Source organism: Nicotiana tomentosiformis, chromosome 5 (assembly GCF_000390325.3).
Source record: "Nicotiana tomentosiformis chromosome 5, ASM39032v3, whole genome shotgun sequence".
NCBI classification, from domain to species: Eukaryota; Viridiplantae; Streptophyta; class Magnoliopsida; order Solanales; family Solanaceae; genus Nicotiana; species Nicotiana tomentosiformis.
The window spans coordinates 77700678-77772766 of record NC_090816.1 but is presented as its reverse complement, the minus strand read 5'-3'; the positions used below and the strand labels follow the sequence as shown (position 1 = coordinate 77772766).

At 38.2% G+C, this 72089-nt stretch overlaps 1 protein-coding gene and 2 long non-coding RNA genes across 6 annotated transcripts; 2 read left to right on the top strand and 1 right to left on the bottom strand.

Moving 5' to 3' along the window:
• Positions 1-11930: 11930 nt before the first annotated feature.
• Positions 11931-17597, bottom strand: LOC104114445 (uncharacterized). Of its 2 annotated transcripts, XR_011407862.1 has the most exons (4): positions 17257-17492; positions 16905-16986; positions 12670-12738; positions 11931-12146 (listed from the first exon to the last, which is right to left on the bottom strand). It is a non-coding gene; the product is annotated as an uncharacterized lncRNA (long non-coding RNA). The 2 variants fall into 2 exon arrangements; XR_011407861.1 differs by lacking the exon at positions 11931-12146 and having other exon boundaries at positions 12474-12841; positions 17257-17597.
• A 5749-nt stretch (positions 17598-23346) lies between these two features.
• On the top strand, positions 23347-36377 carry LOC104114447 (uroporphyrinogen decarboxylase, chloroplastic-like). 3 transcript variants are annotated; one of them, XM_009624901.4, is made up of 6 exons: positions 23347-23722; positions 27679-27800; positions 31381-31491; positions 31677-31865; positions 33477-33602; positions 35593-36377. In XM_009624901.4, exons 1-6 carry the CDS (start codon positions 23605-23607, stop codon positions 36106-36108), a joined length of 1182 nt encoding a protein of 393 aa, XP_009623196.1. In that variant the 5' UTR covers positions 23347-23604; the 3' UTR covers positions 36109-36377. The 3 variants fall into 3 exon arrangements, with proteins under 3 accessions (XP_009623196.1, XP_009623198.1, XP_018632577.1); XM_018777061.3 differs by lacking the exon at positions 23347-23722 and adding an exon at positions 26097-26213; XM_009624903.4 differs by lacking the exon at positions 33477-33602 and having other exon boundaries at positions 23462-23722.
• An 8911-nt stretch (positions 36378-45288) lies between these two features.
• On the top strand, positions 45289-47970 carry LOC138891806 (uncharacterized). The gene is made up of 2 exons (XR_011408133.1): positions 45289-45588; positions 47706-47970. It is a non-coding gene; the product is annotated as an uncharacterized lncRNA (long non-coding RNA).
• The last annotated feature ends 24119 nt before the right edge of the window (positions 47971-72089 follow it).

Below are 72089 nucleotides of genomic sequence, written 5' to 3'. Positions count from 1 at the left end.
GACGTAGCAATTGGGGCTATTTTGGGGCAACGCATCAACAAGATTTTTCATTCGGTCTACTATGCTAGTAATACCATGAATGGTGCCCAAGTCAACTATACCTTTATAGAGAAAGAGCTCTTTGCCATTGTGTTTGCAATTGAGATGTTTTGCCCGTACTTGATGGGTGCAAAAGTTATTGTCTACACGGATCATGCGGCACTTCGCTATCTTATGAGCAAAAAATATTCCAAAGCTCGGTTGATGAGATGGGTGCTTTTGTTATAAGAGTTTGATATCGACATCCAAGATCGAAGAAGGAGTGAAAATCAAGTGGCGGACCACTTGTCTGGTTTGGAGGAGGAGGGGAGGCTGCATGATGGCCTTGAAATCAATGATTCCTTCCCCGATGAGCAACTCTTGGCTATTTCAATGAAGGAGGTGCCATGGTTAGCGGATCTAGCAAATTTCCTTATGTGTTGAATCATCCCGGTTGAGTTCTGGAATTGTTAAAATTATTACTGGGATGAGCCATAACTTTTTCGGATTTGTACGAATGGGTTAATTAGAAGATGTGTACCGGAAGAAGAGCAAGGTGAAATTCTTGAGGCATGTCATTCTTCGTCATATGGTGGTCACCATGGTGGAACAAGAACGGCGGCCAAAGTGCTAAGTTGTGGTTTCTATTGACCCACTCTTTACAAGGATGCAAGTGATTTAGTGAAAAGATATGATGAATGTCAAAAGGGCCGGTGGAATCTCGAAGATGAATGAAATGCCTCTCACTACCATTTTGGAGATTGATATCTTTGATGTGTTGGGTATTGACTTCATGGGTTCTTTTATGAGTTCTTGTGGAAATACCTACATTTTGGTCACAGTTGATTATGTGTCTAAATGGGTTGAGTCCATTGCTCTACCCAACAATGAAGCGAGAAGTGTGGTGGCGTTCTTGAAGAAGAATATTTTCGCAAGGTTTGGTACTCCGCGGGCTATCATAAGCGATGGGGGTTGCATTTTTGCAACAAGGCTTTTGACACTTTACTTAGCAAGTATGGTGTTACTCATAAAGTCACAACTCCTTATCATCTACAAGCTAGCGGTCAAGTGAAAGTCTCCAACCGGGAGATAAAGAGTATTTTGTCTAAAACAGTGAATGCTAACTGACGGATTGGTCAAAGAAGCTCAATGATGCATTATGGGCCTATTGGACGTCTTACAAAACACCTATCGGAATGTCTCCATACTGGTTGGTGTTCGGAAAAGCTTGTCATCTTCCGGTGGAACTTGAGCACAAAGTTATGTGGGCTCTAAAGAAGTTGAATCTTGATTGGGATGTAGCAGCAAATTTGAGGGTTGCACATTTGAATAAATTGGATGAGTTCTGGTATCATTCTTTTGAAAGTTCGTCCTTGTACAAAGAAAAGATGAAATATCTTCATGACAAATACATTTGGAATAAAGAGTTCAAGGTGGGCATCTCGTATTGTTGTTCAACTCACGGTTGAGGATGTTTCCCAGAAAGCTAAAATCTAAATGGAGTGGTCCCTTTGAAATTGTGGGTGTGACGCCTTTTGGTGCATTGGACTTGAAGAACAAAAATATTGAGGTATTCCAAGTCAATGGTCACTGGATGAAGTACTTTTTGGGAAAAGTTGGTGATGGCCATGTTGTGGCGGTGATTCATTTCAAATGATGGTAATATGCATCGTGTCGCGACATTAAATCAGGCGCTTTTTGGGAGGCAACCCATGTTTCTTTTTCTTTTCTTTGTTTCTTTTGTAGTTAGGAGTCATTTTTGTGCTAACTTGATTTGAAGTGTGTTGCAGGGGATGAGTGTGCTTTACAGGAATTGTGCCCAGAAATCTGGTTTAATGTGGAAAGAATTGCGGACCGCAATTGCATTGTGCGGACCACACAATTTTGGTTATTGCAGCAGAAGGTGCTCTGCGGCCACACAATTACATTATGGACCGCACAAATTGAAGGTGGAAAATAGCTCTCTGAAGTTGACTTGTCAGAAAAATAGCTGATTTGTGGCCGCAACATGAAATATGCGGTCCGCAACAAATGATCTACTGTCGCACACCAAAATCAGTGGTCCGCAAAAACAAAAGGCATCTAAGCCCCCAGGTAATAGAGTGCGGACCGCAATTGGAATTTTGCGGTCGCACTCTCTTCTCTTTCCCTTGGCAAAATCAATAGGTATAAATAGAGGGTCTAGGGTCATTGTTCCCCTTTTCCCTCTCTGAGCACAAAACTTGCACCAATTTGAAAGTTCTTCTTAAATCAACTGCCCACACGCCTAGCAACTGTTGATCACTCATTTCTTGCACTCATTCATATCTAGTATGCTTCAATTACTTGTTAGATTTTTCAATTTTTAGTTTAATTCATAGCTTTTTAATTAATTTTAGGCCACTTGTCTATTGAATCTAATTGTACATACTTGTGGGGGTTAAATCTATAGTGGGTAAACTGATAAATACTCTAGGGGGAATGGGTCAATAGATTTTCATGCTTATACGTTGTTTCCATGTCAAAATTTGTGCAAAACATTGCAAGCCCTATATAAAATTGCCGAATTGTTCGTAATTGTTGGAATTTGCGGCCGCACAAGTAATTGTGCGGTCCGCAGAAGTTGATTCTAGGTAAGTTTAAATAAGCATGAGTCTGCGGCCGCAAGAAAAATTGTGCGGACTGCAGAATTTCCATTGCAGCCGCAAAATAGTTCTTTTCTTGTCTTCAGAGAAGGGTGCTATTTGTGATTCAATGTACGGCCGCAATAAAATTATGCGGACCACAGAAAATAGGTTGCGGCCGCAAAACAGCCAATTTTCTGTTATCAGAGAGTTGGCATATTTGTGGTATCTGAGTTGCAGCCGCAGGATAAAATGTGTGAACCGCAATCAAAATCTGCGGCCGCAAAAGAAAATTGTGTTGTCCGCAAGGCCCTTTTTGCAGCCGCAATGAAAAATGAGCGGACTGCGATTTTAACTGTGTTTCCTCCCTGTGCCTTTTGATGTGTCCTTACAGATCTCATTGCATATTTGAACTTGAACTGCAACTAACAATTACCTTTGCTTTGTACATAAAATGGTGCGATCTAGAGGCAGAGGCGATACTTCGAAAGGAAGGGGTGACCCTTCTCGGGGATGAGGGAAAAGACCCTTACCTAGTGCCCAACAACATGAAATCGAAAAGAAAACAGCAGCCGGCAGAGGGAAAGGTGCAGACCTTTCCGAGACCAGTTCTTATGCCCCATCTAGGGAAGCATCAGAGGGCAACTCAGGCTATGTACATGAGCAACCGGCTGTCCAGTCAAGGCCTCCAGAGAGGTATCAGCTCAGAGACGAATCGTCTACATCTCATAGAACTTCCGAGGGTTCGGAGAGTGCTAGTCAGGCTTCTAAATCTTCCACCACACCTGTCCCTCAGGCACCAGAGATATCAGTTCAGGACATCTCCGATGATGGCAGATGGGGAGATGCTACAGCTGCCGGCCCTGAGCGGTCGAAAAAGAAAGAGGTATGGGAAGATTAGGTATGGGAGGACCGACTAATCAGCTTGACTGCTTACTCCAGTTTTCGTGAATGATGGCCAGTGAGGTCACTCGCTCTTGAGCGACAGTTTCAGTTAAAAGATCTGGAGAGGTATAACCCTACAGTATTAAGATAGTTTGGAGCGCAAAGGGTGGATATGGTTTACCCATAGCGTGGTGGATGCTAAGGAGTACCTTGTTCGGGAATTCTACGCTAATGTGGCGCATATCAAGAAATGGACAAAGGTGACAAAAGTGAGAAACCTCAAGGTGCGATTTGATCAGCACATATTGAACACCTACTTGGGATTTTATGATATCGAGCCCACATAGTACTTAGAGAAATATGCACTTGGGGATGCAGCTCGTCCTTGGCTAACAAATATTCTAGCAGCTCCTGGGCCACCGCCACCATGGATCACAGCAGGGGTTTCTATTCACAGGAGCACTCTGAGCTTCGAGATAAAGGGGTGGCAAACCTTTGTATGCAGCAGACTAGGCCCGTGCTAAAATAAGACATATCTTTCGATCCCTCGGGTAGTTCTATTTACTTCCATCATGGCCGGGTACCCTATCAATGTGGGTGTCGTGATGTCGGCCAACATCTTTGTGGTTGCCCGGCAAGCTGACACACCCTACCCGTATCCCAACACCATTACAGAGTATCTCACAGATGCGAGGGTAGAGCCGAGGGACTTTGATATAAAGGTGTAGGCGAAGAAGCCTTTCTCATGGTACTCATTGATGTATGCACATAATCCTAAGAAAAGGGGCCAGCCGTCTACCACTACATGCCAGTCTGATGAGCCATCGGTGGTAGTTGCAGAGGCCGTTGATGTTCCATCCACCTCGACCGAGCCTTTATCTAGTATCGCAGCCATGCCTCCACCACCATCCTCAGTTCCTACAGCAGTTCCTATTACAGGTTCCACATCGGCTTTGAAGCTGGTGCCCATGCCTACTTCTCCACTTTCTGCGCTGCGAGTCTTCTAGGAATTGGCGAGCCTCAACAGCTGGATGCAGACAGCCACTGCAAAAGCTGTCTGACTTATCCAGTACTGTTGCAGCACAGTCTTCTATTCTGGCACCTTATATGCCCCCATCAGTTTAAGAGACATTGAAGAAGCTCCTGGAGAACCAGAACATGGTCATGGCTACTTTGGCACAGCACGTGTCAGTGATCGAAGAGCTGGGCAAAGAAGTAAAGAAGATGAGAAAGTCCCAGGCCTCCAAGAAGTCAGTGGACAAGCTACAGAGACAGGTTACCAAGCTTGCTGTAGCCGGAGATATTCCATTTGACATGTAGATTGACCCACACCACCCAGGCCCAGATCCTACAGCACCAACAGCACCAGTGGCACTAGCTAGCCAGTCTGAGGAGCCAGACTCTGCTGCCGACACTGCCGAGGCAGTGCGTCAGATGTTCACCAACCCAGTCACTCCTAGAGTTGAGGATGATGAGATCCAGTTGGAATAGACTGAGGGTGGTAACATTACTGGGGACATAGAGATGTCCAAGGAGCCATATGGAGTCTTCTTCACTCTTGCCCTTCCTTTACTCTTATTTTGTTAAGCATTAGGGACAATGCTTATATTTATTCAGGGGGTAGAGTTTATTTGATCTTATTTGTTGATTCTGAAACATTTGGCTTGTAATAACTTGATATATTTTCTTTTTCTTCTCTCATTATGTATATATCTTCTCCTTCTCCCTCATTATGTATATTCATTATGGTTTCAATAGCTTTTGCTTTATAGCTTCTTTATGTTTATTTTCTTATTGGTTAATATTTAATTTAGTAGCTTCGTTTTGATTTAATAGATTCTTTTTAGGTTTTAGTAGATAATAAACCTTTGATTTTCTTAATGCCACGGTTCTTTCCAAGGGTAGTTTTTGTGTGAACCGGGTGACTCTTTCCAATGATGGATGGCGTGATAACCTTTTTAAGGGAATGAGTATGTTTGGTGTTTAGGTAATAATAGTAGGAGTAATGAATAAAAAGACCTAATTGAGTCATGCTCGAAGAGTCAATCATGCTTCATTTGGTACCAACACACTTAACTACGTGCTTATGGTTAGAAACAAGGTTTTTGAAAGAAATAACTCTAGTTAGTGACTTTGTGACTCTTGTGTTGACTTAGGAAACCATTGAGTGGTTTAATCGAACCATAGTGACTTTTAATCTTGAATGTGGTCGTTGTAGGCCCTCGGCTCTATCCTCTTTAATAATCCAGTTATGTGAGGGGTGAGATACTTTGTTGCTAGTCTAAATACTCGTGCGAAAGGTCTAGAACTTGCCTCGAATATGTTTCAAGGCGAAATCTTAAGATTTACTTGGCTTGAGAAGTGATTGTAGGCTTTCCTTGGCTCGTTTGAATTTTTCATTGCCTATCAATGTTGTTATCCCTAGTCAACCCATTTGAGCCTCGAGCCTTTCTCATTTAATAACCATGTTACAAGCATTTACCCATTTTGTCGTGATCCTCTCTTGGCACTCGAGCTTTCCTTAACACTCTTGTGAAACAATTGGCTAAAAATGTAAGTTTGGGGGAGAGACGAGGAACTTGAAAGAGGTATCAAGACACAAAAAGAGAAAAAGAAATTATGAGAAGGAAAGGCAAGAAAAGAAAAGAACAAAAAGAAAAATGTAAAAAAAATAAGTGGAAGAGTTGAAGGGATTCAAAGAGAGGTAATGATCCAAAACATGGAGAAATCAAAGAAGGAGAAAATAAATGTCATGATCAAAAAAAAGAGTGATTTTAAGTCTCTCTAGTTCCCCAAGGAAAAGAAAGTGCCCCAAAGAACTGGCAAAGTGTGAGCCGAGAATAACAAAAGGGAACGCTTAAGGAAAGGTGAATCCACTCAACCATAGTGTATCCAACACTAATCCAAAAGCCTTCATTACATTCCAAAAAACGCCCTACTTGATTTCAAGCCGAGTGAGCTTACATTAGTGGCGATCTACATGAGGGGCAAGCCTATGGTACTTGAAGTCGTACTTTGCGACATTCTCTTGAGAGAGATGAGTGAACCTTTCACAAATCTTTGGATTGAGTGCTAAAATTCTTAAGTGAGCTATGCAAACGGAGAGTAGAGGAGGAGGAGTTTGGGATCCACAAAGACCTACATGAAAGAGCGAGCTTCCTTGATGAATAAATTCAACTCTTGATGCTCAAGTGTCACACTAGAACTATATGTGCATGAAATGTTTAACTAGTCTCCTTATTGATAATACATAAGTATTGTGAGTAATTGTTGGTCCCAACTGATGTGTGAATGGCTCGCCTTTGACTGGCTGAAATGACCCTTAAATTGTGGAGGTAGGAACTATTTTGTTTGCTTGAGGACAAGCAAAGACTTAAATTTGGGGGAGTTGATAAGTGGGGATTTTGACTACTTGTTAGCGCCTTTTAGCTTTTGTTTTAGTCTAAAAGCATTGAAATTGTGCTCCTGAAACTAATGAAATGTGCAAAATTACAGGAATATTGGATGTTGGACTCCCGAGATAAAATTAGACTCAAAAAGGAGTAGTCTAAACACAAAGCAATAAAAGGCACAGAAGCTTACATTGTGCGGTCCGCAGAATTCCATCTGCAGCCGCAATCAAGGAATAAAAACTCAGCAGACTTCTGAGCAAATTGCGGACTGCACATGAATTGTGTGGACGTAAAAGCTAGGTTAGGATCCAAGATTAGAGAGTTGACAAAAAAAAGCCAAGTCTAGAGTTCCTCGAATTGCGGTCCACACAAGATTTGTGTGGCCGCAGAAGATTATCTTGCGGCCGTAATCATACTATTGCGGACTGCAAAAGAGTTTTTTGCAGCCACAGTGCTAAATCTGCAGACCGTAGAAATATTACCTCCGGCCGCAGTTCAAAACTGTGCGGTCACAGAATCCCAGCTCCTGCAAGACGAAGACATCTGCGGACCGCACATGGAATTGTGCGGCCGCAGAACCTCTCGAGGGGTATTTTTGTCTGAGATTTTTAGACTCGTATAAATAGAAGAGTTTCACAAAACTAGGTTAAGTTTTGACATCAGCAAGTACTGTAGCCGTTCTTCTTTGCCTCTTTTGGAAGTTTACTATATTTTGATGTATTTTACAATAGATTTTATTATTTTAAACTTATATTATGAGTTTAATTAGTGTTTCTTCTTCTTCTTCAACCCCAAGCATGAGTAGCTAGATTTTTACTAGGGTTGTGACCCAACCCTAGTGTGTTAACCTTATGGGTAATTAAATTAGTGCTTGTTTATGATCGTGTGTTTGTTATTTAGCCTAGTTCATGCTTTAATTTGTGGAATTAGTGGTTGCAAATATTGGTTCATGCCTATTCGACTTAGTCTCTACTTGAGAAAGAGAGACTTAGTCTAGCAAAATTTGGCTAACAAGGAATTGGGTCAATCGAGAGATTGATTAACCCAATTAAAGAGTTCAACCTGGAGATAGTAATAACCCGACTTGAGCTTTTGTCAACTGTTTTTGTAATACCCATTTGGTCTTGAGAAAGCCAAATTGGGCAAAACCACTCTCTGACCGAGAGGTATTGAGTGGGTAATTGAGAGTTGATAGCCCTAAGCGTTTTACCAATTTGAAAAACATCAAAAACAACTATCCTAGTCTTATTTCTTTACTCTGCAAACTTTAGTATAAAATTAGAAATAGAAGCGAAACCTTTTTTGTGGAAGTGCAAATTGAGATAATTCAATTCCATGCATTAGAATATATACCCCTAACTTCCATCTAGCTCCATGTGGATTCGACCCCGACTCTTCATTGGGTTACTATAAATGCATACGGTCGTTTCATACCTTTTTAGAGGTGTGCATTTGGACGCGATCACAGAGCCATGCATCTGAAACTACTATGAAGTCAACTCCATTAGACTCCACTATACCCATGTTGTGTAATACCTCATGACAATAGTCCAAGAACTTCTGGGGGTCCTCAGAAGGTGTACCCTCAAAGCGAGTGGGAAACAACTTGGTGAACTTGTCCAACCTCTTCATCCCCTTGGCTGACATCGCGGATCTCTCCTAGGGTTGTGTAGCAATAATAGGATGAACTGCTCCAATTGGTGGAACTGTCGGAGTCTGATATCCATGAGCCATCTTTTCTGGAGTATGAGTAGGGGAGTCTGGGCTACTCCCCCAGCCTGAGAGACGAATGGTGTCATAGAGAACACACCGGCTTGGGCCATACTCTACATTAGGCCAACCAAGCAGACTAGGGCGTCCTGAAGCACTATGGTAGCAATGAACCCCTCTAGGACCTGAGCTGGTCCAACTGGCTCGATCGGAACAGGGATCTCATCATCCTACTCTAGCTGAGGCTTTACAATTGGTGCTTCTGCGCGTGCTCTAGGCTGAGCTCTGGCTCTAACTCGGCCCAGGACCCTACCCCTGGTAGTGGCTGCGGTCTGGGGCTCAACACCCAATATCACAATAATTTCAATATAAGAAGTAACTTGAAAGCGAGTAATCAAAAAATTAATAAACAGTCTATTTAAGGCATGGAAGACACAATAAGCAAGTTAACATAGTACAAGTAAGGAAATTCCACCCGCATGCTTATCCCATGGCTTGCGCATATATACTCATCACCTTGCATATACACTACCCCCAACGTTTAATTCACATAACAAATAGACTCGATTCTACCTTATTTTCCTCAAGTCAAGGTTAACCACGAAACTTACCTCTTTCTAGAATAAATAAACAATCAACCACGGCTTTTTCTTTCGAACAAGCCTCCAAACCAACCGAATCTAGCCAATTATTGTTCAAACAATACAAAACAAGCTTTAGAAACTACCCATAAAAAAAGTTTCAATTTTGATTATATTTGAAAAGGTCAACAAAAGTCAACTCTGGGCTCGTTTGATCGAAATTCGAGATTCAGATCAAATCTCGTTATCCATTCACCCCCGAGCCCGGTTATGTGATTTATTTAAAAATCCAACCTCAATTCGAGGTTTAAATCTCAATTTTTACAAAATTGACAAATTCTACCCAAAACCCCTAATTTTTACTTTGAAATTCATAGATTTGATGCTAAAATCCATGGAAAAGTAATTTAAATTGATTGAAAACTAGTTAAAGTTGCTTACCAATGAATTTGGGAAGAAAATACTCTTCAAAACCTACCTCTAGAGAGCTTAGGATTGAAAAATAGTGTAAAATGGGCTAAGTCCCGTGTTTTTCAACTTTTACCCAGCTGTAGACGTCGCATTGCGATATCCGAAATTGTGAACTCTTATTCGCAATTGCATTGTCCGCATTTGCAAACTCTTGTTTGCAATTGCGATGTCCGCAATTGTGAGCAGCTGATCGCAAAGGCAACCAATGCAACTCACGCACAGATGTCACAAATGCGACTTATCCTACGCATTTGCAAAGGACCCCTTCATTGCAAATGCGGACTAAGCTTCGCATTTGCAAAGCTGCCAGCCCCCGCTCAATGTCACAAATGCGACTGGTGGATCGCAAATGCGACCACCCCCTGTTCACAAATACGGCCCTATCTTCGCATTTGCAAAGTCTTCAGTCCTAGCCCACTTTAACATTTGCGAGCATGATATCGCAAATGCGAGGCTCGCAATTGCAATCAGGTTCTCGCAAATGTGAGACCTGCAACTTCACACCAGTAGCTGTTTTGCTTCAGCAGTTCCAACATCATCTAAAACACACCCGAAACTCACCCGACCCCCTCGGGCTCTAATCGGAACATGCACACAAGTTTAATAACATCATACAAACTCGCTCGCTATTACGAATCGTCAAAATAACATCGAATATCAAAAATCGATCATCAAAACTCAAGATTTCAACTTTGAAACTCAATTTTTGCCAAACTTTTACATAATGCGCTAAAACGCCTTTGGGCCACCTGGGACCCCAACCAAACATGCGTACAAGTACAAAAACATCATACGAACCTACTAGAATCGTCAAAATACCTAACCGAGGTCGTTTACCAAAAACGTTGACCGTGGTCAACTCTAGCCTCATTTTAAGTCAAAAATCATGTTTTCTCTAAAATTTCACATAAAAGCTTTCTAAAAAATGACACGGGCCACACACACAAGTCATATAATATCAAATGAAGCTATGAGAGGTTTTAGAACATAGAAATAAAGTCTAGTACTCAAAACGACCTATCGGATCGTCACAAAGGATAGGCTCATCTTGTACTTTCTTGAATTTAGGATATAGCCTAAATTTTGTATGGATTATTATGTCTACACATCCCTACTGTGTATTATGATCAATACGTAGTAGTTAGCTATGTAATATGGATTTGAAGAACCCATACCATAGTCATACTCCGTTAAGTACATTAGCGTAAAAGGGGGATTCATATAATGCAACTATCCAGTCCTCTTTCCCCTTAAATCTCTCATGTTTTCTTTGGTATAACACATAACTTATTTTGAATTTTCACTTGCACGCCTAATTTTGTAGGGTCCTGACCCTCTCTATCTTTGTTCAAATAAGTGCAAATACAATTCTTTGAGCCCACGACTCCTAAAATATTTTACAAATAATAAAAATCTTTTTTCACCCTATTTTGCACAGGTCAAAGCAAAATACAATTTGTGATTCCTCTGAAGTTGATAAAAAGAGTCGACACTTTATATTTAAGGTATACTGGGGTACCTATAAATCTGTGAAAATCATTGTCCTAATGGTCTACTAACCAGTGAAATTCGGGTAAGGGTTCTAGTTATTCTAAGGTAAAGGTGTTAGGCATCCCTTAAAATCTACCTGATGTCGCTCCTTAAACTTAAGCTAGATGCGAGGAAAAGAAGTGTTTATATCCTAGCTGATTAGTGGTTAAAGCAGTTAAACGGGATTCTCTGAAAGTGAGGAAACATTTTAAATCTTGTTTGAAAACCTATCTCCTACTTTGAGAAAAAGATGGGTATCTCCTTTGGAATGGTAAAACTTACCAAAATGGGAGATTGTTTCAAGATATTTTATTTTAAAGAAAAACGGGTATACCTTGTTTATTTATTGAAAGGTTGTTCTACTAGATGCCCTTGTGTTTTCCCGAAACTGTTGTTCTTGTTCTTTTCGAAACCACTTGCACACGGTTGCTTTTTGTGTTAAAACAATTCATTTGCCTAAATTCAGTTTTGAAGACCTTTTAGAGGAGTTGTGTCCCGTTTAGGCTTGTTCTTATTCTGTTTCCTTTTAAACTCATCCCGGTTATGTTGATTCCTAAAACCAAAACAAAACTCATTAAAAGATATATAAGAGAATAGATTAGTTGTCAAAATAGTTGGTTTCAAGGGCGCTCAGATTTCAAAAGTGTTAAGGTTGTTTAGATAATAATTAGTCTTTGCAGTCATAATTACCTTGCATTTATTAGATTTTGATTTACCTAAAGTCTGCCTAACAGTCAAGATAACAACAAATATCTAATAATAGTGCTAATCATCCAAGGACATATATACCGAAAAAATGAAATGATAACAACAACATATATATTAAGCAAAGGGAGGAAGGTTGGACTCTTCTATGTTGGGCTGGCAAGCAACCAGGCCTAGATTAACTTTAAGCAACAGCGAATTTCAGCAGACGAACAAGAAGCGGCCCAGTTCCCTGGACTTGGGCATGAGTTCTCAATAAAATCAACAGTCCCAATTATCATGCAAAGAAAAGAGGAAAAATCAATTAGCATATGTAAACATAAAAGGCAAAGTAAAGTAAAATTATAATAAATAAAAACAGGACTTAAAAAGAATATAGCAAAGTCAAATTTTATTTGTGTTAATCTTGTAAAGATTAGCTTAAGGTCAATGATTATGGGCTTAGAGTGTCACGACACGGAATCTCATCATCGGGACCGTGATGACGCCTAATATTTCACTTGCTAGGCAAGGCAACATTAGTTAGATTACTTAACCAGTTTTTAATAATTCAAATCAAAGCATTAATAGAAATAAACTGTAAAAGACTGAAGTAGATTGATAAAATACCAAAAGGCGTGATCTAAACATATCCCAAAATACAGAGTCATGAATACATGAGCATCTAGAATGCTACAGATAAAGTCTGAACAAAATATAATTGTTTGAAACTAAATAAACAGTAAAATAGAAAAAGAAGGGGACTTTAGGGTTGCAGACGTCATGCAGCTATACCTCAAGTCTCCAATGTAGTTAAATCCAAGCAAAGACACCACTAAATGCTGATGGGACCAACACCAGTATCTGTACAAGTGTAGAAGTGTAGCATAAGTACAACCAACCCAATATACTCCGGAAGTATCGAGCCTAACCCCGACGAGGTAGTGACGAGGTTGTGGCAAGACACCTACATAAACCTTGTATAAGTATATATATATATATAGAGCAACAAAAATAACAAGTAGGACAGTTAAAATATTAACTGGGATGGGACATGTAGAAAGGGAAGCAAAAAAAAGCGTCTAGTACAAAATCACCGAATAACCTTTCTCCGAAAAGAAACAATAATAATTCAACCAAGTAAATCATCAATGCGGTATCCTTAAAGCAAAGAAATCAATAATGGCATGACATCACCCTTCATGCTTTTACTCTCATCTTTGCCATATAATATCATAAATAAAATAGCACGACATCACCCTTCGTACTTTTACTCTCAACCTCACATGATGTGATAAATGATAATAAACAATCAAATGTACGGCATGACTCTTCGGGCTTTAAACCTCACAATCTCTCAATAAATAATATTGTATGCAAATAAGACATGACAACACCCTTCGAGCTTTTCACTCTTCCTCACCATGCAACAACATTAATCCACAAATAGCAAAACAAAGTGGAAAGCTATTTCACTTCAATATTAGTGTAATGATAATTTATCTCAACTTTTAAAATTCTAACAATTCCAAAATAATCAATAGATATGAAAGCGGACAATTACAGAAGTAATAATCTAACTACAACATGAAAACATAGCCATGAAAATAACATAATATAATAAAACAATTTCTACCTGCATGCTTTAACCCATTAACGACGTATATATACTTGTCATATTACATATACGTCGTCCCCACACATAATTCACATAGCAAATAGACCAGCAAGTCCTAATCCCTCAAGTCAAGGTTAACCACGACACTTACCTCCCTCTGCAACCAAATTAATGCTCAACCGCGGATTTTCCTTTAGAATTAGCCTCCAAAGCAATCAAATCTAGCCATATATAGTTCAAATAATTCAAAATAGGCTTTAGAAACTACCTACGAGTGAAAAGATTCAATCTTTAATGAGTTTGGAAAAAGTCAACAAAAGTCAACCTCGGGCTTGCTTGATCAAAACTCGAGATTTGGACCAAAATCCAATTACCCATTTACCCCTAAGCCTGTTTATGTAATTTGTTTCGAAATCTTACCTCAATTTGAGGTCTAAATCACAATTTCTACCTAAATCCCTAATTTCTACAATGAAAAATGCTAGATTAAAGGTTAAGATCAATGGGTATTTACGGAAATATGATAAAACAAGTTAAAATTTACTAACCAATGAAGTTGGGATGAAAAACCTCTTCAAAATCACCTATAGGCCGAGCTCTAACTTGAAAATAGTAAAAAATGGTTCAAATCATGACTTTTAGATGTTTTAATACCTGGGCGTAAGGTGTTCTTCGCGTTTGCGAAGAACCTTATGCGTTCACGAAGGCTTAACTCCCCCCCCCCCCCCCGGCCTTTGCGTGCGCGAGCCAAGGCTCGTATTTGCAAAGAGTAACAAGCTGACCTTCCCTAGATCCTTACAAGGCTTCGCGTTCGCGGGAGGCCTGTCGCGTTCGCGAAGGGTAAGCCCCCTCTACTTCACCTTCGCGACCAGCTCCTCACTTTCCCGTAGAACAAACCAGCCTCAGTCCCAATTTCCCCTTCACGATCATGAGAGAAGCTTCTCGATCGGGAAGTACATCACACCAGAAACTACTGAAAACCAGCAATCTCTTAAGTCTGAAATAGTATGTAGCCTATCCGAAACTCACCCGAGCCCCTCGAGCTCCAAACCAAACATGCACACAAGTGTAATAATATCATACGAACTCGCTCGTGCAATCAAAATACCAAAATAACACCTAGAACTACGAATCAGATGTCAAAATACATGAAATTTTAAAAAAAAACTCAAGAACTTCTAAAATCACAACCAAGCGTCTGAATCCTATCAAACCAACTCCGATTTGCACCAAAATTTGTAGACAAGTTTCAAATAGCAAAATGGACCTATACCAAGTCCTGAAAATAAAATCCGAGCCCTATAGCCATAAAGTCAATCTACGGTCAATCCTAGAAAATTTCCAAACCTTCAAATTACTAGTGTTCGGCAAAACAAGTCAAATCAACCTAAGGACCTCCGATTTCAATTCCAGGCATGCGCCCAGGTCCAAAATCACAAATTATTGATCGTAGTCAACTCAAGTTATTTTTAAAGCAAAAAATTGTGTTTTCTTCGATTTTTACGTAAAAACTTTTCGAAAAAAGAAACAGACTATGCACGTAAATCGAAAAACATCAAATGGAACTAATTGAGGTCTCGGATCATGAAAATAAAGGCTAGTACTCAAAATGACCTATTGGGTCGTCACATAGAGTAAGTCGTATTTATTTGTAAGGTTCCCCTATGAACCCTTGACACTTCATAGTTCACAAGGGTCTCATGGACCCCAAGCAGTGCTTGTGCCAGGGAGGGGTTCCTTAATCATAAGGTCAAGCTTACACCAAAATGTTCTTAATCATGAACCTCATTCTTCTTTAGAGGTTTAAGCACAAACACGTATTAATTTGGCATTTCAACCAACATAGAACATACCAGCATAGGTACAAAGAGTTCCATAACACATTCATAGGGGGTTCAATCACACAGTGGCATTAACATCTCAAATCAGGCAACAATGAAACCATCACTAGAATATAAAGTCAATAATGGCCAATGATTAACACATATTTGAATTCTAAACTTGATCATATACATGAACTCCCAAGGTCTTAAGGTTTGAAAGCTAGGTCTAAGTCATTCCATATAGCATGTCATTCATAGAGTAAACATACTTAAGAAGGGTCATCAAACACAAATGACAGACTATGTAACCCCCCTGTAGGTGAACTTTGATATCCTGCTAACAAACTCATGTTCAAGGAGGTCATATTAAGTATATTAGGGTATCAGAGTCGACAAAGATAAACATATGTACTTATTTTATTAACTTCACTTAAGGTTTAACACTTCAGAACCTTCCTTAAGTAGGCTCAAATCACTAGAACAGGTCACAGACATCATAACAGTTTTCAGAGCATTCTTCCTAAGCAAGTATGCACATGGATAGGACTTTACTGCATTGAACACCTGTGTTAATGGCCTTATTCAAAGTTCCCAAAGAGCATACCAATCAACTAGATCAACAGAGACATCAACATGATTAGGAAGGCTAACTTTAGTTTTATTTAAACCTAATGGGCATGGTGTCTAATCATGACAATGCACAGTCTATTAGATTCTCAAATTACCAGATCCAACAATATTCAGATATGACAGCCATCAAGTGGTCATAAAATATCATGTGAAGACATTCATTTTACAGTTGACCAAAGCAGAACAAGCAGAATACAACAAGTTACCATTTTAGACAGGCAAGCAGGTTTACTAGTAAGTCATGACAACAAAGTTTACCATATGATTCCCTTTTATTCAAATTACCATGGTATGCACACATGAATTATTCTATCTTAACTATACCAAAATAACATAATATCATGAGCAGGCTGCCAACCAGAGTCACTTAACTAAGCAAATAGATCAGCATGGGAACATGAACAAAACCATTAATAAGGATCAGTCAATGGACCAAAGTAACATTGTACTAAGGGTCAATACAACATAATGATGCAGGTATGAGGATCCTAGCTAATTGAATAGAATGCCAGAGAGCTTAAGAACATTATTTAGTCAATTGAATTAACATGATAGTATAAACATAGTTATTATCCAATCAATAGGGGTAGACCACATATAGCTACTAATACAGGGTTTAATTCAATCAATGTGGAATTAACAAGTCTGTCCATGAGGGCAACAATAGTGTAAGATCATTTTCAACTAGCTAAGCATGAAAAAGAATAGAGTCCAATAAACATCAAGAATCACTGATTAGGAACAACACGAAGATAAATATAACTATCAAGAAAACATCATTAACCCAAAAAATAAAAATAATACAAAAACCAGAACACAACAAGAAGAGTCACATGTTACTGATAAACATCATGATCATCAGATAATTAATAGCAAACATAAAAAACAAAGAGCTACATGACTAATTGAAGAATAAAAGAGGAGAGGCGCAGGGGGAGGGGGGATCAGTGTTCACTAACCTTTTCCGGAGCAGCAAACCAAGTAGAGATATTTAGCATCCGTTTAAGAACCCACTCTCACAATCAACTCACAATAGTCCAACTCGAGTAGGAAAGAAAAGAAAAAAGAAATTAGAGAAAGATCTTAGCATACTTAAACCAACGTTAATTTCTTAGATTTTTAGGGTAGTTCTTCTTCTTTAACTGTGTTTGTGTGTTTGGTGAGAGCATTAAAGGCTCCATTTATAGTAGAATTGCAGCCTTAGGGCTCCGTTGAATTCACAGTGATAGTGGGAAGTGACTAGTGAATGCTGATGCTAGCAAAAGAGGGGGGAACATAAGGAAAACAGAGGGAAATCAGAGTGGATTTTACCTTGACACAAAGTGGTGAAGGACATCGATCGACAGAGACCAAGTACCATTGATTAAATCTAAGGTCCAGAGGTCACCGTATTTGACCTCTCGACCAAAGATCATCATGAGGTAGTTCAAATCCTCATGAATCTTCAGATGCATGTGATGATTTGAATGAACAGTGAGCAGATGATGAGACTTGAACACTTTCACTCTTTGGTCTAGGGTTTCAGGGATTCAGAATTCAAATTGAAGTGAGAAAATGGGAAAACAACAACGAGATTCGCGATAAAAGAGACATGATGGATGTTTGAGGTTGATTTCGAGTGACTTGCACGAATTTGTGCAAGGTTTGGAGATTGGGAAGGGGGGGGGGGTCTGTGAGATGAGAGAAAAGTGAGAGGAAAAGGAAAGAGAGGCGGCCGGTGACGAGTGAAATGATTAGGGTTTGGGGTTGGTCTCCTGGTTAAAATGAGAGACGGGAGGGGAGACGTTGGATCATTTTGATCAACGGCTTCGGATTTTTGGAGATTAAAAATAAGAAAAGGGTTTAATACAGATAAAACGAGGGCCATTGGATTTAAAAATAACGGGAAACTTAGGATTAATTATGGACCATTAATGACTTTAATCAACGGTCCAGATTATTTGTGTTTCTTTTGTGAGTATTTGGGAAGGGTGACATGGCGCACTGTGATTGGGTGAAAGGAGGTGGCATGGATAGCCTAATAGGATGGTGATAGGGTGAAAGTACAAGGGGGGGAGGGGGATAAATTGTAACTAAATTAAAAACTTAGTCGACTCAGAAGAGAATTAGTCGACTTCACTTTATCAGTAAGTTTGATTTGCAGTGGAAATAAATTACGAGGAATTTAAAAGCTGAGAACACGTGAGTTTTATACTGGATCGGTACCGGTATGGTACCTACATCTAGTTCCCTTGGGGAACAAGGGTTCTCTTAGATCTTTAATAGTTTGTTAAAGCAGTAGTAGTTTTTGGATCGTTTATCACCAACGATTTTCCGCAACAATATTTTTCAAACTTGACACAACTCTTGTTTTGTTTCCTAACACTTCATATCTTTTGAGACATTAGTTAACTCAGGAATACGGTGTTTGTTCTAAGAACTAGAAAGGTATAGAAATAGTGATAAGTTGCGTGCTTGAATTCTTGAGTCTGCCAGTCTTCTTATACGAGAGTTTTGAGTAGCAGTTGCAGATTGACCCTTGATTGAGGCACAAAATATTCTAAGAGTTTTGACTCAAGGGGTGCCTCAGAATCCTGCTTAAGAGATGGGCTGGGTTCATTAACTTCCTTCCTTTTCGCATTCACAATCAAGGGAGTGATTTGTGATTTGACTTGATCGATCAATTAGCATAATCTTCAGATTTTTTTTCACCAAATCGATCCTTGAAGTAAGGATTGTCTTCCTATAGCGACTGCATTTGATCTTGTTTCCTTTTTGATGGCCTTGACATCCTTTGATTTAGCAATGTTGCTGCATTTGATCTTGTTTCCTATCTGATGTTCCTTGATATCTTGACTTCCTTTGATTGAGCATTGTCCTCCTGAATTCTTGCAATCAAATAGATACAATTAAATTTGCACTATTGTCATCATTGAAACTTAAGTGTAACATAGGACTGCCGGACCGGGTCAAAATATTGGGCTTGTGCCTTTGAGCTAACTCTTTGTGTGATGGGGCTGGGATTTGATTAAAGCCATGGCCATTTGTGATGAAATTATCCAATTGCAATTGTAGCCTTTTAAAATTTTAAACCCCTTTTATAATTAAATTATTAGACTTAATTAATCCCAATGAAATGTAATAAAATATAATTATCAAATATATTATTAATTAACTATAGTAATTAGTGTTAAATAATTAAACTATAGTACTCGTCTATTATGAAACTAATTTTAGTTAATTAAAGTAATGGAGGTAATAAGCTATAAATTTAAGAATAACTTATAAAAATAATTGTAATACTCGTTTATAATATTATGAAAGATAGTTTAATTAGTTAAAACAATAGAAGTAATATAATTGTAATATTTATCGATTATGAGATAAATATTATTAACTACTATTATGATTATTATTACCTATTATATTATTTATATTTTGAGAAAATAAATATCATTAATTTTTAAAAATACTCCACTATATTTATTGCTGACCGATGAGTGTAAAAAAATTAATTTAAAAGGGATGATCTAAATTGGTCGTCAACAATCTTGATCAAATAAAAAGTGCTTAAAATTTGCAATAAATTTATGGCTTTTGACTTATAAATTCTTGGGACACAAGCGCTTTACTATTTAGTGGTTATAAAATCCATGATAATAAATAAGTTTAAAAAATGCTTACCTTATCCAAACACCCGCTTATTTGGTGTTCCTAAAAAATAGAGTGAGCATGTTAAAATAATACTCCTTTAGTTTCAATTTATGTGATGTATGTGTAGTTTGATTCGGTATAAAATTTAAGAAAAATGAAGACTTTTGAAACTTGTGATATTAAATATAATCTGATATTTATGTGATGATAAACTTATGGTCTTAAACTCGGTATGCGATGATAAGTATTATGATCACATAATACTTATGCGATCATAAAAGTTTATTATTAAAAATAAAAGGTAATTCGGACTCGGTGCACAAAATATTCCGCATTCAAACAGAGTCCGGGAAAGGACCGCAATAGCTGCTTTCATGACTCGAACCCATAACATGTAGGTACACATAAATTACTTTATCATTAAAAATAAACGAATAAAGTAAAGGGATTTTTTCGTTCCTATACAATATTTGAAACTTATTTACCAAAATTATCCTAGTTTTGTATATTACCCGCCCTAAACAAGTTTTTCTTACAATTTATATACAACCCATTAGTAGTGCCTTAATTTGAGGGATTCAAATACACTTTTTTTTCTTTTTTTCTCTACTCTCCTCTTTCCCTATCCTATTTCCACATTACAAGTAGTTGGGATATGCTAATTACTAACGTTCCGAAATTCATAGAATTTCAGAAAATTAAAGCATACCAACAAAAAAACGAGCAAACATATTTATGGCTCCATTACGTCACTTTAGCCGTTTTTGAATTCTTACCCAGACTGCCCCAACTTAAATATAAGAGGTTCTAGATAAGTTGCATTGTCATATGTTTTATGGAAATTGAAACCTTTTGCACTGTGTCATAGTGGGACAATAAGGACTGGTATAACTGTTGACTCAATAAATTTTGAAGGTGTTTGACTCTCCGCCATTGACAGCTATTAAAAAGCTTTGAAGCTTTGAATTCGAATTTAGATTTTCAAAAATTATTATTTGTTTGGATTGTTGTTGCAAACAATTGAGAATATTGTTTGGAGTTTATATCTCAATTTTGAGTGTGTTTGGTAAAGATTAGACTTGATTTTGGCTGAATTTCAGATTGAAACTCGAAGAAGAAGAAGAAGAAGAAGAATACATGACATATAATATACTTACGAAATTGTAGTAAAGTTGTAGTATAATTGTATGTAAATTGTATTCGGTTGTAGTTATATAAAAAAATTTATTTGAATGTTGTATGAAAGTTGAAAAATAGTTGTATAATATATGAATCATTGTGTAAAATTTATATTTAAGTTATCAATACTATATTTTTCCATAAAGTTGTTGATATGTATCAAAATTGTATTAAGACAGTAAGTTTTGATTAAAATTTTAGAGAGAAAGATGCACACATACAAAATTTTATCTGTACTAGTGACAGTCACGAGAGTGTGGACAGGAAACTGTTGAGACTTAGGATTTCCTTATTATTGTATCATTTCCTATGATATTCCTTCCTACATAATTCATAAATGAAACATGAGAGGGTCCTAACTCCTACCCCTGTATAATCTGCATTGTCTAAACATGAAGTAGCAAAATATTATTCATGCAAAGGCATTAGGAAAACCAAGTCAATACTATAAACCAGTGCCAATGGGGGCATTCATGCTCAAATCCAGTGTAGACAGTTACATGTGACAGAAGTAACTTGTTTGGTCCTCTCAACACCATTGATATTCACTGAAAAATTTTATTTCATTTGTTGACATCATATAAATAATAGCAGTGTCATTCATAAAACCAACAACTTTTAAGATACTTGACCATCAGGATATCATTAATATAAACCACTAAATATTCATACATTAGTATTATATTTGGATCATTCATAAACAAAATAGATAGGTTGGTTTTATGCATATAATTGTAGTATGATAGATTTCAGTACCTTAATGTTCCATACTCATACAAAATATTTTGGGATAATAGTGTTAGCATGCTACATTAGTAGTAGTAATAGTATAGATTTTAGAGTATTAGCTTTCATGCTCTGTAAAGAACTAGAGGATTTTATTGGGGGTACACATACTTGGTAGACTAGTTGGGGCAGGCTTTTTCCCCCTTCCTTTACAAACTTATGGCAATATTTCAATTTAGTTGGGGCGCTTTTAATATGAAACTCGAAATTTCTCCATCCAAATCATTCAGTTCCCATCAATATTCAAATTTTTCTGTTCAAACAAATATGAATCAGCGCACATGAGTCGATTTGGAATTCATTCTCTATTTTTCTTTCCTTAATAAATCAATTGAGAAAAAGAACAATGTATGGTACATCAACATACAAATTAAAAATAAATTTCGTACAAATTTAATGCAAATTTGAATATCTACAACAACATATATAGTAAAAACAAACTTCATACAACTAATTATATATTATACAACTTATCTACAACTTTCATACATTATTTCTACATAATTAAATACAACTACAATATCATACAACTTAAACATAATTTTTATACAAATTTTATACAATATGTCTTTTGTATATTTTGTATCTGATTTATACATAGGAAAAATAAATTTCATACAACTAATTATATATTATACAACTTATTTACAACTTTCATACATTATTTCTACCCAGTTAAATACAACTTAACTATAATTTTTATATAAATTTTATACAATATGTCTTTTGTATATATTTTGTATCTGATTTGTATGTATTTTGTCTGTGGTGCATCTTTCTCTCTAAAATTCCAATTAAAACTTACTCTCTTAATACAATTTTAATACATATCAACAATTTTATGTAAAAAGATAGTATTGATAACTTAAATATAAATTTTATATAACGATTCATAGATTATACAACTATTTTTTAACTTTCATACTATATTCAAATAAAAAAAAAATATAACTACAACAGAATACAAATTACATACAATTATACTACAACTTTACTACAATTTCGTAAGTATATTGTATGTCATGTGTTCTTTTTCTTCTTCTTCTTCTTCTTCTAGTTTCAATATGAAATTCAACCAAAATCAAGTCTAATCTTCACCAAAACATCCTCAAAATTAAGATATAAACTCTAAACAATAATCCCAATTATTTGCAACAATACCCAATCCAAACAAATAATGATTTTTGAAAACCCAAATTCGATTTCAAAGCTTCAAAGCTTTTTAATGGCTGTCAACGGTGGAGAGTCAAACACCTTCAAAATTTATAATTCTACAGAGAATTAGGAGAGATTAAAGTTTCTGCATATGTTATAGCCCAATTAAAGCGAAGTGAATCTTCATGCTTTGCAATTTTAACTTCCTTGAGCATTCGTCTTTTCAAATCATAAACTGATATAACCAACTAAAGCGATATAAACTAATATAATCAAATCCTTATGAGTCTTCAGGCTTTGCAAGAGAGAGAGACATATGACCAACTAATGCGAAGTGAATCTTTAGGCTTTGCAAGAGAGAGAGACAGCGAGAAACGAAGAGAGAGACGGAGAGAGAGTGGGCAATTATAATAACTGATATTCCTTATTCAATTCATAATATAAAGGGATACTCATTTAAAACTTATTTATATATAATTGGTAAAATATATATGATCATGTAATTAAATTAAAACTTGAGTATGAGTGTAATTAGATTTTATATAGTGTATAAGAAGGTAAAAAAGGTACAAAGTTAAATTTTTCTAAATATTAAAATATTTTAAACTAACTCATAGATAAAGTGTGTCACATAATGAACATGAAGATGACTAGGGAGTAGTAAAAAATAAGAAAGAGGAAAGGAACAGAGTAACAATGAAAAGTAGAGCTTGGAAGTAATCGCAAAGCTTACCCATTATTAGATTTGAGATATCCTGCCACCTTATCTTGAAGTTATCTACGTTGTCATTTACTCCTCCATTTTTTTATCTTTTCGTTGGCCAAAACCCAGTTTACCGACTGTTTGAAATGCAAAGCAATTTCATCCGACGCTCGTAATCCCCTTTTTCACTTCACTCCGAAATCATGGCTTGTAATTACAGCTCCTTGTCGTCCTTCTCAGCAATCCCAATTTCATCTAAATCTGCATTTCCTTCTTCTTCTCGATGTAATGTCAAGTCCAGAATCTGTTGCTCCGTCGGAGGTATAATTTCAAGCCTTTTGACTTTCTAATTGCTCCTCTTATATTTTTCAATCATTCAATGCAGCTTAATTTCACCAGAACAACGCGTTCTGTTTGTGATTGGTGATATCTGTATGTGTTTTTCATTTGTTGTTTCTGAATCTTCTTTATATATGGTTTAGTAATTTCTATGAATGGTTTATTAGTTAAAGCTTAATATGTTATACCTTGGTCCGGATTTTGGCTAAGTTAGGGCTTGTGTTATGATGAGATATGCTTTTCGAAATTCATCAAAATGGTGCAGCGGATTGCAGCCTCTAGAACTTGGTTATGATGGATTAACTGAAGCTGAAGAAAACCTATTTGTTCAATTAACTACTGCACCTCCCCCACGACCGTTAGGTCCTGGGTTCGAGTCACACTGGAGCGGAAGTGTGAAAACACTATAGATCCTCCTAATTTGGGAGGGGTTTAAATAAAAAATTAAAAAATAAAATAAAAAAATAAACTACTTACATACATAGCAATTTTTCAAATATGTTATTTTCCTTCAACTGTTGTATGGGGCTGAGTGCTGGTCCGTCAAGAAGTCCCTGTTTGCAATAAATTTGTGCAGAAAAATAAAATTATAATCACAAACAACTATAAAGAATTTTTTTTTATTGATAAACATTGCAGGTTACAACTCTGTTTATCCCTTGATTCTTTCCTCCGATTTGTTATTCGTAATTCGAGGGCCTTAGCGGCGTATTTCGAACATAGGATAATATGCATCTCCTTGATGTATTTGATGATCAAGAAGCATATAGCAACACTCCATTTGGATCTTGAATGTTGCTGGAACTTTGAGCAAGACATATTTGACATGTCTTTGATCTCTAATGAATATTCCATGAATTTTTATGGAATTTCGAGATCGTATATGCGATCTCTTTGTACATTATGGGATTGGTGAGATCATCTTTGAAGGACATATGTAGCCTTATTTATAGGCATGAATTAAGGTTTGGGTGGAGTAGCCACCAAGTAACCCTAATACACTCCTAATATTTCAATAGTCATCTTGAATTTAGGATTTATCTTGATCTGTTAAAATTTCAGTGTCTACAAATGCTTCCTACTTCAAGGTTTGTCAAGGTATAGGCTTGCTGAAACATGAAGACAAGACTTGAAATACCTGACCATCACAACAGATAATCTTGAAACTTGATGTTATGCTGGAGGAAGAGATGGCAGAACTGGTCATACTGGGCGTGCCAATTTGTTTGCAGTAAATTTGTGCAGAAAAATAAAACTGCAATCACAAACAACTATAAAGAATTTTTTTTTATTGATAAACATTGCAGGTTACAACTCTGTTTATCCCTTGATTCTTCCCTCCGATTTGTTATCCGTAATTCGAGGGCCTTAGCGGCGTATTTCTCAAACGTAGGATGATATGCATCTCCTTGATGTATTTGATGATCAAGAAGCATATAGCAACACTCCATTTGGATCTTGAATGTTGCTAAAACTTTGAGGAAGGGAAGGGGTAGGCCTAAGAAGTATTGGGGAGATGTTATTAGGCATGACATGTCATTGCTTCAGCTTACCGAGGATATGACCCACGATAGGAAGGTGTGGAGGTCGAGGATTAGGGTTGTAGGTTGACAGTTAGTAGTGTGTTCCTCCTAGGCTTACCAGTAGTACTAGGACTATTTTTGTATTATCTTAGTCATAGTTAAGTCATAGTTCTTTATTATTACCTGATGTGTTATTCGCGCTCGTCACCATATTACATTGTTGTCACCATTGTTTGCTACTTGGTTGCTTTATCTTATCTCTATTGTTCCTTGAGCCGAGGGTCTATCAGAATCAGCCTCTTTATCTTTATAAGGTAGGGGTAAGGTCTGCGTACACACTACCCTCCCCAAACCCCATTTATGGGATTACACTTGGTTTGTTGTTGTTTGTTGTTGTTATTTTCCTCCAACTCTTTAAACATTGTGCTATCTTCCCCTTTTTGGTCGTCCTTGGAAAGAGATTTATTTAGGCTCTTGCTTTTTGTTTAGCAGAAAATCTGGTGACTAAGGAATTTTTTGAAGTAGCCTGAGATGGTTTGTCCAAGTCTTAGGTTTACATCCAAATGCATCAGACCATTGCTGTCACAAGCTTATAATTGGAAGGACAAAATGGGAATGCGTAAGAAAATTCACTTGGGGGAAGTTGTATCAGAAGAGCTACAAACTCTCGCGGTCAATGTGGTCTTAGCTAACAATAGAATGTGGTCTTAGCAGAAAATCTGGTGACTAAGGAATTTTTTGAAGTAGCCTGAGATGGTTTGTCCAAGTCTTAGGTTTACATCCAAATGCATCAGACCATTGCTGTCACAAGCTTATAATTGGAAGGACAAAATGGGAATGCGTAAGAAAATTCACTTGGGGGAAGTTGTATCAGAAGAGCTACAAACTCTCGCGGTCAATGTGGTCTTAGCTAACAATAGAATGCAAAGGATTCATATAGGCAATACCAAGTACCACCTATTTCAACTTAAGACATATATTTTGTGTTACACTTGCATTGAGTTCAGAATTGTCAGAGGTTTCTTTTAATAGTTTGGCATGTGTAGGGATAATTGTGAGATTAGAGCGCCTCTCTTTATGAATTCCTGGTTTGCCATAAAGACAGACAATTTAGCATTGTCATGAATGTGCCTGACTAGAGCGAAATGGTTAGTGAAGATTCATATAGCAAAGTCCTACTAGTTTGCGATTGATGTGTAGTTGATAATGAAGAAATTTTCGAAAGACTTGTTCCAATACAAAACCTACCCATCTCTCTTGTACAACCAAGGAAGAATAATCACACATGTTGAGCAAACAATGGCATAAATGAAGCTAATACAACAAAAAAGTTGAAAAAAGATGTCAAAGCTTATGCCTTCAAAATAAATAAATACTAAAACAAGGTAAGTATAATTCAACAAAAGACAGTATTTTTTTCAGGTCAAAAATAAATTCAACAAAAGACGAATCTAATCCGGTAATTGTCCTCCACTAATTTCAAGGATACAGGGTCTCTTCGTTTAATTGTACGTGCCATTATATAGTGGTCTGTACAAATAATATCTTATGTGGAATTAGCACAAACCATCTAATTCTTAATAAAATCACAAGTTTATAATATTTCAATAACAAGTCAAATAAATGGTTAGTTTGATTGGGAGAAGAGGATGAAGAATGATAGAAGCATTATGGTGATGGAAGGAGAAAAAAAAGGATAACCAGAAAATGGGAAAAATATAGTGATAACGCTACAAAAGAGATAGGTAATTGGAAAAATCACAAGGAGAAAATGGATCCAAAGGTTTATGTTAGATTTAGCTACCACCTTAAAAAAGGAGACCATTACAGAGTGAGTCAATGGACGAAAATGCTAAGGAAAATAGTTTGAGGGGAAAATTGCTAGGTCGAGTTTAGGGTACTATAGTGCATTATAGCCTACTCTTTAAAGATGATATACATTACACAAAGTGTTGCGTACCCATCCTAATCAATAACGGAATTACCTAATAAAAAGCTAAAGCTACTTGTTTCCATATTTTTGTAGGCAATTACATCTCTAGCTTTTCAACTAGGTCAAACTTCATCAAAACTTTTCAACTAGGTTGGAATAACATATTAGTCAAACTCAATGGGAAATAAGCATAATTTTCATCACTGAATATTTCTCGTACTCTTTTCTACAACAAGCTAAATGAATGAGCAATGTCCTATCGTCAAACAGTGAGCTATTAAAGATAAACCTACATATCCTTTAAATTCTCCTTGTACTGAATCCGTGGCTAGTGTCTCTTGCATGCTTGTGTTGTTGCAGTGCACGTTGGATTTAATGTGCTTATCTCTCAGGACTAGAAACCTTCTAATTTTTCAATATTTTAAATATAATTATTGTATTTTTTACATGGTCGCGTGATTGATGCTGCTCTTAATTTCCAGGAACTGTTGCTGAACCAAAAGCTATAAATGCAACTGAGCCTTTGTTGCTTGATGCTGTTAGGGGTAAAGAAGTAGAAAGGCCTCCTGTTTGGCTTATGAGACAAGCAGGGAGGTATATGAAGGCAGGTTTATAGTTCTGTTTTAACTTTGAGTATATTTTGAACTTCTCTGAAAGATCTTACCTGCATTCCATGCTGCAAATTTTGACTTACTGATGTTATCCGCTCTGCAAGAGATGATGTATTATGTTAAAAATAATCTTTCGCCTAAATGACTTCGAATAGATAACTTAAAAATTCGTCTTTAGGGATATGACATTATATACTCACACCTACTAATTGATGGACCTGAGATGCATTTTCTCTACTAATCAGCTGCTTGCATGAGAAGGTAATGGCTTTATCTTTCTGCTTTGTTTGAAACTTAGGAGAAAAGAGAAGGGCTGGTAAAATAGGAAAAAAGTTTGGAACTATGTGAATCATATTTGTTGGATGTTTCATATTTGGGTAGGAGATAAGGCGCGGGATGTGGACAGTTTCAAACTTTGGTATTCTGGGAGGGTGGGGGGCAGGAACGGGGTAGGTATCTTGGTAGATAAGGACCTCCGTGAACTAGTGGTGGAGGTTAGGAGGGTGAATGACATGCTGATGGCTATTAAGCTAGTTGTTGGAGGTTTTACTTTGAACATAATCAGTGCGTACGCACCCCAAGCAGGCTTGGATGAGGAAGTCTAGAGGCGTTTCTGGGAGGATTTGGATGAGATAGTTCGTGGTATCCCGCATACCGAGAAGCTTTTCATAGGAGCAGATTTCAACGGCCACATTGGAGCGACGTCTGGGGGATATGATGATGTGCATGGTGGCTTTGGTTTTGGAGATAGAAACGGAGGAGGAACGTCTCTGCTGGACTTTGCTAGAGTATTTGATTTGGTGATAGCAAACTCGAGTTTTCCGAAGAAGAGGGAGCACTTGGTCACCTTCCGGAGTTCGGTGGGCGAGACTCAGATTGATTATTTGCTCTGCGGGAAGTCCGATAGAGGTCTTTGCACGGATTGCAAGGTCATCCCGAGTGAGAATCTCTCGATCCTTCATAAGCTCCTTGTCATGGACCTTGAGATCACGAGGAAGAGGAGGAAGGGGGCGATGTATAGTCAACATAGGATCAAGTGGGGAGCCTTGACAGAAGCTAAAGTGCAGGAGTTGGGGGTCAAGCTGGTGACTAGGGGGGCTTGGAGGACTAGTGGGGACGCAAGCACTACGCGGACCACGACTGCGCAGTGCATTAGGGAAGCCGCTAGAGAGGTATTAGGGGTCTCAAAGGGTTACTCTGGTGGTCACAAGGGAGACTGGTGGTGGAATGGAGAAGTGCAAGGAAAATGGAAACCAAGAAAGCAGCGTATCTGAAGTTAGTGGAAAGTGTAGACGAGGAGGAGAAGGGGGCGAATAAGGAGCATTATAAGTTGGCTAAGAAAGAGGCAAAGCTAGCAGTTACGGCGGCCAAGAGTGCAGCTTTTAGTCATTTGTATGAGGAACTCGAGGGCCGAGGCGGGGATAAGAGATTGTTCAGGTTAGCCAAGGCGCGAGAAAGGAAAGCGCTGGACTTGGACCAAGTGAATTGCATCAAGGACGAAGAAGGTAGAGTTTTGTTGGATGAGGGGCTTATCCGTCGGAGATGGCAGACCTACTTCCATAGTCTCTTGAACGAGGAGGGTGACATAAGCATTGTACTGGATGATTTGGAACTCTCCGGGAGTCGTTGTGACTTAGGGTATTGTAGGCGGATTAGAGTTGATGAAGTTGAGGGGGCTATGCGTAAGATGAGCAGGGGCAAAGCGGGCCGGATGAAATTCCGGTGGAGTTTTGGAAGAGTGCGAGCAAGGCAGGCTTGGAGTGGCTCACTAAGTTATTTAATATCATTTTTAGAACGAAGAAGATGTCTGACGAGTGGAGGTGGAGCACGATGGTTCCTGTATACAAGAACAAGGGTGATATCCAAAATTGCAATAACAATCGGGGTATCAAGTTGCTTAGCCATATTATGAAAGTCTGGGAGAGAGTGGTAGAGTTATGGGTGAGGAGGAGTGTGTCTATTTCCGAGAACCAGTTTGGGTTTATGCCGGGGCGTTCGACTACAGAAGCCATCTACCTCTAGCCTCCAAATATCTCCACAAAACCTCCCTAGAGGTATACCGGTTGCCTACGTTAGGTTGATTAAGGACATGTATGATGGAGTAAAGACCCGAGTGAGGACGGTGGTTAGGGACTCAGACCATTTTCTGGTTATGATGAGGTTGCATCAGGGGTCGGCACTCAGTCCTTTTTTGTTTGCTCTGGTGATAGACGTACTGACGCGCCACATCCAAGGGGAGGTGCCGTGGTGGATGCTCTTTGCAGATGATATTGTACTGATTGACGAGACGCGAGACGGTGTGAACGTGCAATTAGAGGTATGGAGGCAGACCCTGGAATCTAAAAGTTTCAAGTTGAGCAGGAGTAAGACAGAATACTTGGAGTGTAAGTTCAGGGGCGAGACTCAAGGAGGGGAAGGGGAGGTGAGGCTGGACTCGCAGGTCATCCCTAGGAGAGGGAGTTTTAAGTACATTGGGTCTATTATTCAGGGGGATGGGGAGATTGATAAAGATGTCACACATCGTATTGGGGCGGGATGGATGAAATGGAGACTCGCTTCCGATGTTTTGTGTGACAAGAATGTGCCACCGAAACTTAAGGGTAAGTTCTACAGAGTAGTGGTCAGACCAACGATATTGTATGGGGCTGAGTGTTGGCCAATCAAGATCGCTCATATCCAGAAGATGAAGGTAGCAGAGATGAGGATGTTGAGATGGATGTGCGGGCACACCAGGTTGGATAGGATCAGAAATGAGGTTATTCGCGACAAGGTGGGTGTGGCCCCTATTGAGGACAAGATGCGGGAAACGCGGCTTAGGTGGTTTGGTCATGTGAGGAGGAGGAGCACAGACGCACCGGTGAGGAGGTGTGAGAGATTGACATTGGAGGGCTTACGAAGAGGTAGAGGTAGGCCAAAGAAGAAGTGGCGAGAGGTGATTAGGCAAGACATGGCGCAACTTCAGCAGATCGAGGACATGACCCTTGATAGGAAGATATGGAAGTTGAGTATTAGGGTACTAGAGTAGGTAGTTTAGAGTGTTCGTAACATTAATATTGGCACGCAGTCTCGCTTTCTGTTAGTAGTGGGTTTTTATGACTAATCGTTGTTTTCTTTCATTGTTGATCACCTTACTGTCTTATTGTTTTTTACTACTTTTATATGGCTTTTTGGTACTGTCCCTTCTTGTCTATATTTTCATTAATGTGGTGCTTATGCTTTCCTGAGCCGAGGGTCTATTGAAAACAACCTCTCTATCCTCACAAGGTAGGGGTAAGGTCTGCGTACACACTACCCTCCCCAGACCCTACAATGTGGGATATTACTGGGTATGTTGTTGTTGTTGTTGTTGTTGTTTCATTAAACTTCAAGTAGGACGACAGAGTGTGCGGATCATAAAGCTTAAGAATTTTCAAAGCTCTAGTTCTGCTGCCTTTGTTTTTGAATTCTATGTTAGCAGTTTTAAGGCTTGATCTTCATGATTTCTTATGTGGATCTATTTTCTACACTTGCATTAGAAATTTTCAGATCATTTCATTTTCCATCTAATTACTACTCAGCATTTCTTTTGTGTAGAGTTATCAAATCCTTTGTGAGAAGCATCCATCCTTCCGTGAGAGATCAGAAAATGTAGATCTGGTGGTAGAAATTTCTCTACAGCCATGGAAAGTATTCCAGCCTGATGGGGTAAGAAACTTTATTGCAGTCCTATCTCGGCATGTGTTTGGTGTTGCATTTATTGTTAGATATTTCATTATTTTTACTTTTTACCAGAGCAGTATCCCCATCTTTGGGTGTTTTATCACAAGCTATCATCTTAGCTCTATTATTGATTATTGGTTTGCTCTGAATGGTTTTCCTCATGTTGGCAGGTCATTTTGTTTTCAGATATTCTTACTCCGCTCTCTGGAATGAACATCCCTTTTGATATCATAAAGGGGAAGGGTCCTGTCATATTTGATCCACCGAGAACAGCTACTGATGTTGAGAAAGTTAGAGAATTCATTCCTGAAGAATCAGTTCCATATGTCGGAGAAGCATTAACAATTTTGCGGAAAGAGGTTTGCTCTTTTTATTTTTTATTTTTAATATATATGAACCTTGGAGGTTTTCTGTTAAGGAGCATTTTTCTCTTTTTTTTATGTTGAAATACCTGAGGTGGAAATAAGTCGAGGGATTTTGTTAACCTCCAAAGAGGAGAAGCTTATTGCTTCCTTCTGAAAATTCATGTATGATGATGTTTGAAATAGCTGCATATGTTAGTAGTTTGAGATCTTCAAAGTAAAAGAACTTAAACTTGCAGAGCAGTGTTTTGTTTGCTAAATACAATCAACTCTCTCTATAACAACCTCGTTTGTTCCGATATTTTTTGGCTTTTATAGGGAATGGCTGTTATACACCTATAACGGCATTTGACGTTTAAATATTTTTTGGCCGTTATAAATAAAATTATCCAAAGATCAATTATTTATCCTTTTCTAATGTTACATATAAAAAATAAAAAAATTATTCAAATTTAAAATTTCAAAAGATATGCGTATTTAACTAGTTAAATATTGAAGAAAGCTAGCATATTATTCATAAATTCATAACTAAATGATAAAGATTTAAACTCTAAGGCACACATTTAAAGCTACTTAGAAAAATAAATTCTTTCCAGATTAATGGAAGAACTTTGTAATTGTAACTTGTTTCGTAGATTTCATTCTCTTACTAGCGATATAACGTTTGAGTTGGCAAAGATTCGTATCCAAATTTTCAGAAAAAAGGTATTCAATAGCTTTCACTTGAAGAGAATCTAAGAGCTTAACAGTTAAATCTTTTATCTAAATATTTTTTGGCATTTGTCCAGTGAAAAAGATATTATGTGCAAATCTTCAAATCTTTTATCTTGTGCAAAATAGAAACTTTGTGCAATAGAAAAGATTGTGTGCATATTTTTAAAGTTATTATTAGTAACCTTAAGGATTCTATATGGCTGTTATAGAGGGTTAATTTTACAAAGATCGTTCTGCTATAAACATGGTTGTTGTTGTTACAGGTAAAAAGCTGTTGTAGAGAGGTAAAATATAACTTAAAAAATCGGTTCCGAGGAAAGCTTAGCTTTTATAGTGAATGACTGTTATATAGGGATGCTGTTATAGAGAAGTCTGACTGTACTATGGACAGTTCATGTGATATAAACTGTAATTTGCTTAGTCTCTAGACAGAAAGATTCAGCATCTCTACTAACGGTTGTCACTGTATGAGATCCTTGGGCAAAATGTTGTAAAATTATACTCCAACTGTTAATACACTGAATATGGAACTTACGATATTAATGGCTTATATTTATTATTGATAAAAAAAAAGGGCAGCCCGGTGCACTAAGCTCCCGCTATGCGTGGGGTCCGGGGAAGGGCCGGACCACAAGGGTCTATTTTGATAGAGAAAGCATCACATCAAATTTTAAAAATTGATTAGTTTAATAAATTGAGTTCTTGAAAATCGTAAAAGTTGTATATGGAGCATAGTGTCAACCGCGAACTGGAATGATGCCATAAAATTGAAATGGGGGTAACAGAAAACTTTTGGGCTTTGCTTAAATTCAACAATGTTACAACCTGATTACTGTTACTATAACCTGTATGCTACCATGTTGATTGTGTTAGAACTTATCTTTGCTTTGCTAGGTCAATAATCAAGCAGCAGTTCTGGGTTTCGTTGGGGCACCATTTACCTTGGCATCATACGTGATTGAAGGCGGTTCCTCTAAGAACTTCACAAAAATTAAGAGATTAGCTTTTGCAGAGCCCAAGGTAATTTACTATTGCTTCTCTATGTTACTAAACCCTACGGTGACAATCATAGTTTGTTTAATTGATTGGATCATATTATGTTTTCAATCCTGATCTTTTTATTGAATCTTCCATTGATATTCCCTGGTCCTGCTTCCTGTATTAGGACAGCCCAAGCAATGTTGATGGATATTTCACATTCAGTACGATTTTAATTTAGTGCAGGATTTATGTCAACCATCCATTGCTTGAAGTTTCTCTCAAACCAGTTTCAATTTTAAATTGCAGAAACCTTGATATGTAGATACTGATCCTATTTGTTGTCACACTTCCTATCTGTTGTGGGAAAGAGAGGGGATAGATATTTGGAGGCTGTCATCGGTTATATGATGACTTATGTATTCAATCGGCTACAGGAGCATTGTTTGTTCTGTTTTTTTTTCTTTTCTTTCTCCTATAGAAGGTAGGGTGAGGGTTTTATCCGTTACCACCCAAAAACAAGTCATCTTAGCTCTGTTTATCCCTTACCACAATAAAAAAGTCATTTCAGCTTGGAGTTTCTCTCAGAAACAGTTACGATTTTGGATTGCCGAGTTCTTGATTTGTAGACAGTGATCCTCTTGTTGTCACACTTATATCTGTTGAGGGAAAGGCAGGGGTAAATATTTGGAGGCTGTCATTGGTGATTTGATGACTGAGTTCAATCAGTTACAGTAGCATGTTTTTCTGCTTTTTTCCTTTTCTTCCTGCTATGGAGTGCAGGGTGAGGGTTTTACCATTACCACCACAAACGAGTCATCTTAGCCTAGTTCCTAAAGGTAGGTGATATGTTGATGTGGTCTTTTTCTTTCTGTTGTTTTCATCTGGATTTTCTATGGTTTGGCAAGCTGCCACTGAGCTCCCTCAAGTTTGAGCAAGTGGCAATTCTGTTCTTATTTTGCCAAAAGACCGGCCATGTACTTTGTCACCTCTAGCAAACTCACAAGTTGAAGAATGAAGCCCCATTCATCGAGGTCTAACCAAGTAAATGCATTAAGAAATTCATCAAATGGAAACAGGGGAAGAATAAATGAGAATCACAAAAGCACTGTCTTATGTCAATTACTCTCTTGTTAGAGAGCACTAAATATGTTATGTTATATTCTAAACCGAAAATAAAAAGAAAAAGGTATGGAGCACGTTCTACTTTTGGGGCAAATAAGTTTTGATTCCTAGAATTTGAACTGACAATTGTGAGGTGAGGGAAAATAGGAGGGGCAGGGAGAAATGAGAAATCTTTTTAAGCACCAAGGTTTCTTGGGCTTTAGATTTGTTTTTTATGCAAATGCGAGAAGGTAAATGGAAGGACAAGAAAAGGGGAAACTCAGAGGTGTCTGATGGAAGGAGAAAGAAGAAATGTGAATTTAAGGGAAAGCTAAGCTCAGGGCTCTTTTGTCTAATTGCTCGTTGCAAGTTTTAGATGGTGAAACAAAGTCTATTGAAGATTCAGTTGGTTCATTTCCTTTCTTTTCTGCTGGAAGCCAACAACAATAACTCTAGAAATAATAAGCTGCCATATTTTTGAACCTGAGGGACTGTATGCCATTGTTATTGATACCTGACTTTTTAAACGAAAAATAGCCTTTTCCTGTTGAAAATTTACTTTGCATGTTAAAACAACCTGAAGATCCATCCTCCGAACCCACCCTGCCCGGGAGAAAAGAAAAAGAGACACTGCTGAAACATTTGACAAATCCTGTTCTGCATTGGATCATGTGATCACCAATATTTGGAAGTGGCATTAAATTGAAAATGGCATAAATTTTATGCATGTAAATTTCCACACCCATGATATACATGTGAGTACATGTCCTTTCATGTGGTTATATCAATGAATACTTGGGTTATGATTACTACTTAAAGCAGGGTCAATCAACTCCCTGTATCAATTCTCCTTTTTTTGAACATTTTATCACTAGCTTATGCTCTGCCAATTTATGTTGCAATGTTATCAATTGTTGTCGATATGTAGGTCCTTCATGCACTGCTTCAAAAATTTGCGACCTCAATGGCTAAGTATATCCGTTATCAAGCTGACAATGGTGCTCAAGCAGTACAGATCTTTGATTCATGGGCCACAGAGCTAAGCCCAGTCGATTTTGAAGAGTTCAGTTTGCCTTACTTAAAACAGATAGTTGATTCAGTGAAACTAACCCATCCTGATCTTCCGCTGATTCTTTATGCAAGTGGATCAGGTGGCTTGCTTGAGAGACTACTCTTGACAGGGGTTGATGTGGTCAGCTTGGACTGGACAGTTGATATTGCTGATGGTAGGAGACGACTGGGTCCAAATGTGGCTGTACAAGGTAACGTGGATCCTGGAGTGCTTTTTGGCTCAAAAGAATTTATTACCAATAGGATAAACGATACCGTGAAGAAAGCTGGCAGAGGGAAACATATTTTGAACCTTGGACACGGCATCAAAGTTGGTACACCTGAGGAAAATGTGGCTCACTTCTTTGAGGTTGCCAAAGGTCTTAGGTATTAGAAACAGATTAGATCGTTATCAATTTTAACCTGTTCCATATTTTCCACGAGGTCTTTCATTCTTCGGCGCATTTTTTTCATTTGCATGTAATTCTTCCTATGAACAAGGGAAAATGTAGCTCACTTCTTTGAGGTTGCCAAAGGTCTTAATTTTGGAAACAGATTAGATTGTTATTAATTTTAACTTTCCAGAGATCTCTCATTCTTCTCATTTGTATCTAATGCTTCCTACGAACAGGGAAAGAAAATATTCAAAGCATTTTTTTGGAATGTGTTTTATTCCCTCTATTTGAACTGAAGATGAAGCATTGAAGCTAGGTTTTCTCATTGTGTATCTGAGAGTAAATATTAACTGAAAGTTGACTGGTTCAACTTTGGTAAAATTTTAAAGTTGAACCCACTAAACTTTTTGTATATTGGTTGCTGCAGCTTATTTTGTTTTTTCTTCTCTCCGTCTCTTCGGTTTGTTTGCCAGTTGCATATACTTTTTCAGGAAAGAGAAGAAAACTTACCGTTGTGAGGGGGTGGAGGCGTTGTGCCTTTGTAACGGCAAGCCTTTTCAACTAGGCTTGATTTTCTCATTATTTGTCAAGCTTCTCCGCCTCAGCTGGACAGCTCCTTTCTACATCAAGATCTGGCCCTTTCCTTGGTAGGTAGGTTTATCCTCACTCGTCCTGGCCTATGCACACCACAGACGCTAAGGCAACTCCGTTCCAACTCGCATTGTATATGAAGTAGAGGATTTTGCTTCTGATGTAGTTGGTGAGAAGCTAAGTTCCAGTTTTAGCTTTAGCAAACATGTGACGTCTGAACAGACTAGTCATCCTCAGCCATTGTTCTTGTAGCATATTTTGTACTCGAGAAAAAACACTCTTTTTCGTGTAGGCAAATTTAAAGCAGTTTCGTCATTAAGGTCCGAACATAGCACAATATTTTGTCCAAGGACCAAAGCGAATATATATATACTAGTCCAACTCATGCTATTGGAGGATCTTATGTGATCACTTGTATATTAGTTATAGCAATCGGATCATAGAGATCCTGAGATTTTATTTGTTCAGCCATGGGGACAAAAGGACGCACTGATAAAGGCATTGGAGAACAAGCATGTCTGCCTCAACTCAAAGTCGCAGATGCTTCTCCCTATTCCTTGCATCCATCCGATCACCCAGGTTTGATTTTCGTTACCAACTCTCTTAGTGAAAATGGAGAAAACTATTTCACTTGGAGACGAAGTTTTTTGAATGCACTGCACTCTAAAAACAAAGCTAGATTTGTTGATGTGACCATCAAGAGACCGAAAGAAAACTCTCAGGATTTTCAGTCGCGGATACAATGCAACACCATTGTACTTTCATGGCTTACAAATGCAATTGCCAAGGGATTGCAAGGCAGTGCCACACATGTCGAAACTGCCAGAGAAATTTGGGTAGATCTGGAAGAACGATTTACTCAAGGAATTGCACCAAGATTTTATGAATTGAAGTGTGCCATAACTCTCTTGCAACAAGAGAGAGCTTTTATTTCATCCTATTACGGTAAACTTAAGTCCATTTGGGGTGAGTTGCAAGGTCTTCTGCCAACTCCGTCTTACACATGTGGTTGCAGTTGCGGTGCAACAAAGAAGATGCAATCCATGAGGGAGGAGGAAAAGGTTTTTGATTTTCTAATGGGACTTGATGACACATATTCAATTGTGCGTTCTCAAATATTAAGCGTCCTCCCATTGCCAAACCTAGGAAGAGCCTATGCTATCACGGCTCAAGAAGAGAAACGGAGGTCTGTTGCCGCAAATTGCACACCCACTATTGAAGCAACTGCCTTGCTGACTAAAGGGGTTGAATCACGACAAAAGAAAATTGAAGATGGGACTCAGTATCAATTTCCACCTTGTATACATTGTGGGAGAACAAATCACAGCAAAGATTATTGCTTCAAAGTAATTGGATATCCTTCAGATTGGCGCAAACCAGGCAAGAAAAATAGCAACCAGACCAAAAATGATCAGGTGCAGTCTCGTGCGCATCAGAAATATCAGAGGGAATCAAATCCACTACAGGTGTGGCCCTGGTTGCAACTACTGAAGGGCCTATGTCACCAATCCCAGGTTTGACATATGCTCAACACCAGCAACTACTAGCACTATTGGGAAACCAGGGAGCTTCAACAGGTAACCCATCAGTAAATGTGGCAGCATCTAAATTTTCAGGTAAGATAAAAGAGTAGTGGATAGTTGACACGGGGGCCATACAAGACACAATCTCTTTCTGGATCTCATTACTTTCTCACTATAGTTGATGATTTCAGTCGAGCAACATGGGTTTTTCTCATGAAGAATAAATCAAAAACTAAAGCCTATTTGTTACAATTTTTCAATTGGGTAAACAGGCAATTCAACTTGCGAGTTAAAATCCTAAGAACAGACAATGGACTAGAATTTAAGTATGAAGATTTAGTGTCACATTATTTTGATTATGCATGGAACGTCAAAGTAGTTGTACATATACTCCACAACAGAATGGAGTAGTCGAACAGAAGCATAGACATCTCTTGGAAGTGGCTCGTGCATTGGGATTTCAAGCGCATCTGCCCATCAAGTTTTGGGGAGAATGTATCCTTACTGCAACATATTTAATTAATTGAATGCCTCTTTCTAGTCTATGAAATACAACCCCACATAAGAGGCTACTTGGTAAAGTACCTACATATGATCATTTGAGAAACTTTGGATGTCTCTGTTATGGACATGTGAATAGCAAGCCTCGAGATAAATTTGATCAAAGCGAGACATTTTGTTGGGTATCCCAGCGGTCAAAATGGATATAGAATTTATGATTTTGAGGATAAAAAGATTTACGTTTCACGCGATGTCCAATTTTTTGAACACATTTATCCTTTTGAAGGTTCTGAAAAGACAAAGATTATGCCACATATTGACTTGAGTCAGCCAATTACATTCGATGAGCCATCTGGACAAGAACCAAATTACATAGAGCAACATGAGACGAATGAGAATTATACTACCGTTGAGAATTGTAGTGTCATTGAGAATTCAGAATATACATCCACAAGCACTTCTCCACCACCACCAACTGATAGTAGTAATCTTACTAATACATTTGATAGTATTGATCCTCCTAGCCTTGCACTTGGTAAATGCTCGTGACAAGTCTCACAAAAGTTGTCAGGATATGATTATGTTTTGCCCCCTTCTCTTGCTAAGTTGAATGATCAACCTCTCTTATCTACTCCATCGGCCAACTCAACGGTACATCCTTTATCTTACTGCACTTCATATTCTAAACTATCCTCCAATCATGCTATTTTTTTGGCGGCCATTTCATCCACCGATGAGCCAAAATCTTTTACTCAAGCAGTTAAGCACACATATTGGAGATAGGCCATGGCAAAAGAAATTTCTGCTTTAGAAGCCAATCATACTTGGACTTTGTAGATTTTTCCTCCAGGTAAACGAGCTATAGACTCAAAATGGGTCTATAAAGTGAAATATAAACCCGATAGAAGTATTGAGCGCTACAAGGCGCGCTTGGTAGCAAAAGGATACACTCAGATTGAAGGGGTTGATTTTCATGAAATATTTTCACTTGTTACAAAACTTGTCACGGTACGTTGTTTGTTAGCGGTTGCTGCGATTCAGAATTGGGAACTTTATCAATTAGATGTCAACAATACTTTTTTACGTGGAGATTTGGAAGAAGGAGTCTACATGAAGATTCCACAAGGTTTTGCAAAAGAGGGGGAGCAGAGAGTTTGTCGATTACAAAAATCTCTATTTGGACTTTGTCAAGCATCTCGAAATTGGTAACATAAGTTTACTACTTCTTTACTTTCCCTTGGTTTTCAGCAATCACATGCAGTCTATTCTTTGTTTATATTGTCCCCCCTGGAGGATATTATGTTGCGGTTCTTATATATATGGATGATCTCATCATTACAAAAAATGATTATGATCGCATATCCAAGCTGAAAGATCATTTAAATGCAAAATTTCATATCAAGGATCTTGGAAAGCTCAAATATTTTCTTGGTATTGAAGTGGCAAGGTCACCAGCATGCATTTCATTAACCCAACGTAAGTACGTACTTGATATTTTAGCAAAAAGTGAACTCACAGGTTGCAAGCCGGTTAGCTTCCCCATGGAGCAACAACATAAGCTTTCTCTTGATTCTGGCGAAGTTTGTAATGATCCAGGGCAATATCGTCATCTTGTAGTACGCTTGCTTTACCTTACTATCACTCGTCCAGATATTAGCTATGCTGTTCATATACTTAGTCAATTCATGCATGCACCAAGACAACCTCATCTAGAAGCTGCTTATAGAGTTTTACGCTATCTCAAAGAAAATCCAGGTCAAGGGATTCTACTTCCTTCGGATGATTCTCTAACTATAAGAGCTTACTGCGATGCAGATTGGGCAGGGTGTCCTATGACACGGCGATCAACTACAGGATACATTGTGTTTCTTGGCAAATCACCTATTTCTTGGAATTCTAAGAAACAAATAGTGGTTTCTCGTTCCTTTGCTGAAGCGGAATATAGAGCCATGGCCACTACTACCAGTGAGATTATTTGGTTACTTCGACTTCTACAAGATCTTCAAGTAACGCATGCAGAACCTATTTTTCTTTTCTGCGATAACCAAGCTGCTATCCATATCGCCGTCAATCCTATTTTTCATGAACGTACGAAGCACATCGAGATAGATTGTCATTTCATTCGGCAATACGTACCGTCAAAGACGATCATGACTCGTCCTATATCTTCACAGAACCAATTGACTGATATACTCACGAAAGTTGTTGGTCATGATCAGTTTCATAAATTGTTGGCCAAGTTAGGCATTTCCACAATTCATGCTCCAACTTGAGGGGAGTATTGGAGGATCTTATGTGATCACTTGTATATATTACAAAATCACAAAGATATGTTTCCTTAGTTATAGTAATCAGATCATAGAGATATCTTTCCTTAGTTAAAGCAGTCAGATCATTTGTAATAAATTGTACATATATGTTTCCTTACTTATAAAGGTACAACTTGTATATATATTAGAGAGATATTATCAATGAAATCAGTTCACTTGGAAAATCTTATTTTACACATACTAATACGTACAAATATTTTTAAACAGTAAAGATAATATAGAACATGAGTATGATAAGTAATACAAAAATCGAAGGGCAAAATAAAAATTCAAACTGATGAAAGGATATAATTCATTTTCTAGTGATGAGTTGAAATATGGGAGAGAAAAAATTTCATTAGTAGTTGTTTTCTACTTCAGTCATGATTATAGTTTTTATTTGTATACGGTCAACAAATTCAGTATTACATTTTCATACTTAATTAAAATTCATTTTTCGATTTACCATTATGTGTAGTTGTATTTACACTATTATAATGTGGTGATGCTAAATTCAATGCAAAGAGATGAACTGAAAATTTGGTCTTTGTTTTTTATTTGTCTAAATTATTTCTTTTATATAATCTTGTAAGTTTGATATTGGGTCATCCTTGGATATGTTGTATTAGTTTCTGCTCAAATTTCAGATTTCATTTTATGAATATCAGAGTTTCCTTTTTACTTCTTTTTTTATTCTTTTCTATATTACTGGCTTATCTTCTAAGTCAGATATATGCTTGGCTCGATCGTAAACTGAATTAGCCAACTATTAGTGGATGATATGATGCAGATATTTCTATTTAGGCACTGGAGAATATGGTTAGTTTATGGCCTTCTGAACAATGTACATTCATTTGGAATGTTGTTGAATTGCCTCAATTCCAAAAGTTTACCAAATAACTTTTAGATAATATACATCGATTCGCTGATTGGTGATTACTAAAGGAAAATAATAATAAAAAGGCACTATTTCATACCAAAAACGTATAGGGAGTGTTTCTTAACCAAAACTTGCATAAACAAAACAATTTGTTGAAAACTCATATGAAAGTAAAAAAGAAAAAAAAAAAGAACGAACTTGTTAAAACTACAACTTCAATGTTATTCCTTTACTGTTTTTTCTGAAAAGTTTCGATATAACATTTGCCATTATTTCTTCCATTGACTTTATATCCCGATTATGAGAAAATCTGAAATTGGAAAAAGTAAATTTTCTAATGGAATGAAAACTCAATAACAATGAGGAAAATGGTGCAAAATGTATGCATCAACTGTATTATGAGATGCATCTATGGATCGGATCGTACGGTGCTAAAAATTGGTGTCGCTCAAATTCACACCATTGATTGGGATTGTGAAGTTGTCGATGCAATTATAATTATCCAACTTTGAGTCGGGGTCGATTCCTCAGAGAGCTTATATTGGATTAGGTATATACTTAGACTAGGTGTATGACGTGCCTAAAATACACTTCCACATACTTGGTTGTTTCTTTCTACTTCTAAAATTTATGCTATTGTTTGTAAATGTAAAGCTATAAAACGATATTTTTGGTGTTGTTGTTTTTCAAGTTTATAAAAGATGTAGGGCTGTGACTTCCACCTAGGTGGTTACCTAACAGGTTGTGGGCTTTAGGGCATGTTTCGTTGGTCGGGGTGTAATATAGTAATCAACACGCGATTACCCACTCGATACCTCTCGGTAGTTAGAGTGGTTTTGCCCAATTTGACTTTCTCAAGTCCAAATGGGTAATTCACAAAACCGTTGATATATGCTCAAGTCGGGTCTTACTATCTCTAGATTCAACCCTTTAATTGGGGTTATCAATTTCTTGAGTTCACCCCAATTTCTTGTTAGCCAAGTTTTCCTAGACTTAGTCTCTTTTTCTCAAGTAGAGACTAAGTCAATTAGGCATGAATCAATGTTTGCAACCATTAATTCCTAAATTCAAACAAGAACTAGGCTAAATATCATACACCCAACCTTAAACAAGCCCTAAATCAAATACCCATTAGGTACCCACACTAGGGTTGGGTCATAACCCTAGCTAGAGATTTAGCTACTCATAGGCAAAAATAAAGAAACTAAGGAAGAAATAAGATTAAACTCATAATAGATGATAAATGGATGAAAATCCAATGTTAAAATGATAAACTAATACAAAGTTTCCCAAAGCAGTAAAGGAAAAACGGCTATCTACTTTCTGGAGTTCAAACTTAACCTAAAATTTACCAAAAAAACTATTTATACACTGCTGAAATTATCGGACAAAATTACTCCTGCGGATGTTCTGCGGCTGCATAATTCTGTGTGTGGTCCGCACTTTGAAGCTGGGCTGGATAGGATGGACTTCTGCGGCCGCACAATTCTGGGTTGCGGTCACACGTCTTCAGATTCTGCGGACCGCACATTTTTGAGTGCGGCCGCACTCTTGAATTTGAGCTTGACAGGAGGGACTTCCGCGAACCGCACATTTCCGAGTGCGGCCGCACAATAATAGTGCGGTCCGCACTTCTTCATGGACTCAGAACTCCATCTCTTTGAACCTCATCTTCTGCGGCCGCACAATAATTGTGCGGTTCGCACTTTGCAAAGGAATTCTGTCAAAGGTCCTTCATAGTTTGCGGCCACACTCAATATTGTGCGGTCCTCACTTTGCTCTTTTTGCTTGGTTTTAGTCCTTGTCCAAAAATACTCTTTCTTGAGTTGGATTTTATCGTTTTGGCTCTTTTTCCAATGTTCCTGCAAGTAAGCACATTTTATCAGTTTTCGGGAATACCTTTAAGCATTTTTGAGCTAAAACTAAAGTAAAAGAGTGCAAATAACTAGTCCAAATCCCTACTTATCAACGACCTCGACGGTATTATGGGAGTGGGACATACGATCACGACGAGATATTGTATAATCACTCTTATAGGATCGGGCCGTTCACGTCGGTAGAATCGTGTGTAATATTTTGATAGGGAGTCGGTGCGTATACAAGTATACTGACTCAAATTTGACATTTGCACTTGATATTGATCATTTATATTCCATCCGAGGTAGTATTCGATATTTGAGGATTTCTTATTTATTCTTCTATTGAGAATCGTATTATACACATATATCTGTTGTTGTTACTTTTATTTGCTATGCTTCATACCCGTCTACTTTTATTGTACCTTGATTACTGGATCACTAGTAAGTGTCGATGTCGATTCCTCGCTACTACTTTTTCGAGGTTAGACTAGATACTTACTGGGTACGCGTTGATTTACGTACTCATGCTATACTTTCGCACTAATTGTGCAGGTACCGAGACAATTACATTTAGTGGTCATACAGACGCGTAGGCACTGCTGCTGAGGAGACTTTGTGGCAGCTGCATTCCATGTTACGGTCCGCAACACACAAAGTCCTCTACCTATTCATTTACTATTGACACTCAATTTTGATCCTCTGTATTTTTCCTAATCAAAAAATAATAAAATATAGCCTTTTGTACATTTTTAGCTTTAATGTAATTTATTGATAATTATTCTTATTTTTACAAAATATAGGATTTTTTATTATTTTATTGCAATTAGTTAAATATTATAATTTTTGTGTATTTTTCTAAATTTTAAAATAATTTATTGATAATTATCCTATTTTTCAAATATTAGGCTTTTCTATCAATTTTTGTCTTTTAAAAAATAAAAATAATAATTACTATAATATTATTGTCGTAGTTGATATTTATAATAAATAATACAAATCATGTTTTCTATTAAATAATTATCTTTAAATTTTATAGCATAGTCTATAAATTCTTCAAAGTCAGCAGAATTTATTTCAAAATACGGATAAAATTTAGTCAAACCTAATGCTCCGTCAATATGTGATGTGACAAGACATCATGATGTGGCATGTCATTTGATGTGACTAGACAATTGATATGACATGATCTTTGATGTAACTAAACATAATTTTTATCCTTTGAGTAATAACCATGAGACAAATTTAAAAATAATGATGATATTCTTCACGCAATGGATTTAGTTTTAAGTATAATTAAAGGGAGGGGGATCTTGTAATTTTTTCAACACTTTGCACACTTGCACATTTTCTTTTTCTTTTATTGATTTTGCAAGAACACTTGCTCACTACCTCACACATTTTGCTTTCAATTCATTTTTCTACTATTTGTATTCTATATTTACAGATTCTTTGTTACTACACACATACATTAAGTTAAAACATACATATTTTTACATAGATGCATATACAGATTCTTAGAAAGGGGAGATGGTTACGGATGTAGCCCCAAAAAACAAGGGGAAAGAGGATCTCATTTTTAAACCATAGTATATTCTCTTCCGCTCTCTGTCTGGCGCCACCGCCGGTAGTAGCTCGCCGTCCGACCACCTTTCTTCTTCCATATTTCCCCAACACATACGCATACAGATTTCATAAAACAAAAAGAGATCTGAACAACCAACGGCGCTGGTAGTGGACAGCAATGACGGCCACCAGGAAAGGAGACACCGTCGTCGAAGCTGCCATGTAAATCGTACCTCCGGCGACTTCGGCTGAGGTCCCCCGTGTTTCATTTCTTGTGTTAAGTTCTGCATTTGATATTAGAACTAGCATAGAAGACAAAACTTGTGAGAATGAAATTGGATAAGAAAATATACCTTAGTGGGGTCATATGGGTAGTCGGAATCTAACGTTGGACTCGAGTTTTGATCGGGCGAGTCTTGGGTTGACTTTGGAAAAATTGTATAAAGATAATAGTTTTATTTATTGGATTTGATTTCTCTTGCATTATTTGATGTTATTAAAATAATTTTTGTTAGATTTGTACCGAGCGGAGATGAATTGTAAGGGAAAAGATATTTTTGAGTACTGATTGAGGGCTTTTGGGTAAGTATCTTGTCTAACGTTGTGTGAGAAAATTACTCCGTAGGGATTGGTTTGTTTATACTATTTGAACTACGTGAAAGACGTGTACACGAGGTGACGATTGTGTATACAGTTTATATGTAAAAATTTGAATGGCTTAGACTCTTAGGTTCTTATGTACATTAAAATGAAGTTGTCTTATCATGTTAAATTCTCCATTGCTAAATTAATCCTTACGTATCTTATTTGAAGTTGATTGATTCATGTTCTACTCTTGTTGCCAAATATACTCTTATATGCCTTAATGGAAGTTGTAGCCTCTTTTATTGCCATGTTATCTCTTCTGTAATTAATTAACCTTAATTGAAGTTATTGTTATCCCTTTCATTGTCGACTTATCCTTATTTGGAATCGTTGTTACATGTTATCTCTCTTATCGTTGACTTGTACCTAATTGGAATCATTGTTACATGTTATCTCTCTTATTGTTGACCTGTACCTAATTGGAATCATTGATGTTATCTCTCTTATCGTTGAGTTGTACCTATTTGGAATGATTGTTACATATTATCCATTCTATTGCTAAGTTACTCTTATTTGATATCGTTATTACATACTATGTTGTTGTCGTTGAGCCGAGGGCTATGAGTGACATATGGGCACATATGGTGTGAGTTGTTATAAGGATTGTCGGTGTGTTCGCACGTGAGTTGTCTGTGCTATTGTTATTATTGATATTTGCACATACGGCATGATAAGGCAGGCTATATATATGCGTGAATTTGCGCATGTGGCGAGACAAGGCGGGAATATTATTATGCGCGTGCGGTGAGATAATGTGGGCATTTACTTTATTGTTGCGCATGTGACGAGACAAGAAGGGCTATGTCGAGGATGATTTGTGATGACTTGTGATGGCCCGGGGGCATTATTGTTGATGATATTTTTATAGTGGTGTGCCTGGCTTATGTGAGTTATACATTTTACGTTTTGTTGTGTTGTTTCCTATGTGCCATTCCTAGTCTCTCCTCTTACTTATTGACTCGAGTTGTGATAGAACACTTGCACAAGTATACACATAATTAATCACTCATATCAGTTTAAGAGGATGAATCCTGATGTTTATTGATCATTTACATGTATTCTCGTTTACTTGCCTTCTGTGTGAGAGTTGTACTATTGGCACGTGAGTTGTCTGTGCGATTATGAGTTATTGTTATTGTTGGCACGTGAGTTGTCCATGCGGATATGAGATATGGTCACTCCCGTAGCACGTGAGTTGTCCGTGCAGATATGAGATATTAATGGTATTGGCACGCGAGTTGTCCATGCAGCACGTGAGTTGTTCATACGGTTGTGATTTTTAATGTGGGCGCAAGATGTCAAGTGATGAAAGTTCATGAATTGGGACCCGTGATTTGTGATTATGAGGTGTGGTACCTCGGGAACATTCTTGAATAAATTCTGTATGAAAGCGGTTGTTCTTATTGAGTTTTTACTTGTTTTTCTTACTTGGTTTCACGGACTTAAACTGTATTCAGCTTACTCTACGGCGTTATTACCTGTTGTGCCTTGTTGCTAATTGTTTTTTCTAGTTTTCTATTGCAAGTATTGTTTTGTTATTTTTATCATGCTTAGGTTTATATTGATATTGTTCCCTGTTAGTTTCACACTCATACTTGTATAGGATTTTAAGACAGTTAGGTGTCTTGACTGTCACTCGTCACTACTCCACCGAGATTAGTCTTGATACTTACCGGGTACCACTGTGGTGTACTCATGTTACCCTTTCTGCATATTTTTGTGCAGATTCAGGTACTTCGGAGTTTGTTGATCGTTAGCCAGCCGATCGGGCATTGCTGTGGAGACTTCAAGGTATAACTGTCGTCGCGTTCGCAGGCCTCGGAGTCACATTCTGAATTTATTTTGTATAATTTATTTCTATTCCGGAACAATTATACTTAAAAATTTTCTAATGAACTTAGTAGAGCTTATGACTTGTATTACCGATTTTGGGATATTGTATCACCTTGGGATTGTTGGCTTTGTATAGAAATAAATGGCTTATATTTAATAGTTGTTTTGGTTAACTTCTGTCAATTAATTTAGTATGTATTAGGCTTACCTAGTCTTAGAGATTAAGTGCCATCACGACATCCTACAGAGGAAAATTGGGGTCGTGACAAATTGGTATCAGAGTTCTAGGTTCATAGGTGCTACGAGTCATAAGCAAATTTAGTAGAATCTTGCAGATCGGTACGGAGATATTTATACTTATCTTCGAGAGACTACAAAACTATTAGGAAACTTCACTTCTTTTATTCCTATCGTGCGAGTTTATTGATTTCGGAGTTTGAGCCTTTGTCATTTTATTCTTTTACAGATGGTGAGAACACGAGCTGCAGTTACTGATAACGCTACCCCCAGAGCTGGTATTGCTAGGGGTTGGGGAAGAGGCACAGACAAAGGCCGAGGAGGAGCACGTACTACAACTAGAGCACCTACCAGAGCAGCAGCTGAGGAGCCACCAATAGCTCTAATTGGGGGACAGGCACCGGAGGTGCGCGTTTCTACCCCGAGACTTCAGGAGACTTTAGCGCAGTTCTTGAACATATTTGGTACATTGGCTCAGGCGGGATTGATTCCGTTTGCACCAACTACTTCACAGACGGGGGGAGGAGCTCAGACTCCCGCCGCCCGTCTTCTAGAGCAGCGGGTCCACATTGGTCAGGTTCCAGGTGTCATGCCAGCACAACTTGTTATTTCAGTTCAGCTTGAGGTCAGGCCAGAGGCATCTGAGGAGGAGCAGCTGAGACTTGAGAGATTCAAGAAGTATCGCCCTCCTACTTTTAGTGGCTTAGCTTCAGGGGATGCACGCAGTTTTCTAGAGAAGTGCCATCGTATTCTCCGCACCATGGGTATTGTGGAGACGAGCGGGGTTGCTTTCACTACTTTCCAGCTGTCCAAAGCGGAATATCGGTGGTGGCGGGTGTACGAGGAGGGTAGCCCAGCCGATGCAGCTTCACTTTCATGGACTCAGTTTTTAGAGATATTCTTAAGAGAGTTTGTTCCCCAGACCCTTCCGGATGCATGGTGATGTTCGGTCAAAAACATGTATTTTTGCATATGAATCGCCTCACATTTTGCTCTATTTTTTGTTGTTCTAATGTGTAATTTCAATGAGTTGAGCTAAGTTTTTGTTATTTATATGTGTAGGAGTCAATTGGAAGTGATTTGAAAAGTTTGCATGCGAATTAAAGTAAAAACAGAAGAATTTGGAGGAAGTACGAGTTTGGTGTCCAGGCACCAACCAAAACGCCAATTACAGAAGACCAAAAAGTTTGCTGTCCAGTTCCGCGCCAGGCGCGAAGCGCGACGCCAAAGGGAGAATTTTGTCTTAATTCAGCTGGGACTTGGTGATTTCAACCCTACACTCCCCAACATATATAAAAGGGGTTCAAAACCTATTTTTGGGGGGATCGAACATACTTGGAAGGAGAATTCACGTGGAGGAACACACACCACGCTTGGAGGAGGCTTCTAACTAGTTTTTCTTCTCTTCTCTTCCTTTAATCTCATAGTTTATTAGTTCTAGAGTTGTGGGGTGTTACATGAATGTTGTAGTTTGAAGCTTGAATTGTTCTTATTATTTTATCATATTGGTTTATTTATTCAATCCTGCGCTTAATTATTTGATTGCTTGATCACCAATTTAATACTATCTACGAATCTAAGATTGAACTCGGGAAAGGGAATTTTAGATTGCATATAAGATTGAATAGAGCAAGATCTTGAACTCGAGCATCAAGAACGAATTTGCGGTTAGGATAGGAATATACCTAATCGCCTTGCTTAGTTATTATATAGGAATTTCTAATGCGTTCTTGTTAATCCTAATTCCATAGGAATATATACGTTAGGTTAGCTTGAATAGACGAGTAGTACTTCGGGAGAAGGTTACGAGCAATATTAACCCTATCAATCAATAAATTAGATAAATTGATTAGACAATTTAAGTGGAAAACTCAACGGGATTGTTAGCCAACCCATAACTCTAGAATATTGTCTCTCATTGAATTCGTGTCTAATTTCGCCAACTTGTTCATTTAGTCTCTTAGTTTATTACTCTAGATTAGTTTTATTAAATGTTCATACTTTAGAAAAGTGCTTGAATAGATTAATTATTTTAGTTTAATTTAGTAAGTAGTTAATCAGAAGTCCCTGTGGGTACGATATCTGGACTTACAATCCTCTATTACTTGTACGACCACGTATACTTGCGTATGCGTTTAGGAGCAACAAGTTTTTGGCGCCGTTGCCGGGGACTGAGAAATTAGCTATTTTTCTATATTAGACTTTTACTTTTTGTCTATTCAAGTTTTTTATTTTTAGCTTAGGTTAGTATTTTACTATCTTTGTTGATCCATCTTGGAATGAGAATTGGTCGTATATTGGTTATTCTTATTTTGGTGATCCCTGTTCATATTGTGGAGGACCACACTTGTTATAAAATTGTGAATCTCAATCTTATGGATGGAATATTTGTAATATGTGTGGTGGTCAAGGTGGCCATTGGGATGGTTTTCCTAATTCTTATTATCCTTCTCTGAGCCCTTATTATGATATTTCTAATAATGTTTATGAGTTTGATGTCACGACCCAAACTCCCTCCGTATAACGTCGTGACGACACCTAATCTCTACGACTAGGTAAGCCTAACAAATTACGAAAAATAACAAAACGAAAGTAAAACTTGGTAACTAACAGTAGTGGATAACTGAATAACTAGTAACAATGCCGCTCGACATGTACAATAACCAATACTCTATAAATACACAGTCTTCCTAAAACCCGGAACATCGTAAGTCACAAGCTATAGAAGGAAAATAGCATCTCTATATACCAGAGTCTAATAAAAAAAATACAGGAAATGTTTGACATAGGGGAGAATAGAGGGGGACTCCTAGGTCTGCGGACGCGAGCAGATGTAGCTTGAAGTCTCCGGAACAACAGCAAATGCACAACTAATAGCGAGGCTAGTATGAAGAACCTGGATTTGCACACGAAGTGCAGAAGAGTAGCATGAGTACACCACAATGGTACCCAGTAAGTGCCAAGCCTAACCTCGGTCGAGTAGTGACGAGGTCAGGTCAGGCCCACTGGTAAATAATAAATAAGGCAGTATAATATACAGTATAATAAGACTAGAATTTAACAAAAGGAAACACAACATGGCAATAGTACAACACACAAGGGTAAGCAGCAGGGGATCTCCCGAGATACCGTCTCGTAGTCCCAAAATAAATATACAGGGAGAACTCCCGAGGTACCGTCTCGTAGTATCAAAAGTAAATATATAGGGAGAACTCCCGAGGTACCACCTCGTAGTCTCAAAAGTAAATATGCAGGGAGAACTCCCGAGGTACCGTCTCGTAGTCTCAAAAGTAAATGTGCAGGGAGAACTCCCGAGGAAGCGCCTCGTAGTCTCAAAAGTAAATGTGAAGGGAGAACCTGAGGAACTGCCTCGTAGTCTCAAAAGTAAACACACAACTCAAACCGATAAATACAACAGTTAACAACAAGATTTCTACAGTTATACTGATAAAGGATAAGTAAAAGCAGGAAATCATTAGGCATGCTTCATAGAGTTCAAATAAGCAGTTAAAGCACGTAGACATACAGGTTGCTACTTAGTAAAATAAATCGGGTTTTACAACAAATAGCACATGTACGTACTCGTCACCTCACGTACACGGCGCTCACATATCACAACAGTACCAAATCCTAAGGAGATTTTCCCCACACAAGGTTAGGCAAGCCACTTACCTCGAACCAAACTCAATAAATCGGTAACAATGCTTTTTCCACAAATATCCGACTCCGAATGGCCCAAATCACGCCAAAATTAATTACATACTATAAATACAACTATAAGAAACTAATCTAATTAATGAAATCAAAGCTAAAGCAATAAATTAGAAAATCGCCCCAAAAAGCCTCCCCGAGCCCACGTCTCGAAATCGGGTAAAAGTCACAAAATATGAACACCCATTCACTCATGAGTTCATTCGTACCAAAATTATCCAAATCCGATATCAAAATCCCAATCAAAACTCAAAAACTTAGTTGAAGAACTTCTCCCATTTTTCCCAAAACCCTAGGTTTTTCATCTAAACCCTTGATTTCACAATTTTTTACATGTTAATCTACCTCTAATCTATGTATTTAACTCATATTGTGCAGAAATTACTTACCTCAAAGTTCTTGGTGAAAACCCTCTTCCAAGAGCTCCAAATATCGCCCAAGAGATGAAAGAAATGAGCTAAATGGTCTAAGTCCCGCATTTAACAAAGTTGTGCATAGGTCTCAAATGTTGCATTTGTGACATCTGGTTCGCAAATGCGACAAAAACATCGCAAATGCGAACTGGGCTGCACTGCCAAGAAAAACCAAAAAACTTCAGCAATTTGCATAAGTCCAAATTCAATCCGTTAAACATCCGAAACACACCCGAGGCCCCCGGGAACTCAACCAAACATACTAACAAGTCATAAAACACCATACAAACTTAGTCGAGCCCTCAAATCACATCAAGTAATGCTAAAAATACGAATTACCCTCTAATTCAAACTTAATAAATTTTGAAACTTTAAACTTCTACAACCGATGCCGAAACCTATCACCACGTCCGATTGTCCTCAAATTTTGCATACAAGTCATAATGGACATTACATACCTACTCCAACTTCCGGAATCAAAATCAGACCCCGATATAAAAAAGTTCACTACCGGTCAAAATCTCCAAAAATTCAACTTTCGCCAATTCAAGCCAAAATCAGCTACAAACCTCCAAAACAAAATCCGGACACGCCCCTAAGTCCAAAATCACCCAACTGAGCTAACAAAACCGACGAAACTCCATTCTGGAGTCGTCTTCACACAGTCCCGACTACAGTCAAAATCTTAAGACTTAAGCTTCCGTTTAGGGACTAAGTGTCCCAATTCACTCCGAAACCACAACAATAGCCTCCCGGCAAGTCACATAAGCAGAAAAAGATATGGGAAAAGTAGTAAATTGGGGATCGGGTCTATAACTCTCAAAACGACCGGCCGGGTCGTTACATTTGATATGAGCAATGAAGTGGAGGATGTAGAGCGTGTTGCCCATATTGTGGACATGATGAGGCAAGTGACCGAGCAACAAGATGAAAATCAAAAGGCTATACAAAGAATTAGTGCAGCAATCATGAGAATGAAGGCCGAGGTGAACGAAGTGGCTAAAGAGAGCGAGTTCCCACCAGAAGATAATTTTGAAAAAGCAGATATAGTGAGCCAATCTTGGCTAGAGGAACAAGCTCAACTGATACAATCTCATGAGTTTATTCATGATAGTCTTTCAAATATGACAGAACAACTGATAGAAGGAAGAATTAAGCTCAGGCAAGGGATAGACCAATTTTGGCTCAAATATCCATGACCTGCAGGCTAAATTGAATAAAAAGGTTGAGGCGTCTGATGACCTACAACCAATTGTTGTGGATACTAGCCAGCTTGTGGAGTAGAAAGAGGAATTTTAATTATTCAACCAAAATATTACTACTGATGCAAAGGTTAAGGAAATATGCAAAAGCGAGGATGTTAAAAGTAAAGCGTTTTTAGAGTTTGAGCGTATTGGACCTCATTCTAAACACTTTTCAACATTGTGCTTGGTTGGTGACACGAGAATTGATCCATTTGAGCATATGGAGGAGTCAATGGATGAGGAATAAAGTATATATATTTTGAAATTTGTGATGTCAAGGAGACAAAACGACATCCCTCACTTAAAGGCCAAGAAGTGCAAGATGCGACATTGTTTTCTTGGTGCCTTTATTTTCACACCACCACCCCAGGAATGTGATAGAAAAATTGATGCAAACTTGGGGGCGCAATTCATATGCTCAAAGTGGAAGGAAAAGTGGTGAAAGTGATGGCGTCGTGCCGCGACATTAAATCAAGCGCTTGTTGGGAGGCAACCCAATTCTATTTTTTTTATTTTTTATTTTTTATTTTTTATTGTGTCATCTGTATAGTGTTGTTTTTATATTTTGTAGGAGGAGGAGCACGGGGTCAAAGCTAATAGGAAGTATGCAAAAGCGAGCAGGTGGTTGAAACTAAGTGTGGGGTGCCCGCACAAAGGATCATACTTGGGAAAAGTCTGAGTATCCGGTAAACTGCTAATTCTTCTGCCTTTGGCCTACTAGGGAGTCGCTTTTACCCTATTGTTATTTACAGTGTGCATTGAGGATATTGCATAATTTTAAGTGTGGGGTAGGAGATTGTCTGGGTGATTTTCTATGCTATCCTAGATTAATTGTAGTATTCTTTCTTAGTGTAGTGATATTTGTAATTAAAAAAAAAACATAAAAAAAAACCAAAACTGAGGAAAAACAGTTCAGAAAAAGCTCGGACTTTTTCCGAAGACGGATTTTGTGGACAGCTTTCTTCAGGGATTAAGGTCCAATAAAAAAAAATTCAAAACTCTTTTCTTTTTATTTCTAGTTAGTTTTAGTTAGATAATAATCCCCCTTGGTTTTTCTTTGTGCATCGGTTCTTTTCCATGGGATGTAGTTTGAATCGGATAGTAGTTTTTATTTTTTGAGTAGATTAGAGTTTAGGAAATAAAAGGTGGATGACTGATGAACTTAGGCTCCTTTGACTTGTTTGATAGTAGCAAATTTAAGCTTTGGCATGTGCAGTATCTTCCATATGTTTTGAAATTTATCATGATGCCTTTATATGTTGGATAGCATGTCTTGTGACGTCTATGTCTCTTTTACTTGACTTATGTTCACTTTGTGCATAATGCTTAATATCTTGTGGCTCCGTGAATACTTGTATTATTTGAGAGTCGGAATGAGAGCATCCTTAGTGAGTCATATGCCATGTGTGAAGTGAGATTTTTATATAGTCCATGTTATTATGATTGATTCTAGAACTTGCCCGGTATGTGAGTTGAAGCGAAATTTTAGGTGATGCTCGGTTTGAAAAATAATTTTAAGCTTTCTTTGATCTTTTTGAGCTTAATGCTTATCACAAATAAAAATTGATCCCTAGTAAACCCTTTTGAGCCTATAGACCTTTCATTTGGCACCCACAATACGAGCCTATACCCTTTTTGTTCTTAGATAATATTTGTTTGATCATGTACCTCTTAAGGCACTTTAATTGTACAATGAGCGCAAGGAGAAGAAAAGACTATGTGTGGGATGGCTTTCAAGTGGAACCCATGAAAGAAATAAAGGTGCATTTGTTTTGTAGAATAATACACCACTGCGAAAATTGAGAATAAAAGAAGAAGAAAAAGAATGAAAAATCTGAAAAAGAAAAGAAAAATAGAGATGAATGAATTGTTGTCTTGTTCTTGCTAGTGGCTTATGAATTAAAGTAATGCTTAAAGAAAGAGGGAATAATTTTGGGGGGTGATCTTGTTTGTGAAATTGAAGTGGATTGAAGAACATGCACTTAAGGTTAATTATGTGATGTGTTAAAGTGCTTAGGAGGATGAACCACTATTCCTAAATATATCCTACCCATCCCTTAGCCCACATTACAACCATATAAAGTCTTAATTGATTTTAGATCGAGTGAGACTACATTAGTGGAGATTTACATTATGGGCAAGCGTATGGTACCTTTTGCATACATGTGACTTCTTTGTGAGAGTGAGATTTTCTTTGATAGATATGAGTCCTTAAATTATATTTGATCATGAGATTCGAATATGTGGATTCAACTTACTCTATTGTTCTTGTTGTGAGGACACATGGTTTCACGAGGGATAGGTAACGTTATTAGACTTCTCTATGATGTTGGATGTTCAAGCAATGAGTGCATTGTGATATTGAGTCGGTTTTTGAGGCTAGGATTGTTATGAGCATGTTGTCTTAGTGGTGAATAATTCCTTTGAAGAATGGCATAAGTAAAGGGGAAGTGTATATGATTGCATATGCTCTAGCTTAATTGTTACTACCAACCATAGTCATAGGTATAGTGTGCTTAATGGTCGTATGCTCCCCTGTGATGTGGTATTTCGAGTTGTGTGGTTTAGGTAGTAAAGTTTAGGTTGCTCCAGGATGAGCAAAAGTCTAAGTGTGGGGTGTTGATGTTCGACCAAAAGCATGTATTTTTGTATATGAATCGCCTCACATTTTGCTCTATTTTTTGTTGTTCTAATGTGTAATTTCAATGAGTTGAGCTAAGTTTTTGTTATTTATATGTGTAGGAGTTAATTAGAAGTGATTTGGAAAGTTTACATGCGAATTAAAGTAAGAACGGAAGAATTTAGAGGAAGTACGAGTTTGGTGTCCAGGTTGGCGCTCAGCACCAACCAAAACGCCAATTACAAAAGACCAAAAAGTTTGTTGTCCAGTTCTGCGCCAGGCGCGAAGCGCGACGCCAAATGGCGTATTTTGTCCTAATTCGGCTGGGACTTGGTGATTTCAACCCTACACTTTTCCAACATATATAATTGGCGCTATTAGACTTCTCTATGATGTTGGATGTTCAAGCAATGAGTGCATTGTGATATTGAGTCGGTTTTTGAGGCTAGGATTGTTATGAGCATGTTGTCTTAGTGGTGAATAATTCCTTTGAAGAATGGCATAAGTAAAGGGGAAGTGTATATGATTGCATATGCTCTAGCTTAATTGTTACTACCAACCATAGTCATAGGTATAGTGTGCTTAATGGTCGTATGCTCCCCTGTGATGTGGTATTTCGAGTTGTGTGGTTTAGGTAGTAAAGTTTAGGTTGCTCCAGGATGAGAAAAAGTCTAAGTGTGGGGTGTTGATGTTCGACCAAAAGCATGTATTTCTGTATATGAATCGCCTCATATTTTGCTCTATTTTTTGTTGTTCTAATGTGTAATTTCAATGAGTTGAGCTAAGGTTTTGTTATTTATATGTGTAGGAGTTAATTAGAAGTGATTTGAAAAGTTTACATGCGAATTAAAGTAAGAACGGAAGAATTTAGAGGAAGTACGAGTTTGGTGTCCAGGTTGGCGCTCAGCACCAACCAAAACGCCAATTACAAAAGACCAAAAAGTTTGCTGTCCAGTTCTGCGCCAGGCGTGAAGTGCGACGCCAAAGGGCGTATTTTGTCCTAATTCGGCTGGGACTTGGTGATTTCAACCCTACACTTTTCCAACATATATAAAAGCGGTTCTAAGCCTTCAAAACCTATTTTTGGGGGGATCGAACATACTTGGAAGGAGAATTCACGTGGAGGAACACACACCACGCTTGGAGGAGGCTTCTAACTAGTTTTTCTTCTCTTCTCTTCCTTTAATTTCATAGTTTATTAGTTATAGAGTTGTCGGGTGCTACATGAACGTTGTAGTTTAAAGCTTGAATTGTTTTTATTATTTTATTATATTGGTTTATTTATTCAATCTTGCGCTTAATTATTTGATTGCTTGATCACCAATTGAATACTATCTACGAATCTAGGATTGAACTTGGGAGAGAGAATTTTAGATTGCATATAAGATTGAATAGAGCAAGATCTTGAACTCGAGCATCGGGAACAGATTTGCGGTTAGGATAGGAATATACCTTATCGCCTTGCTTAGTTATTATACAGGAATTTCTAATGCGTTCTTGTTAATCCTAATTTCATAGGAATATAGGTGTTAGGTTAGCTTGAATATGTGAGTAGTACTTCGAGAGAAGGCTACGAGCAATATTAACCTTGTCAATCAATACTCCAGATAAATTGATTAGACAATTTAAGTGGAAAACTCAACGGGATTGTTAGCCAACCCATAGCTCTAGAATATCATCTCCCATTGAATTCGTGTCTAATTTCGCCAACTTGTTCATTTAATCTCTTACTTTATTACTCTAGATTAGTTTTATTAAATATTCATACTTTAGAAAAGTTCTTGAATAGATTAATTGTCTTAGTTTAATTTAGTAAATAGTTAATCACAAGTCCCTGTGGGTACGATATCTAGACTTACAATCCTATATTACATGTACGACCACATATACTTGCGTGTGCGTTTGGGAGAAACACATGGCGCGCAGAGTTTGAGCAGCTGCGCCAGGGTACTATGTCAGTGTTTGAGTATGATGTTAAAATTAGTGATTTGTCGAGGCATGCACCTTCTTTGGTTTCTACATTTATAGAGCGAGTCCGCCGGTTCATTGAGGGAATCAGTTATAGTATCCGATTTAGCATGGCTCGGGAGTTGGAGATGTATGTTCCATTTCAGTAGGTAGTAGAGATCGCTCACCGATTAGAGGGCATGCGGGGCCAGGAGAGAGAGGGCTGGGAGGCTAAGAGGCCCCGTGGACCGGGAGGATCTACTGATCCCTATTTTGGAGGCAGGGTACGTCATGGTAGAGGTTTTGTGGGTCAGCCTGTTCAGTTTGAACTTCAGGCTTCATGCGGTGTTTCAGATATCCATGGGTCTTAGAGTACCTATACCGGACAACTTCCATAGCCACGTAAGCGGAGATGTTGCTTTGAGTGTGGAGATACCAGCCAAATGGGTAAGAGATTGAACCAGACTTTGGGCAGATGTGCCATAGCAGGATATTCAGGTTATGAGTTCTACTCCAGTTGCTGCTATATTTGTACCGCCAACTAGAGGTGGAGGTCAGGCGGGTAGAGGTCGCCTAGAGAGGGAGGCCGGGACCATTTCTACGCTCTTTCTGGTGGGCAGAAGCCGATGCACTGGATGATGTCTTTACAGGTATGGTTTTAGTTGAGTATAGAGATACATTTGTGTTACTTTGATCCGGTCCCATTTATTGGTAAGATTTATCCTACCTTGCTTGAGATATGGTTGTGTTTTGTGATTCTTGTACCTTGTTCATGTGTTCATGCTAGTTGAGAATTTTATTGTGATAACATATGTCTATCATTTTGGTTTGGTTGGTATTGTAGTTCATGAGACTCGGGTGGACTTTCTGTTAGTTAAATACGGTAGGATTTGATGTGATCTCCGGATGGATTGGCAGACTTGTGGTTTGGGTGCTCTACATGTCTGGGAAGTTGTTATGTGTTGTGGTTCTACGAGTTTGAGTTAGCAGGATGGTTTAGTTGATGAGATGTTCACCTTACTCGTGTTTCTGAGCGAAGGATGGGGACCTGGTATTCTTTGTGAATAGGGTGTGTTGACGCGGTGAGGTCATATCAAGGTAAGATTTGTTGTGATTGTTGCGTGTGTCTTGCTTCTTCCGTATGGATTGGATCCGCAGTATGGTATCAGTGGGGAGTTGTGCCTGTTTAGCTTATTTGATGATTCTCTCATGTGTTTCTCTTTTCATATTTAGTCGTACTCTAGTTGTACTTGTTGGGTTTGGATTGCGATATATGTGCCCAGGTGGTGTTTGAGGTGGCTTGTTGATCGGGTGAGTAGCTATGAGTTTCGCATGTTTCTTGCATTATTTTTAGCGTTGTGAAGGTTTGGAACAAGGTTCTAGTCGATATGAGTATGTTTGCCAGTACCAGACTTGGTAATGGGCAACTATTGTGGTTAGAGTTGTTGCTATGGGCATGTGGATGATGTGTTATGTCATGTGGTTATACCTTGTGGGTATATGCATAAGCTGTTGTATCTAGTTGAGGATTTTACGGTGTGTTTGTGTGATCATAGGGCACTTGGTAGTTGTGAAAATTTAATTCTAAGGCTTTTCGGCATGAGTGGAAGGAATAATCTGAGGTTGAGATGGTATTTTCAGGCTTGTGTGGATCGGGGTGACATAGGATCACCCATATGTATGTACATGGTTAGTTCATACAGTGATTTGATGGTTTGGGAAAGATTCTTGGCACGTTCGAGGACGAACATTTGATTAAGAAAGGGAGAATATAACGACCCGATCGGTCGTTTTGAGCTTTAAGGTTCCGTTCAGTGGTTCGAGGTCTTGAGTGACTTCATATTGTGTATTATGACTTGCGTGCATGGTCGGATTTGATTTTTGGAGGTTTCAGAATGAATTTGGATGAGTGATTCTCAGTTTAGAAGCTTAAGTTGAAAATATTGACCGAGGTTTGAATTTTGCAAAAGTGACCCGGAAAGGTGTTTTGATGGCTCCGATGGGTCCGTATCATAATTTTGGACTTAGGCGTATGCTCGGAATCAAATTCGGAGGTCTGTAGGTTGATTTTTGTTGTTTTGCCAAAAGTTGGCAACATAAAGGTTTAGAATTTTTGTAAGTTTGACCGTAGGTTGACTTTATAGCTATTGAGCTTGGATTTCTATTTCGCAACTTGGAATAGGTCCGTTTTTGTCATTTGGAAGTTATTCACAAAGTTTGACGTCATTCCGAGTTGATTTGATAGGAATCAGACGCGTGGTTGTGTTTTTAGAAGTTCTTGAATTTCATGTTGAATTCATGAGTTTTGAAGTCCAATTCGTGGTTTCGGATGTTATTTTGATGATTTGATCGCACTTGCGAGTTTGTGTTATGCTTTTAGACTTGTATTGACGTTTGGTTTGGAGCTCCGAGGGCTCAGTTGAGTTTCGGACGCGTAGTGGAGTGTTTGATAGAGTTTAAGTCTGCTGTTTTTTGCACAGATACCTCAGGTCTCGCATTTGCGATATTAGGGTGAAGTCTTCCAGGTTCGCATTTGCGAACGCAGAGTTTGCATTTGCGATGGAGGGGGCCTGGGTGAGCTGTTCGCATTTGCGATCTTATTAGTCGTATTTGCGAGGTGTCCAATGTTCGCATTTGCGAACAAAGCATCGCATTTGCGATGACAACATGGATGTGAGGCTATTCGCTTTTGCAATTGATTTATCGCATTTGCGGGTTCGCATGCATTTGCGACACCTGCGACGGGACAAAAAAATGAGAGATGAGAGTTTTGGTCTCGTTTTCATATTTAGGAACCCTAGCCTCGGTATGAGCCAATTTTGAAGAGGGATTTTCATCTACAAACTTTGGGTAAGTGATTCTAATCTATTTGTAATCATATTCCATCAATATATCTTAGATTTTAACATTAAAATCATGTGAATCAAAGTGAAAATTTGTGAAACTTTGTCAAGTTTTTGAAAAATAAAAATTTGAGTTTTGAGAGTCGATTTGGACTCGAATTTTGAACCTAATCACATATATGAACTCGTGGGGTCATGGGTAGTCGGAATCTACCATTGGACCCGGGTTTTGACCGGGCGGGTCCCAGGTTGACTTTTGAGGAATTGTGTAAAGATCATAGCTTTATTTATTGGAATTGATTTCTCTTGCATTATTTGATGTTATTAAATCGATTTTGGTTAGATTTGTGCCAAGAGGAGGTGAATTGTATGGGAAAAGCTATTTTTGAGTATTGATTGAGGGCTTTTAAGGTAAGTATCTTGCCTAACGTTGTGTGAGGGAACTACCCCGTAGGGATTGATTTTTTTTACTATTTGAACTACGTGAAAGACGTGTACACGAGGTGACGAGTATGTACACAGCTTATATGTAGAAATTTGACCGGCTTAGACTCTTAGGTTCTTATGTACATTAATATGAAGTTGTCTTATCATGTTAAATATTGCATTTCTAAATTAACCCTTATGTGTCTTATTTGAAGTTTATTGATTCACATTCTACCCTTGTTGCCAAATATACTTTTATATGCCTTAATTGAAGTTGTTACCTCTTTTATTGCCGTGTTATCTCTTCCGTAATTGCTTAAACTTAATTGAAGTTATTGTTATCCCTTCCATTGTCGACTTATCTTTATTTGGAATCGTTGTTACATGTTATCTCTCTTATCATTGATTTTTACCTAATTGGAATCATTGTTACATGTTACATCTCTTATCGTTGACCTGTACCTAATGGGAATCATTGATGTTATCTCTCTCATCGTTGAGTTGTACCTATTTGGAATCATTGTTACATGCTATCTCTCTTATCATTGAGTTGTACCTATTTGTAATCATTGTTACATGTTATCCCTTCCATTGTTGAGTTACTCTTATTTGATATCGTTGTTACACACTATCTCTCCCATTGTTGAGTTATTCTTGTTTGGAACCATTTCTACTTGTTATGTCTTTCATTGTGAGCTCGTTCTTCCATTCTTTGTGTTTATAGATTCTTATGTTGATTTACTTGCCATACTCCCATTTATTGTTGTTGCAATACTTAGTGTCGTTGAGCCGAGGGCTATGTGTGGTTATGGTATTGGAAACGTTTTGAGGAAATGTAGTGGCATATGGTCACATGTGGTGCGAGTTGTTACATTGTGTTGTTATGTTTTTGGCACATATTATATTGTTGAAAGTATTGTCGGGGTATTCGCACATGAGTTGTATGTGCTATTGTTATTATCGGTGTGGCAAGGCAGGCTATATATAAATATGTGGGTTTGCGCATGTGGCGAGACAAGGCGGGAATATTATTATGTGCGTACAACGAGACAAGGAGGGCATTTACTTATTATTGCGCACGTGGCGAGACAAGGGTGGCTATGTCGGGGATGATTTTTGATGACTTGTGATGGCCTGGGGGCATTGTTATTGGTGGTATTTGTGGAGTGGTGTGCCTACCTTATGTGAGTTATGCATTTTACGTTTTGTTGTGTTGTTTCCTATGTGCCATTCGTTCTCTCTGCTCTAACTTGTTGACTCGAGTTGTGATAGAACACTTGCACAAGCATACACATAATTAATCACTCATATCGGTTTAAGAAGATGAATCCTGATATTTATTGATCATTTACATGTATTATCGTTTACTTGCCTTCTGTGTGAGAGTTGTACTATTGGCACGTGAGTTGTCCGTACGGTTATGAGTTATTGTTATTGCTATCATGTGAGTTGTCCGTGCGGATATGAGATATGGTCACTCCCTTAGAACGTTAGTTGTCCGTGCAAATATGAGATATTAATGGTATTGGCACGTGAGTTGTCCGTGCAACACGTGAGTTGTCCGTGCGGTTGTAATGTGTAATGTGGGCACAAGATGCCAAGTGATGAGTGTTCGTGAATTGGGACCCTTGATTTGTGATTATGAGGTCTGGTACCTCGAGAACATTCTTGTATAAATCTTGTGTGAAAGCGGTTGTTCTTTTTGAGTTGTTACTTGTTTTCCTTGGTTTTTACGGACTTAAACTGTATTCAGTTTACTCTACGGCGTTATTTCCTGTTGTGCCTTGTTGCTAATTGTTGTTTCTAGTTTTCTATAGCAAGTATTGTTTTGTTATTTTTATCATACTTAGGTTTATATTGATATCGTTCCCTATTAGTTTCACAATCATAGTTGTACATGATTTTAAGGCTAGTAGGTGTCTTGACTGTCCCTCGTCACTACTCCATCGAGGTTAATCTTGATATTTACTAGGTACCGTTGTGGTGTACTCATGTTAAGCTTTCTGCACTTTTTTGTGCAGATCTAGGTACTTTGGAGTTTGTTGATCGTTAGCTAGCCGATCAGGCATTGTTGTGCCATCACATTCACAGGCCTCAGAGTCACCTTCTGATGTTTATTTTGTACAGTTTATTTCTATTCCGGAATAGTTGTACTTAGAAATTTCCTAGTAAACTCAGTAGAGCTTATGACTTATACTACCGGTTTTTGGATATTGTATCATGTTAGGATTGTTAGCTTTGTATAGAAATATATGGTTGATGTTTAATAGTTGTTTTGGTTAAATTCTATCATTTAATTCAGTAACTGTTAGGCTTACCTAGTCTTAGAGACTAGGTGCCATCCCGACATCCTACGGAGGAAAATTAGGGTCATGATAAGTTGGTATCAGAGCTCTAGGTTTATAGGTGCTATGATTCATAAACAAGTTTAGTAGAGTCTTGTGAATCGGTACAGAGTCATCTGTACTTATCTTTGAGAGTCTACGAAACTATTAGGAAACTTCACTTTTTTCATTCCTATCGTGCGAGTATACTGATTTTGGAGTTTGAGCCTTTGTCATTCTATTCTCTCACAGATGGTGAGAACACAAGTTGCAGTTACTGATGACGCTACCCCCCAGAGACGGTGTTGCTAGGAGTCGGGCAAGAGGCAGAGGTTGAGTAGGAGAATGTGCTACATCTAGAGCACCTGCCAGAGCAGCAGCTGAGGAGCCACCAGTAGCTTTGATTAGGGGACAGGCACCAGAGGTGCCTGTTGCTACCGAGGGACTTCAGAAGACTTTAGCGTAGTTCCTGAGCATGTTTGGTATATTGGCTCAGGCAGGATTGATTCCGATTGTACCAGCTACTTCACAGATCGGGGGAGGAGATCAGACTCCCACCTTTTGCACTCTAGAGTAGTGGGTCCATATTGCTCAGGTTCCAGGTGTCATGCCAGCACAACCTGTTATTCTGGTTTAGCCTGAGGTCAGGCCTGGGGCATATGAGGAGGAGCAGCTAAGACTTTAGAGATTCAAGAAGTATCGTCCTCTTACTTTTAGTGGCTTAGCTTCAGATGATGCACACGGTTTTCTTGAGATGTTCCATCGTATTCTCAGCACCATGGGTATTATGGAGACGAGCGTGGTTGCTTTCACTACTTTCCAGTTGTTCGGAGTGGCATATCCATGGTGGCGGGTATACGTGGAGGGTAGCCTAGCCGATGCAGCTTCACTTTCATGGACTCAGGTTTCAGAGATGTTCTTGTGAGAGTTTGTTCCCCAGACCCTTCGAGATGTGTGGCGTGCGGAGTCTGAGAGGCTGCATCAGGGTACTATGTCAGTGTCAGAGTATGTTATTAGATTTAGTGATATGTCTAGGCATGCACGTACTTTGGTTTCTACTGTTAGAGAGCGAGTTCGCAAGTTCATTAAGGGGTTAATTTATGGTATCCGATTCAGCATGGCTCAGGAGCTGGAGATGGATGTTTTGTTTCAGTAGGTAGTAGAGTTTGCTCGCTGATTAGAGGGCATGCATGACCAGGAGAGAAAGGGCAGGGAGGCTAAGAGGCCCCGTGGACCAGGAGGATCTACTGATCCCTATTTTTGAGGCTGGGTACGCCATGGTAGAGGTTTTGTGGGTCAGCCAGTTCAGTTTGCACTTCAGACTTCACGCGGTGTTTCAAAAATCCATGGGTCTCAAAGTACCCATACCGGACAGCTTCCACAGCCACGTCAGTGGAGAGGTTGATTTGAGTGTAGAGATACCAGCCGCATGGTAAGATCTCAAACTCCGAGCAGATGTGCCACAGTAGGGTATTCAAGCTATGAGTTCTGCTCCAGTTGCTGCTATACCTGCATTGCCAGCTAGGGGTGGAGGTCAGGCGGGTAGAGGTCGCCCTAGAGGGGGAGGCCGGGACCATTGTTACGCTCTTTCTGGTTGGGCAGAGGCCGATGCACCAGATGATGTCCTTACATGTATGGTTTCAGTTGAGTATAGAGATGAGTTTGTGTTACTTTGATCCGGTCCCATTTATTGGTAAGATTCATCTACCTTGCTTGCGATATGGTTGTGTTTTGTGATTCTTGTACCCTGTTCATGTGTTCATGCCAATTAAGAATTTTATTATGATAGCTTGTGTCTATCGTTCGGGTTTGGTTGTTATTGTAGTTCATGAGACTTTGGTGGACTTTATGTTAGTTAAATACGGTAGGATTTGATGTGATCTCCGGATAGTTTGTCCAGATTTGTTGTTTGGGTGCTCTACAGGTATGCAAAGTTGTTACGTGTTGTGGTTCTGGTTCTACAAGGTTGAGTTATTATGATGGTTTAGTTGCTGAGATGTTCACCTTACTCGTGTTTCCTAATGGAGGATGGGGACTTGGTGTTCTTTGTGAATAAGGTGTGTTGGTGCGGGGCTATGTGCCGCGGTGAGGTCATCTCAAGGTAAGATTTGTTGTGATTGTTGCGTGTGTCTTGTTTCTTCCTTGTGTTTACGAGTTTTGGATCGCATTTGCGATATTAGGGTAAAGTATGCCAGGTTCGCATTTGCGATGGAGGGGGCCTGGGTGAGCTGTTTGCATTTACGATCTTAATGGTCGCATTTGCGAGGTGTCCAAAGTCCGCATTTGCGAACAAAGCATCGCATTTGCAATGACAGTAGAGATGTGAGTTTCTTTGCTTTTGCGATTGATTTCCCGCATTTGCGACACTAGCGACTGGACAAAAAGCTGAGGGACGGGATTTTTGGTCTCATTTTCATATTTTAGAACCCTAGACTCGGTATGAGGCGATTTTGAAGAGGGATTTTCATCTACAAACTTTGGGTAAGTGATTCTAATCTATTTGTAATCATATTCCATCAATATATCTTAGATTTTAACATCAAAATCATGTGAATCAAAGTGAATTTGTGAAACTTTGTCAAGTTTTTGAAAAATAGAAATTTGAGTTTTGAGAGTCGATTTGGACTGGAATTTTGAACCTAATCACATATATGAACTCGTGGGGTCATGGGTAGTCAGAATCTACCATTAGACCTGAGTTTTGACCGGGCGGGTCCCGGGTTAACTTTTGAGGAATTGTGTAAAGATCATAGCTTTATTTATTGAAATTGATTTCTCTTGCATTATTTGATGTTATTAAGTCAATTTTGGTTAGATTTGTGCCAAGCGGAGGTGAATTGTAAGGGAAAATCTATTTTTGAGTATTGATTGAGGGCTTTTGGGGTAAATATCTTGCCTAATGTTGTGTGGGGGAACTATCCCATAGGGATTGGTTTGTTTGTACTATTTGAACTACGTGAAAGACGTGTACACGAGGTGACGAGTGTGTACACAACTTATATGTGGAAATTTGACCGGCTTAGATTCTTAGGTTCTTATATACATTAAAATGAAGTTGTCTTATCATGTTAAATCCCCAATTGCTAAATTCACCATGTAACGACCCGACCAATCATTTTGAGTATTTCAACCCCGATCCCCTATTTATAGCCTCCTCTATGTTATATTGTGATTATGTAGCTTGTCGGGGTGTTTGGTTTTTTTTTCAGGCGAGTTTCGGAGTGAAATGGGACACATAGTCCCTAAGTTGGAATCTTAAGTTGATGAGTTGACCGTAGATTAAGTTTCTTGTAGATGACTCCGAAATGGAGTTTTGTCGGTTTCAATAGCTCTGTATTGTGACTTTGGACTTGGGAGCGTGTCCGGATGTTGACTTGGAGGTCCGTAGGTCATTTCGGCGTGAATTGGCGAAAGTTAGAAAATTGAAGGTTTGGAAGATTGGAATGTTTGATCGGGAGTTGACTTTATTGATATCGGGGTCGGATTTCGATTTCGAAAGTTGGAATAGGTCTGTCATGTCATTTATGACTTATGTGCAAAATTTGAAGTAATCGGAGTTTTTTTTATATGAATCGGCATTAGTTTTGAAATTCAGAAGTTCATGAGTTCATTAGGCTTGAATCGATGCGCGGTTTATGGTTCTAGTATTGTTTGATGTGATTTGACGCTTCGAGCGTGTTCGTATGATATTTTAGGACTTGTTGGTATGTTTGGTTGAGGTCCCGGGGGCCTGGGTGAGTTTCGGGTTGATTACGGATTGAACTTGGCCTTGTAGAGCTGCAGATTTTCTGGTGTTTGGTGTCCTTATACGCGTTCGCGAGAGAGGTCTCGCATTCGCGAGGAGTACCTGTGAGGCAGGTGAAGTTTGTTCTCTGCGTTCTCAAAGAAGGCCACGCATTCCCGTAGGTTCATTGTGTTTGTGCATCGAGATCGCAGGCAGGGAGCCGCGTTCGCGAAGGAGAGAGATAGGCTGGGGGACCTCACGCATTTGGTCTAAGCGTTTGCGAATGAGACTTCGTGTTCGCGAAGCTTGGGATCATTTGGTCATCGCGTTCGCGAGAGGGTTCTCGCGTCCGCGTTAGAGGAATTTTGGCAGCAACATATTTTGTGCTTCGCGAACTCGAGGCACTTTCCGCGTTTGTGAAAAAGAGCACCTGGGCAGCAAAATTTAAGTTTCAGAACGTGGGTTTCATGTCATTTTCATAATATGGACCTAGAGAGCTCGGTTTGGGGTAAGTGATTCTAACCCGGATTGGACTATATTTCATGAATCTATTGTTGTTTTCATCATCTAATTAGTGATTTGAGTTCGGAATTTGGTAAAAAATTGTGAAATATTCCTAGACTAAATTTTGGGGTTTTAAAAGGCGATTTGAGGTCGAATTTTAGTAATTCTTGTATGGTTGGACTCATTATTGAATGAGTGTTCGGATTTTGTAATTTTGGTTGGGTTCCGAGATGCGGGCCCGGGTTGACAGTTTGAGTCGACTTTTTATTTCTTTGCAAAGATCGTATCTTTATTAATCGAAATAGTTTCCTATAGTTTATATTTATGGTGTGAAGTTGTTTTGGCTAGATTCGAGCCATTCAGAGTTGGATAATCAAGGGAAAGGCCTACTAGTGGATTGAGTTAGCGTGTTTTGAGGTAAGTGTCTTGCCTAACTTTGTGTGGGGGTATTACATATTAGGATTGGTATTGTTTTGTGATAATTGTGATGTGTGGAAGCCGTGTACGCAAGGTGACGAGTGTGCACATGGGTTAAATATGGAAATTTACAGGTTTTAGCTATGTAAATTCCTTTCATGCCTTAATTGAGTTATCTTAACATGTTATATCCATCATCATTAGTCTATTTTTACATGTTCTACTTGTTTTATCTCTTACTTGCTAATTTCTCGACATGTCTAGTTGAAGTTCTTGTTTCCTTTATTCCATATTCATGATTTCACCGTTGAACTCTTTACTTGAAGTTGCTATTCTTGGAATATCTTGTTGTTGAAATTGGTATATTGAGTTATAAAGGTCGTGATTCATATTGAGGCAAAGTGTAAGGTTGTGAAATACTAGTCTTGTTGAGTTATTCACTACCGATTATTATTGTTGAGACTCTTGTGTATGTTGTGGTTGAGCCATGGGTTATTTATTATGAAAGCATTGTTGTTGTTGGTTTGTTTGGCAAGTTGTGATATTGGGCACTTGAGGTGCGGTTTATGATACATTGTGATATTGATACGCATGCGGTGGTATAAGGTTTTGGGGTTGAAACGCATGCGGTGAGATAAGGTGGGCTTGATACATGCGGCTAGTAGGGGAACTACTAGAAGTCACGGTGAAAATCTTATATCACCGCGGGAGCCTTGCATTATGAAAATCTTTTTTCAAAAACTAAATGCAAGGCTCCCGCAGTGATATAAGGAAAGATTGTGAATTATTCTTGTGATTTGAGACTATGAGGCGATACCTCAGTAGTGACTCTTGTTGGTACTTCTCTATTACTTCACTTGTGTTTGGTTGTTTTGTTTCCTTGACTTAACATTTCTTGCTTCCTTCCGTGATGCATTATTTGCCTTGATTATGTGTAGTTAATTTGGCATATTCCTTACTTGTTTCATTTCCGTTGTTATTATTATTGCACCGTTAATTCATTCGTCATGTTTCTTATTTATTCCAGTAGGGCCTTGACCTGACCTCGTCACTACTTTACCGAGGTTAGACTTGGTACTTACTAGGTACTGTTGTGGTGTACTCATGCTATGCTTCTGCACATCTTTTTGTGCAGATCCAGGTACCTCCTACCAGTCCAGGAATCAGTGAGTTGAGTTCGTACTTGGAGACTTCAAGGTACACCTGCAAGCGTCCGCAGGCCTCGGAGTCACCCTCTATTTTCTTCTATATTTTTCCTTCTTTTACTAGATACAGTTGTATAGGGATTGCTATGATACCGTTGTATAGCTTGTGACTCGATATCACCAGGTTTTGGGAAAATTGTATATGCTCAGTTGTGGAGTTTTCTTTAAAAAAAATTTGAGTATTGAGAGGTTATTTATTATTTCAGTTATATTCTGCATGTTTGTTAGGCTTACCTAGTCTTAGAGACTAGATGCCATCATGACATCTTATAGAGGGAAATTGGGGTCGTGACACACCCTTACGTGTCTTATTTGAAGTTGATTGATTCATGTTCTACCCTTGTTGCTAAATATACTCTTATATGCCTTAATTGAAGTTGTTGCCTCTTTTACTAACATGTTATCTCTTATGTAATTGCTAAACCCTAATTGAAGTTATTGTTATCCCTTCCATTGTCGACTTATCCTTATTTGGAATCGTTGTTACATGTTATCTCTCTTATCGTTGACTTGTACCTAATTGGAATTATTATTACATGTTATATCTCTTATTGTTGACTTATACCTAATTGGAATCATTGTTACATGTTATCTCTCTTATCTTTGAGTTGTACCTATTTGGAATCATTGTTACACGTTATCTCTTATTGACCAGTTGTAGGTATTTGTAATCATTGTTACATATTATCCCTTCCATTATTGAGTTACTCTTATTTGATATCGTTTTTACACACTATCTCTTACATTGTTGAGTTATTCTTGTTTGGAACCATTTCTACTTGTTATGTCTTTCATTGTGAGCTCGTTCTTCCATTCTTTATGTTTATTGATTCTTGTGTTGATTTATTTGCCGTACACCCGTGTTATTGTTGTTGTTGTTGTACTCGGTGTCGTTGAGCCGAGGGATATGTGTGGTTGTGGTACTAGAAACGTTTTGAGGAAATGTAGTGGCATATGGGCACATATGGTGCAAGTTGTTATATTCTGTTGTTATGTTTTTGGCACACGTGTTATTGTTGAAAGGATTGTCGGGGTGTTCACATGTGAGTTGTCCTGTGATATTGTTATTATTGATATTTTCACATGCGTTGTTGGGTCCAAACGCACACGCAAGTATACGCGGTCGGCAAGTAATAAAGTGATAAAAAAGTATCGTTCCTACAAGGATTTAAGATCAACTATTGTCCAATCCAAGCTATTTATAAATTTAATGCTCAAGTGAGTGTGAAGAAGATGATTGTGATTTTTGTAACTAAATTACTATGAAATAATAAGCAAGCAAGAAAATAAAATCGCAAGTAGAGCAAACAAACACTTATGAAGAATTCAATGAGATGGGGATATTTTAGGGTTATGGGATTGACGTCTCTCATATTGCATTTTTCAGGTTGATGTAATCACTTGACTTATCTAATTTGTTGATTAGCAGGGTTTATTATGCTCGCAAAGTTCTTTCGACACTTCGATCGTCTATTCAAGCCAACCTAAGAGTATATCTATAGAATAAAACTTGACAAGAACGCATGTATATTTTTGGCAAAAATAACCAAGGCAACTAGAATATGTCTATCCTAATCACGAATCTATTCTCCGATGTCCGGATTCAAGAACTTACTCCATTCAATCCTATGTGTAATTTATAGTTTCCACTTTCGAATTCAACTATAAATTCATAGATAGTACTTTATTGTTAGCTACACAATAGAATAATTAAGTGCAAGAATGAATAAACAAATTACTATGAGAAAGTCAAGCAAAACAATCAACCGTCATAATAGTCAAGAACGACCCATAATCCCAGAATAGTGTGGTTCTTAGCCACTCATGTTCATAACAATCATCAAAATATTGTTTTAAACATAAAATCTATGAATATTATATGACAGATGGAAGAATTGATGAATTCCATGCTCCCGAATGTTCCGTACTTGTGTTTTCCCTTCAAAGTGGAATCTCCCCCTCCAAAATAGGTTTAGATTTCATTTTATACGAGTTGGGGCATCTTGGGTCGAAATAACCAAGTCTTGGGCGAAATAGGACAAGTTCCCATCACCGAGCGCCCAGGGTAGCGTGGGGCGCTAGCTCTGGCGCTGGAAATTTTGTGCTTCTGGAAACTGTGCCACAAGTAGCGTCCCACGCTAGCATGGGCGCTACATTGCGCCAATTTTCCAATTTGGTCCCTTCTTGCTTCAAATGGTGCACCTTCATCCCACATTGCCTCTGGATGATTCCTACACATAAAAATACCACGAATTAGCACAAGTTATTACATTACACATCCGAAATTTATGAAACATGAGTAAAAATATGAGGCAATATACATATAAATATACATACTTTAAGCATAATATCAACACCCCACACTTAAACTCTTGCTCGTCCTCGAGCAATGGAACTACAACTACACCCTAACAACGTACATTTTAACTCGGGAAGAGCAATTCAAATTTTCAATTATACACTCTACCTTTGACTATGGTCGATACCGCTAATCAAGCATGAACATACGAATTTCACATTCTTCCCATTTTATACATGCCCAAGTATACACAATGCAATTCAAGCAATTCAAAAGACCTATCCACAACCACCCTACCTCAAGAGCCGACTTGTTCCCACTATGTAATGACACGACCGGTCATTTTGAGATATAGCGTGTCG

Excerpts from the sequence above, each read along its gene's own strand:
- LOC104114447 (XM_009624901.4), top strand. The coding sequence starts at position 23,605 with ATGGCTTGTAATTACAGCTCCTTGTCGTCCTTCTCAGCAATCCCAATT. Across the intron at positions 27,801-31,380 it reads AAGCAGGGAGGTATATGAAG|AGTTATCAAATCCTTTGTGA; the intron begins GCAGGTTTATAG and ends TCTTTTGTGTAG. Across the intron at positions 31,866-33,476 it reads TAACAATTTTGCGGAAAGAG|GTCAATAATCAAGCAGCAGT; the intron begins GTTTGCTCTTTT and ends TTGCTTTGCTAG.